The sequence below is a fragment of the Ambystoma mexicanum genome, chromosome 7p (assembly GCF_040938575.1).
Source record: "Ambystoma mexicanum isolate Mex_15411 chromosome 7p, UKY_AmexF1_1, whole genome shotgun sequence".
In the NCBI taxonomy this organism is placed as follows: Eukaryota; Metazoa; Chordata; class Amphibia; order Caudata; family Ambystomatidae; genus Ambystoma; species Ambystoma mexicanum.
The window spans coordinates 671097835-671169923 of NC_090939.1; the positions used below are offsets into that span (position 1 = coordinate 671097835).

General features: G+C 45.3%; 1 protein-coding gene across 3 annotated transcripts; it reads left to right on the forward strand.

Annotated features, from left to right (window-relative positions):
• Window positions 1-33458: 33458 nt before the first annotated feature.
• ING1 (inhibitor of growth family member 1) lies at window positions 33459-50499 on the forward strand. 3 transcript variants are annotated; one of them, XM_069636759.1, is made up of 2 exons: window positions 33459-34068; window positions 48915-50499. In XM_069636759.1, the coding sequence occupies exons 1-2, from the start codon at window positions 33930-33932 to the stop codon at window positions 49616-49618; spliced, it is 843 nt and encodes a 280-aa protein (XP_069492860.1). In that variant the 5' UTR covers window positions 33459-33929; the 3' UTR covers window positions 49619-50499. The 3 variants fall into 3 exon arrangements, with proteins under 3 accessions (XP_069492860.1, XP_069492861.1, XP_069492862.1); XM_069636760.1 differs by lacking the exon at window positions 33459-34068 and adding an exon at window positions 35312-35774; XM_069636761.1 differs by lacking the exon at window positions 33459-34068 and adding an exon at window positions 35317-36681.
• Window positions 50500-72089: the final 21590 nt, after the last annotated feature.

Consider the following 72089-nt stretch of genomic DNA (forward strand, 5'->3'; position numbering starts at 1 on the left):
CAAGGAAGAAGAGCTTGGATCTTCCTGGGCGATATAAAACCATATGTCGAAGGAATCCCTCTGCCTGCACCCCACCGCAAAGAGACTACAGACAACGGGGAAGAACCACAGCACATGCAGACGAGATCCATGACGAGGAAGAAGGACGCATGACCAGGAGCAAAGCAGAGGCAAAGAACTTTTGTGCAAATTTGTGGCTTGAAAATGGACATTCCTCTGAGCAAAAAGAGAAGAGGATAAGGACATTAAAAAAAAATACGAACACTCTGTGCATCCTAGTTGCAGGGTGAAGGAGAGAAGTGCATACGCAAGCCACAACGTAGGTTATTGACTTTGAACTTTAGACTGAGTCAGACTGAAGCCCTGATAAGAAAAGAATATGTCAAATTTCATTCGCAGACACATGAGTTGGAAGAAAATACAGTATCCAGACTCATTTAAGACAGGAACATTGTTTGGACCCACAAATGGCGTCCCGCAGTCGCGACATCACTAAAGAAGTTTTGAACTACTTTGACCTAGTCTTGAGGTCACACCCATCACTAGTGGGAAGGCTCACTTGCATCCCCGAATTTCTGCAAGATCCTGAAAACAACTAAATAATAAGAAGGCTGCTCACCGTGATCGCCGAGCAGTTCGCCTGACTTCCAGAATACAGAGAGGAAAAAACAAATATCCCAAGCGGAAGAAGAAGCGAATACACTCATCAACATGATATTTTTTCGTCTAATTGAAGAGCACCCAAACTTTGTAGGAAGACACACTGATGTATTAACATTTCTAGATCCGGCAAACACAGAACGCATGAGCATAATCTTGAACGGCATCATCATCCAGGTCACTCTCCACATCAACCTAGATCATAGAAGCTATTCACAGTGAGTACCAAACTGTTCCAGAATTCAGCAAGGGAAAAACAAATGTCCCTGTCACCAGATGATAGCAGATTGGCGAACAATGTCTTCTTTTGCCTAATTGAGGAATTTCCAGAACTTGTAGGGAGACCTGCCGGTGTTGACGTCCTCACGTTCATCAGAGGCCCAGCAGAATCCACCCATCTAAGTATGCTCCTTCATAGTATTGTAGTACAAATCAAGCTCTTCAATCTCCACCAGAGTTTCCGGAAGACACCTTGATGCTTCCCACCGAGGGACAGATTGAGAAGGCGTTGCCAGAGACCTCACTCTTATTACACTGATAAAGACGTAACATGTCGTCTGGGATGAAGCAAACAAGAGGCCTCAACTGGGAACTCGTATACTTTGAACATGCATAATAAAGAAACATGTTGACCGCATTACCCGATTTTGACATTTCCTCATACGCAGAAAGGAAGAACTGTATCCATAGGTAACAGACAATCCAGTGTCCAGGCAAGAGGAACAATTGTTTCCGTACATGCATTCCGCAAGAGGAACCAGCAGTATCCAGGAATAATATTGTCTAAGATTGTAATAAAGCATTAGCCTTGTCCTTAAAATGTTTGAGATGAGAAATCAAAATAACAGCCATGTTCTCCCCCAGGAGGAGAGAGGCCCTTATTTCTTCAGAAGTAAATGTTGCAGGCTAACCTATACAGGTATCATGTACTTATGCATTATATTCATTATTGTTTTATTGTCACTGACGATTAGAACTGCATTTTCTATTGGTAGACAAAGCATTCAGAGTCCAGAGCACCCACCTAATGATGCACACATGAAGCCCACAAAGGCACCCAGACCCTACGTAGTCATTCCAGTCCCTAGAAGATCTGACAATGGAGTGAGTGAACTTGAGATGGATGCAAGTAGCAATGACACACACATAGTTGCAGTAACAAGCACGTTAACAAGCCTGAGACAGGGTTGGCAAAATGTGAGTGAAAACAAGTTTCTTACAACCACACGCATGCAAACGACGAGTGCACATAAACCAGATCTAATTTCAATAGCTACAGAACCACAGGCCAAAGAAGGGGAGAAATTAAGGCAAGCAACTGTGAGAAGCTACCCCACAAGTGAAGAGAAAAGACAAAGGGGAAAAGCTGAACCTTTGAAAAGACAAAAAGAGCTGAAGAACGAACCAACAGTGACAGCATTGACAAACACACCTGATCCAATGAAGAGAACAAGCACAAGTCCCGCAAAACTATCACGCGCAGAGATATTGGCAGAATCAATCTGGCCATTCATAAACAGAGCCAAGGAAAGACAGGAGATGAGGGAAAGAATTGCAAGACGTTCACCTACCTCACTGGTACAGATGAAGAGGCCTGACCATGGATGGAAGTGCCTGCGAATCCCCCAGTGAGAAGAAGCTACATGGATGTTATTAAAGATGTGATGATAGCAAACTACATGAAAACCGTAAGAATCAAGAGAAGCATACAAGGCGATGACAGTGAACTAAATGATTGCCTGGACAGCACAGCACATTTGGTAAACAACATATGGTACCAACATATGAAAGAAGTTGGAAGACGGAACTCAGAGGGTGAATGCTTTGTTTGTGCACTCTTACCCTACAGTTTGGGGAAATCAAAGATCTTTGTAGCCGTAGAAATTAATGTCCATATAGCACACTGTCTATCATACGTAGCAATGTGCAAGACAAGAGGTCAATTCATTGGAAGTGATGCTTCCCTTAAATGGGCAACTGAATAGACAAATCCAGATGAAGATGAATACATACACGATATGAAGACAAGAAACAGAGCCCATACGAGAAATCATGTGATCAAATATGAGAAGCCAGGAGTGAAAGGAGCTGGCCTTAGATGGGAAGTGAATAAAAAACTTGATGTCAAAGGAAAATCTGCAGAAGAGGCGAGAAAATGGAAGAACAGAGGCCAAATGCAAATATTAGGAACAGTGCTTTCACCAGACGAATGGGAGAAAGGAGTAGTGATCTGCAGAGCATGGATGGTCACCGGAGCCTGCAAGGAAGCAATTGAACATGCGCAGAAGATATGCAAGCCACTATGGCCAAAACTTGCAAAACTATTGACATGGGTCGAAGACAGAGGAGGACCCCTACAGATAGTGCCATTGGAGAATCTGAAACTGTGCTTCAGAAACAATGGTACAAGAACAATGGGAGAAAATCAGAGCTGTGGACGAATCTTTGACGCTCCAGGAATGGTACATGGTACTGCAGGGACCATGGATCATTATTGGGCATGTGGATCCAAAGCATATATCAGACTACCGAAAAATTGGGGAGGCATATGCACATTAGTAAATGTCCATGTTCCAGCGCTGGTGATTCCAAAAGGTGATTTGAATATTGACAGTTTTCCGAAAGCAAATGCTCACCTGAGGAAGAAGAGATCTGTGGAAGTAAGAAGCAGAATGAAAAGAGAAAATTATTTCTCTGCCAAATCAATAGAAGCCTTTGACGCGATTCCATATGAACACAGGCTGTTCAGTCAGACCTCATCAGTGTTCACGACAATCTTCATGCCAAGAATCCGAGTTGGAGCAAATACTAAATAGTTACAAATAACCAGATGGGAGTTACTGCAGACAATCAATACAACCATAAAGGGATTCAACGCTATCAAGGAAGAATTAAGGGTGATTCGACTAATGACTCTTCAGAACCGATACGTTCTTGACATTATCACGCCATGGATGGAGGTGTTTGTTCAAAAATCGGAGAATCATGTTGCACATTTATACCTTCTCATGATGAAGAAAACGGAACTCTAACAATATCTAACTCTATCAGATGATTGATGAAACCGACGAAGTAGACAATGACAGTTGGTTTGGATCACTGTTCTCATGGGTTCCGCAATGGATGGCAGGCAAATTCAAATTCCTAGGAGCCCTACTATTGGCGATAATGCTCGGATTTTGTGTTATCAAGATAATAATCTCTCAATGCCAAAAAACTGTGAAAAGAGCCATAGGGATGAAGATCATGATGGATGTCGGGTCAGAACGGAAACCCAAAGACCTGACTGATGAGGAAATAGTAGACCTTGTAAAAGCTAGCAGTCACGCACAAGAAGGAATAAAGTTTCGATATCCAAGGAGACATAGAAATTATGTGGGGAAATGGATTTATTGCCGCCCAAATGGACAATGTCATCTTATGACATAGAACAAAGATGAACACGTGAGAACAGCAGGAAACTTGAAGGGAGTGATAAAGATATGGACCCCAAAAAGACATTTCTTCAGGGCATCATATACAGACCCAGACAATGAAGTGAAATTGAATGCAGAAGATGCAGAAAAATTGGGTGCCAAGGGAAAAGTGAAAGTGGTAGATGAATCACCCAGAGGGGGGAGTGTAGAGGAGGTCCCAAGCACGACTTGCACTCACAGAGCCCATTTTGAAGTACCAGGAACGTTCACGCTGAGATACGTGACGTACGATGAGCAAATAAACCAGCAGAGAGCCGCAGTTGGGCTCTGCCCGGTACCGATCAGACCGACAGCACCCATTGAAGTACCAACACCAAAGAAAACATGGACAGTAAAGTACCCATTGAGGAAACCATATCAACAAATAAAACAGAGTGAAGATCGTCTGAGTACAGTCCCTGAAGAGGCCAAGAAAGTCCTAAAAGAAGACGAATGGTGACATCACAAGAACTCGGGCTGACTCGCAGATAAAGAAAACAACGACCTGTGAATAACAAAAGAGACGAAACACCATGGATAAGCCACATCCTGAGTTGACGTAAAAGGAAGATGTCAAGTATAAGAAGCTTATGCCATAAGAACGATGCAGATATGCAGCCAGTTTACACGTGTACATATGCTTGGAAACGCAAGAAGGATGAGGAAATCGTGCGGCTTGCTATGCTTAGTAGGAAATTAGATGTGGCAAGCGCCACATATACATATCTCGCTCAAAAGGAGCACTTTATATAACATACATGTCCACTTTGCAAAAGGGCAGAACCAACTGCAAGTTACCAGAGGCCCCAGGAGCGAAGGCCCTCAAACACGGGAATCGAAAGCCAAGGACAGAAATGAAACTCAGAGGCATGAGGCTCGTGCAAATAAACCAAGGTCATCTTAAGCTGACACAGGCTAATACAATTTATGACACCAAGAGCCGAGTATCCTGTTCAAAGGAGTCGAGATAAGCAGCAGAAGGCATTTGGTGGACAGAAAGCTACAATCAAATACACAAATTACAGTGAGACGGAGACGATTTCACTGTGCCTAAGACACGTGACCTGCCAAGCAAAAAGAGTTGGGGCCTTCACACCTACGCGCAGCATTGAGCCATGCACAGATATCTGAGTTCTCCCAGACAGAGAGGCAGCATCGAGGCCTACAAATTAGAAACTAATTGACACATGGCCAGTGGGTCAGTGATGGATGGTGGTACTGATTGGTGGGAGGCTAGGGGAACTGACGGACACCCTGCACCTGGCCGACCATTCTGCATGCTGCTAGGCAAAGTGGAAAAGTACAAGGTGACGTGGTATCAACCCAATCACAATGTACCAAGTAATTTAGGATCCTATAGTCCATAGAACCAATGAGACGTCATACTTTTTGTGACGTTTACAGTAGTCATTCTGAAGGAAGGGCTTAGATTCCCCACCTGACGCTAGTTATCCAATCCCCTCTCCCCGTTACCGTATACAGATATAGTACCTATAGTAAAGTTACCTTCCTATAACCAATAGAATTGCATGCAACATTTTTAGCGTTTCACGTCAGCGATGATGAGTTTTTAGTATCAAGGATGTCATTTTTGTGAAGTTCATTGGAGTTGAAGCGAGAAGGAAGATCACGCCACTGCTGATATTCATAACTCCCTGTTTTTTGTACTTGTCATTAAACGGACTCCCTGTGCCAAACCATTGAGTTGTCATTATTGGTTTGATGCTTGAGTACGAATCTGCATCCCCATCCATCTCACGGGTGCTGCTATTCCATCTTAAAGTGCTATTAGGGAAAACCCCAGTCCTATGGGCCAGCTGGGGTCCCTCCTGCACAATCTGATAATATGGGGTGACCTCAGCAGGCGCATACATAGATTTCTCATTACTATTTCTATCACACAAATTACCCATTTTCAATGATGTTTCTTTACCAAGATCAAACAATACGTACCATATAACTGATACCAATGTGGCTTACCGTCCACCAATACAATATCTGCAAATACAATCAACTCACCACACCATTGGAGACCTCTGTCGTCTGTCAGGTTCTTCGAGCCTCTGGTAGGGATTCTCCTATCCCCCGTCCTGAGCCCTTCTATCAACGAAGACAGCGCTGTTTGTGCATCAAAGGTGCGATAGATGTGTGGCCCTGATGTCGGCGTCGTAAGACAGGCTTCAATGGCGGGCACACTTTAAAGTGATGGGCTAACAAGGCCGAGCCCGCCCAGGGATGCCGTTTTGATAATGCTAAAATCGCAATGGCAGAGGTCTCCTTCAATAAACACACTAATAAGTGAGTTCACAATCATTTATTCAGTCAAGACAAGAGCTTTCAGGAAAGGGCTGACTCCAACACACCACCAGAAGTGCAGTGCCCGAGTGTGCCTTTTATACCAAAAACTAACATGGGGTCCTATGGCTGACAAAAACAGGATACACATACATAATTGCAATTTCCTGCCAGAAATACTTTGGCTGTTTTCCCAGAAAAGAATACAAAGGCCGGACAGGGCTGTCTTTACATATATTCCAGGAAGGCGTACGGATATCAAGCAAAGACATCGCACAGATGTTGAACAAAGACAGTTTAAATATACATTGCAGGAGGGCACGCAGATGCCGGATGAAGACTGTTTTCATATGCCGTACAGGAAGGAGCAAATGGCAACCAAAGACTGTTTATGCATACATTGCAGGAAAGGGCACAGATGTCGGGCATGGACTGTTAATACATGCATTGCAAGAAGGAGCACAAAAGGTCACACAGGTTGTTTTCGCATATGTTCAGGAAGGGACACATGAGGCCCACAAAGTAATTATCTTCGCATACATTGCGGGAAGAAGTGCAAAGGTCAGACATTCTTGGATCTATGCCTCATGTTTAATCCAGCTGAGTTCAGGTTGCAGCTGTTCAGCTGACGCTGGGACACAGGCTGGCTGTCTCATCATTTTTTTTGCGCAAAATGGAGACATACCATGAACAGTGTTTTAGTCTTGCTGAAGCAAACTAAAAATGGCAGACACACAAACATTGATTTTATATTAACACCAGAAAGGCCTAAAGACTGGCATGGTGGACTAGCTGGTGTGTGGCACGGCACATCCATCCCAAAAGAGCAGATGTCACACATATTGTACATTTTTTAGCAGCCCTTGCGGCACAAGGCATGACATACAGAACAGTGAATATGTTTAAATCGGCCATATCAGCTGGCCACCCGAAAATAGAGAATGCGGCAGTGGGAGAACACCCACTCGTATGTAGACACCTCAGAGGAGTGTGGCTACTGAAGCCTCCATTACCCAAGTACACTTGCATGGGGGACGTGAATTTAGTCTTAAATATGTTCATTAGCTGGCCGATAAAGACAGATTGACTAGGAAAGCAATATTGGCAAAGCTCACCACACTGCTCTGCCTCATATCCTGCAAGAGAGTTTCAGATGTGAAAGCACTAGACATAGACAAGAAATCTTTTAACACTGAAGGGGTCACTTTTCAGGTTACCAGGAGAACTAAGACAGGTATCAAATTAGTGACATATGCGGCCTTTCCGGGAATAGCCTAAGTTATGTCCAGTCAGGTGTCTAAAGAAATATGAGGAGATGACGAACACGCTTAGGTCCGCAGGTGTATCGCAGTTGTTCATATCTCTGAGGAAACTATTCAAGGGAGTTGTGGGACCAACATTAGCAAGATGGGTTACATGGCGCATGATGCAAGCAGGCATTGATACTGGCGCATACGGAGAGCATTTTATTAGAGGGGCCATGGCATCTAAGGCCTTTAATGCAGGGGTTAGATTGAGGACATCTTCAAGGTGGAAGACTGGTTGAAGGAGTCGACATTTAAACAGTTTTATTTCAGACCCATAGAAGGGATGTCTGCGTTAGTGGTAGGTAAGCTTTGAACAAGCATAATCTGAGCCTCCGGTCATGACATAGAATACTGACTTTCCATACTAACGTTATAGAAAGTCAAGATTCTAATAAAAGACACAGAGACATAGGATTATCCCACCTGAGTAATCGTCATATGGAAATGTAATGATTGTTGAGTAGTTGTGTTAAGAGGGTGACTAAAGGATAATGGTTATGATATAAGGTGTATGTTAATAATGCAGAATAATGTGTTGTAACGATTACCCACCCTACTCCAACTAGGCTCAGATGTTTATTTGGATTGCTTTTCAGGAACAGAGGCGAAGAATGCGTGAACATGAGGAGTAGAAGGTTGAGGATTTCAGCGTTTACCGGTTGGGAGGCAAGGTTAAAGTTGGGCACAGACAAAGAAAGAGGAAGGACACGGAATTGTGGAGCATAGCTCTCAACTTTTCATTGCCCTTGGGCAGGTGAAAACACCCGATTTTACATTTGGCGGGTGAAAGCCCATTGATTCCTATGGGCATGTAGCAAGCTTGGTGGGTGAGAGAGTTACCTAAGTGGCGGGTGGCACCCGCCAAAAGCGTGAGAGTTGAGCGGTATGGTAGAGGAAGATAAAGGACTGTGTATGTTGTGACTTGTGGAAAGAGTCACGTCGTTTATTGTTTTTCATGGACATAAAAAGAATGAACTGCACACAAAAGACTTTATTGGGATATGTAGTTTTTGAGATGTCTTATTCTTTTATGAGTTGAAACTGTTATATTTGTATGCTGCTCGAGTTTTGATTAAAGGAAGAAAGCATAATCCTTCACTTCCGTGTCTTTAAAGGAATAGTGTGCTCAAAAATATTATTGTCCCGAGCGTTCGGGCATGTGTTTTTAAGCATACGTTGATCGATCGTACAGACATTTCCTATGCACCTTACTGTAGTTTCCTCACTTTTACACATGTGAAATCAGGCACCCGGGCGTGGCCATCTTGTGCTAATCTTATTTGTTTATCCATCGCCCTAAGTTCAACTGCCTCTGCAGCAATAAACAATATACCCCACCCCTGAAGCTGACATCACCATTCTTAGCGATATTCTCCACCTATCGCCATGATATTGCTATGCAGCGTAGCCAAACGTGTCCAGTCATCACCTACGTCTTTACGTCAATTGACGCATAACCGGAATATCAACACACATCCTCTCACAGCACAGCATGTACCAATTCTGAACACAAAACACTTTTTTTTAAAGGAAACAGCAATACTCTGCAATTTATAATGTGCTTTTATTTCACAATAAATGCTTCGAGAACATCTGCCGATTTCCATATTCAACCAAATGTGAAATTTCTTTCTTTGTTTCGATCCACAAATCTTCATTGTGAGTCACATAGTGTTCCTTTGGGTATAAGAGGCGCTGTTCTAGCTTGATGGGTCCGACTTGATGGTCGTGCAGTTATGTAATACCTCCGTCCCCAAGTACCGCTCGAGCAGAATGTAAAATACTGCCCTAGCAATCTTTGAGGCCACAGGTGGGAGTGTTGTCGTCAGCCTGGTACCGGGAACGCCGGAAGGACCCCTGAGTGCTGTAAGGCAAAGGGTTATAATCAAGGAAACACCCAAAAGGCAATTGGCAATTGGCAGAAGGAGCAAACAAGATGCAGTGACACCAGCTTACCGAAAAGGGGTGGAGTATAGGTAAGAAACCTATGCAGACAGCAGGGGAACCCACAGCAGGCTGAGATGATGTAGTTGGCACTCCTGAAAGCACCTGGTGGAGCAAGACTGGATCCGTGGCAAAACTTGAAGCAATCCGAGGTTTGCAGAAACAGAAGGGTAATCCAAAAAGCAAGTCCAGAGTACAAACAGGTGTCAGATGTCCGGGAGATCAGAGAGCACGCCAGAGTCCAAGGGTAATCCGAGAGCAGGTCCAAGTGAAGCGTTCCAAGGTTGAGGCAAGGAGAGTAACAAGAAGCAAAAGGTAACGCCTGGCAGTCCTCCGTAGAAGTAGTTGTGAAGCAAAGTGTCTTGTTTGCTGGCTTCTTTTGAAGCAGCGAGCGGTGTCACGTGACGCATCACGTGACCGCTCTCGCACGTTACATAGAGCGCAACACGGCCACCGATTGGGGCTGCCGGTACTTCCTGGTATCCTGGCGTCGCCGGCTGTGCAGGAGGCGCCATGGCAACCGCCAACGCGGAAAAGGGCAAAAAGAGGCGGGTCCGCCCAACATGGTATCCCGCCTGCCGTGCTTCCCCCGCTGATGTGAATGGAGAATACGACGGCGAGAAGCGCCTGATGAGAGAGACAGGTGTGAGGGGGGAAGTGAGAGATGGGTTGTGTGAGAGGGCGTGACAGGCGCATTGGACGTGCCATGAATCGTAAGGCTTCGGCATCAGCTTGTTGCTAGACCACCGTAAATGATGTCAGGTTGCTCCTTGTTGCTGGTACTGCGAAAGGGCATATCGGCCCGGGGCGATCGTCCCACAACAGCGTAATCGAAATTCAGCCATTTAGGTGTATCTGCAACAGCCGGCTGAAGAAGCCATCAATTGTTATCTGGAAACTATGACAATCGCAGAATGGCAGGATGTAGCTGTGTAGAAAACATAACAGAAATGTGTCTTAGTAGCCGTTCTTTATTCTAATTTAGCAGTTCACCCATTCATTCTGCACTGTGTGAAAACTAATGATGAGCACAAATGTGAAACAATGTAAACACAGAGAAAACATTGTGGAAAGTTGGAGTCTGCGATGTGCTTGAGAGGTTAGTGCTATGGAGTATGGTTAGCTTGCAATGGGATGCGGATGCGGATGCGGAAGCTGACGGATGAATTCGAAGAACACATAGACGGCATTTTAACGGAATATTGGCATAGAATTTGGCGTTGGTGGAACCCAGACGTGGACTACATGCATTTTGGTGCTGGACTGTCCATGTTCCCGGGACAAAGACAAGTACACACAGGTTGTTTTTGTGTGTCGGTGCAAAATGCCACAAACAACAACCTATTACAATGTTAGCTAGCAATACCGGTCAAATGAAACCTAGACTCGATCGTCTATAAACTCATCTACAGTAAAACGTAACGCAGAGTGTCCGTTCAGATCGAGGAATTTTCATAAAATGAAATTACATGTTCTTTTGTCCCATTTTGGAAAGGTGAACCTTATTATATTTGACGGTATTACACACACCACTTCATTCATTCCATTCCGAATCCTCCCTTTCTTCAAAGGACGAAAAACTATCGAACCTTCTTAGAAGTGCCTATGCTAAGTTTGCTGTTGGTGAAGGTAAACCACAAATCAAAAACATACTGTGTAGGATGCGTGGGTGTGCACAGTTCACAAGCAAAAATCAAACGCAGTGACATTCACTCCCATGGGAGGGATTAGCCCTGCAGACCAACGTGGCATTTGAAATATTTTCAAAAAGCAAACAAATTGTGTCCTGGCATCCACCAATGTTGCGCAAAATGTATAGTGATTTACTTATTTTATGAAAACAGTACCAGTTAGTGTCCTCTCCATTGTCACATCTGCGTGCGCCCTGTTTTCGAGGAGGAATGTGTTCTGCGGATAACGTGAGACACTCACAAGTCATAAATACAAGTGCCCTTCCATCTCCACTGAACTTTGTGGGCACTAACAAATGTTGGAGGAGAGAAGGTATATCCCGCCCCCCTGAACCATTCTCGTACTCGTCAAATGACGTCTAAGCGAAGGTGGGAGACACCTCCACCCCTCCTGTACCTATTTGCATCACCCATGTTTTCATAAAAGTGTATTAAAGCTGTGCTAATGTGTATGTTTTGAACCTCATTTGGTTTACTTCCAAATGTCTTATTTTTAGAGTCCCTCTGCCCCTCTGGCGAACTGCTCACTCTCCCAGCACCACGCACAGCCAGCCCCCACCACCTGTCAGCTCAGCCCATCTCCTGTTCTCACGGCAATGCAGCTATTAATTTATGTACGTAGCCCTGACAAAATGTGCTTGTACGAGAATGTCAGACCAAGCCCTGCTCCAACCTTGCACAATTTGTCTCTGCTGACTGACTCATGCCATCTCCAACCCCCTCCTGCCATGCTGCGTTCCCCTGAACCCATGACCCATGTTCCCTTTGAACGCATCAGATCCCCAGACTCTACCCCTGCACTGCCTCAAATTCACCTCCCATATACCTAATCAGGAGTGGTCATGTATTTTGGTAACACTAACACCTATCCCCACTGTGTTTGAAATCGTAAGACTCCAAAGGCCGCAAATCAAAGACCAGCCCTTCTGATAAGGCATCCGATAGAAAATACCCCTAACACGTGCTCCCATAAAAATATAGGTCAGAATGTACCCATTTCACACCAACAGCCCCCTTTCATGCGTTGTTTTGCTTACAGTCAGTAGTTCTTGCATGCCAAGTTTATCTATCCTAGGTCTCATTCCGTAGTGGGACGCGTATTTATTTAGCTATTTGGACAGGTGCTTGCTAAGGCAACTGCAAACCCCACATTTGCTTTCATGGTGATATTCATCTGACCCTCCCCCGATCAGTTAAGGACCCGCAAGTGCTTGCCGAAAATAGAACTGTGAAAGCATAGTTACATTGTATGGCATCATCTAACAGGCACTTATTGCAACAACAAAAAATGACAAAGAGGATACATTTGAAAAGACAATTTGGATGCTTTATTTGGACAATTTATACTTTTAATAGCTTTGAAATGCAAGTTAAATAGGTTTCCTTTGGTCATGTACTATGTATAAACATTGTTGAACATATAAATAGCTGCTACTCATTTGAACAGGGAAGTGAACTGTTCCACGAGGTCTGTTTTCAGTGGACAGGGCACGTTTGCAATGTTTTGTGGCAATGTATGTGTCCTAGGAATAAAATCATGCGCGATTCTATGAGTATGCACGTCCAACACAGTCAAAGTGAGATCTTTCACAAAATCAAATTCCATTTCCTGGTATATTGGCTTGATCACCCATTTTGTGCTTCTTTTTGCAATGGCCATTGTGTAACGAAGCATACCAAAGTTTCCCGCAGTTATCGATTGTTGTCTCCTTATGTTCTCGTTAGGCGCTAATACCACTAGTAATGTTCAATATTGTATCCCGTCTACGCCGAAAATGCAATCTCTTGGGACTATACTTTAGGCACATATTGTGGAACATATCTAAATCTCCGGTGTGACAGAATTCTGTCCCTTCAGTTCTCTTCAAAGAGTTTTATCAAACACAACCTTCTCAAGAGCTTTGCGTGGAGTTGAAGAGAGAACCAACCACTTATTCTTGCGTTCCTGTTCCTCCGATAAAGGTCCATGTGCACTTTGGTGAAAATGTAGATTTTCTGTCCATGAGTGAACGTTGGAACAGTGGTGCATCAACGAGTGCCATTTTTCAAGTAAAATTTCCACGGACCCATCACAAGTTTTGGAGCTGTGATTTTTTATGGATTGATTTGTCAATGTGCCATACATCAAATTGATGGTGAATGTTTGGAAACTGCTGTCGCATGGCCTGGGCTATTGAAACATGCCTGTTGGTGGCTATGAGGTCTATTTGCATTCCCCTCGATTGGAGATCTTCCAGGGACTGTATAAAACCCAATTTCTCTGTCGCCACTGAGAATTTACATTGGCACACCTGCACAATCACAGAACTCACAATTCTTTTAGTTTCCATGTCCTGAAAGTGGTATGTACAGTACTTTGCTGAAATTCCGGGGCTGTCACACTGTCCATCGCCAGCTAGTCTGAACCGTTTGCCAGAGAATATCCTTTCAATAGACATTTGTTCAATTTTCCAGGCTTCACTAATAGCAGGGAATAAATATTCTCTTTGATATTTGTAGTACTGCGTTTTAGAAAGGAACTGGAGTCCCACAAATTGACAGAAACTGGACAACTTACTAAAAGTAGAGCCACTGAAAAGTAAAGCTGCTGCACACAGCACATTTCCAGCTGGCACTTTGCCCAGCATCGGTTGAGTGGATCATGAAAATGTAGCATGGAGCTGGGCCCAGGTGGCTTGGATTTTCAGGATTTTCAGCTTAGTGCCTTGTGATACACGAGTCACATTCACCAATGGCTGCCCGCATACTCCCCCCCCCTCACTGGATGGACACATTTCAGCGTCAGTATAATCTCTACCACGCAGCTGTCGAATACAATGTATTTGTGCTCCTTTATTAGACTAACGTCCTGCATGAATGTGGTTTGTGACTCAACTGTGGTGGACATATCGGCCAAACAGGACACACTGAAGTCGAGATCTTTGGCAAGTTCCCCAGTCAATTGCGTTGAGGCTTCAGCGTCTGTTATTTCAGCTTGTGTTATTTGCACACGAATTGGAGAAACCATCAATCTTGATTGTTTATTGGGTGTCCCTTTTTTTGCGTGTGTAGATTGTGTGAAGTGGTCACTAAGTAATTCAAAAGCATCTTCCTTGTATTCAGCTTCTTCTTCGTCTTGTCGAGTTCTCATGTTGTACCAATTGTCCAAAAACACTTTGCTTGCTTCGTTGGTAACATTCAATTAATTTTCTGGCCATGGCATTAGCAGTTGCTCCATGGTGAAATCTGTTTGGCAAGCAGCATTTTTGGTTTCATTTGTTGTCTGTTTCTTTATACTTCTTTTCCTTCTGGGCCTCTAGGAGATGGGTTGTAAAAACATGTTCAATATGAATCCAACATACAGTATACAGCACTTTAGATATAAAAAAAACATGTTATGAAGACAACACCAGACCAAACCACTTTTCGTAAACGAAATTGTTTGTAAATTGCCCTTGTTTTCTTGATTTTCTGTTAAAACGTGTTCTTCACTGTAACGACCGCACCAGCAAGCTGGTCCGCCACCTCTGATCCATGTGCCTCCTCTTCTAATTTCCGACCTTGTATACATCCCTTGAATAGAATATTCATTAAAAAAAATCACGCGTATTTGAAATCAAATTCTTTCATTGCACACATCGCTTACATACATACCCTCGTAAACAGTGTACGTCATTTAGTCAAAATAGACATTTCGAATTTCACCTGATTGCTGATTGATGGCAAGTGTACTCGATCATAGATCACTGTGCAAAACCTACTGATTGTAATGTTGAACTCAAGCATTTTGCATTGTATTCTGCATTAGGGTAAAAATTGTAACGTTAGAACTGAAATGATAAAAGTTTGAAAAACTGTACGTTTATATGAATGTGTCAGGAATCAGTCCTGTTCTGTTCATATACGAAGTAGGGAAAGTGCAAGGCATCCAATCCGTAATCACACTCGCTCTGTTTTTATACGCTGTTTGCCGTTCCTGTCAAGCTACAGGTTGCCATGGCAACGGTTTGTGCCTCTCCACGTACGGCGATCACCTGGAAGCAGTGTCACAGCTGTTCACCGTAACGTATGGAGACGTACACACAAACTGCTTAAAACGCACCTTCTTTCTGTAGGCGGCGCTTCTAATTGAAGTTTTGACCCGCTTTGTCTTCCTAGCGCTTGTGAACCTCGATTTAGTAGTCTGACACTGCCTCAGTCCCGTTTTGTTTTTGTAATTCCTCTTCTCCTTGTTTAGCCCTTTCTGCTCCACGTATCCTGTCCTGTATTTCGTTTTCTTCTCTTGCTGCTGGAACTCCCGCTGACAGGTCTCGGAACTCTACCGGATAGTCTTTGCCTCCTGCTGTTACCCTGAACTGCCCGCACGTTACCGGATCTCAGACAGCACAACAGAGTTCTTTTTCCTTACGTTTGTGCCCTGTACTGCCCGCACGTTACCAGGACCCAGATTGTATTACGGAATTCCCTTTTGACTCTCATTTTCTGCTTTTGGACCAGACGCCATTTAGCTTACGAACTCTTGTGTATACGCTCTATTGGCATCAGGACTAGGGACGCTTTGCTGCCAGGTGCTACCCTTAGGCGTCCTCGTGCCGGAGGGATAGGACTTCACTGTGCTCATCTGGAATTAGGCGTACTTGTGCCGTCGGGAATAGATTCTGGGAAGGCTGCCAAACATCACAAACTGCCTGCCTACAGAAACACCCATCTACTATGGTCACAAGTATCCTTTCTTCATTCAGGTATTGTGAAAGCTGGTTTTGTCATTTTTCTTTTCTAGTACAGTCTCTTGTTATTTTTGGCAACGTTTATATCTTTAGTTGCTTTCTTTAGATCTTGTACGGAGACTGGGGATTTTGGGAACCATTAACACCTCCCAGATTGTACCATTCTTCAGAATATCTCCAGGTGGGCTCCTTTACAAAAAGAGAGGGGGAGGGTTCATCCTATGCATTAAAGGTTTTTGACCTGTTTATTTTCTCCTGTTTCTACATCCGCAGAATCCTGGGCGTGTCTCCTCTTCTGACTGCTGGATCTTTCTGTCTGTCTAGTTGAACAGCAGAGAGGTACAATGGTAGGAAGAATTCCTCGGCTACTGCTACAGCTTCTTAGATCTCGTCCCTCACCACGTGGTACGCTTCCCGTGAAATGGGTTGTGCCAGTATCAGAAGCCTAAATTCAAACGGGAGACATCAGACGCCCTGGAAAATCTAGTATGCCTGGTTTCGGAGTTGCGTGCCGACATGACGGCAGCACACCAAGTCACACACCGGTGTATAGACGAAATGCAGTCTGCATCACGCCCGATGGGAGCCAAAGCCAGAGCATCCTCATTGGCTTCAGGCTCTGTTGTCCCAAACCCTCGCCAGAATCTGGTACCAGTGCTTATGTCCGCCCAGTTTCCTCTAGCTGCTCCAGAGAGGTTCCATGGGGACCCGAAACAGTATCGGACCTTCATTAACCAGTGTCATTTACATTTTCTTTACCGTCTGGCTTTGTTCCCCGATTCTACCACAAAAGCAGCCTTTGTGTTGTCTTATCTTGGGGGAAGAGCAGCAGCCTGGCAAATCCTCTATTGAAGGAAAACTGCTACATGCTCTACGACTGCGATGCCCTTATCAATGCCATGGGTAGAGTCTTCGACACACGCTACAAAACGCAAGCCACGGATCTGGAGTTGTTAAACTTAAAACAGGGGGACACCGTCCTTCTGACATATCTGGACAGGTTCAACCAGTTGGTGGCTGAGACTAACTGGCCTGAAGACAAGAGAGCCTCAGTTTTTTACAAAGGGTTGTCTGATTCATTAAAGGATACATTGACCACCGCTCCTGTGGTTCCAACACATTTTCCGGCGTTATTGGATTTAGTACTCCAGATAGATGCCAGAAGGGCCAAAAGAAAGGGGGAAAAAAAACCAGCAGTCCAGTCTCAAGTCCAGTCTTTACCCCGACCAGAACCAATCAGTCAGGGGGCTGAACCTATGCAGATAGTTGCAGTACGAGGACCCCTTACGCCTTCAGAGCAAGAAAACAGAACAGCCAACAATCTTTGTTTCTATTGTGGCTCGTGAGAACATTTCATACGGTCATGCCCCAAGAAGCCCACCAAGAAAATGGGAATCTCCAAGACTCTGCAGTAGATGGGGTTCATCTGCCGAGTCCCTTGCATCAGGATCCCTGCTCGAAGGGTGGCTGTTCACCTTTTAAGCTCACTGTTATGATCACACTCTCCCACGGGTTGCCTTGGAAGACTTCTGCTATTTTAGATTCCGGTGTTACAGGTAATTATATGGATATCACGTATGCCCAGGAATCTAACATTCCCATATGTTCTAAGGAAAGACCATAACTGGTTAATGCCGTGGACGGTACCACCCTGGTTTCAGGGCTGGTCACTGAGCGCACTTCTGACATCTTGATGGTTACTGAAAGCGGCCATTCAGAAACTATTGCTTTCGACTTGATTGCAGCACCACAGTTCAGGATTATTCTGGGGCTGCCATGGCTCACCCTTCATAATCCAGCAGTCGACTGTCAAAGACAAGAGGTCTGTTTTCTCTCCGATTATTGCAAAGCACATTGTCTGGACTTTAGCTGCGGGAACGCTTCCAGTCCTTGTCGGCCTCTTTTGAAGTCTGCTCCTGTAATCTGCTCCATTGTTCGGCAGCTATACCAAGGGAATACCAGGAGTTCAGCGACGTGTTTGACAAGGGCTTGGCTGATCAACTATCTCTGCATCGGCCGGTCGATTGTCCCATTGACCTGATTCCCGGGGCAACCGTCCCGAATGGTCGTATGTATTCTCTTACGCAAAAGGAAACCCAGGTTCTCCGGGATCACATTGACAATGCCCTGAAGACTGGGTTCATTTGTCCTTCTCGGTCTCCCGCAGCTTCTCCCTTGTTCTTCATCCCTAAGAAGGAAGGGGACTTAAGGCCTTTTATCGATTACAGAGCCTTGAATGCTGTGACGATACGTAATCAGTATCCCTTGCCACTGATCAACACCCTCCTGGATAAACTGGGCTCTTCTGTAATCTTCACTAAACTAGACCTTCGAGGAGCCTATAATCTGGTCAGAGTAAGAGAAGGCGACGAATAGAAAACCGCATTTAAAACGCAGTTTGGGTTGTATGAGTATTGTGTCATGCCCTTTGGGCTATGCAACGCCCCCGCTACATTCCAGAATTTCATAAACGACATTTTTCAGGACATGATCGATAGGTTTATGGTTGTTTATCTGGACGACATACTAATATACTCTACATCCTATCAGCAACACGTCACCCATGTGTCATCCGTCTTGCAGCGTTTGAGAGACAATCATCTTTTCGCCAAACTGGAGAAATACGTTTTTCGCGTATCTGAAGTGGAATTCCTGGGCTACGAACTTACTAGCAGTGGAGTACGCATGAATCAAGCAAAAGTCAAGGCCGTTCGGGATTGAACCTTCCCTGAGAACATCAAGGCATTGCAGTCCTTCCTAGGATTCGCAAACTTTTCCCGGTGTTTTATCAGGACTTTTTCTGGAATGGTCGCCCCGCTCACGGCCTTGACTAGTACCAAACAAAAGTTTGTATGATCTACCGAAGCCCAACAGGCCTTTAACTCCTTAAAGGCCGCATTTACCATGGCCCCGGAGCTTCAATACCCGGATCCAACCGCACAGGTCCACGTAGAAGCTGACGCTTCCGGAATTGCAATAGGTGCCATACTATCACAGATTTGTGGCGACACCGGCGTTCTCCACCCGGTTGCGTTCTATTCAAGAAAACTCACGGCTTACGAACGCAATTATACAACCATGGAAAGGGAATTATTGGCTATAAGAGACGCCTTTAAAGAGTGGAGGCATCATTTGCTGGGAGCGGCACATCAAGTTCAAGTGTATACTGATCAGCACAACCTTCTGGCCATGAGATCAGTAAAATGTTCACCCTCTAGACACGCTACATGGCATGAGTTTTTCTCTATGTTTGATTTTGTAATCTTGTATCGGCCGGGACGGTTACATTCCAAAGCCGACGCTATTTCACGTTTGCAGGGTTCTGTTCCTGTACCCAAGGGGGACGAGTCTCACCTGCTGCCAACTCAGTTTGTTGGTGGTTGTACCACACAACCATCGTTGCAATCAGCCCTACAGGCATGGGTGGCCGAGAACCCTCCAGAGATCTTGGAATACAATCTGGATGTTGTCAACATGCTGCCCTATATTAGAGGACGCATATTTATACCAGATTCCAAAACGTGTCATACGGCCATGGTGTCATGACTCTACGCTGCGCATCCAGAAATAAGGAAAACACCTGATCTCTTGGAATGATGGTGCTGGTGGCCTCATATGCACAAGGATGTGCAGGAATACATTCGTACCTGCGCTATCTGTGCTCAATGTAAGTCTTTGTTTTCTAAACCTATGGGTTTACTCCAACCCTTTGCATTACCTAAACAACCATGGACAATGTTATCGATGGACTTTATAGCAGAGCTTCCCGTTGTACAGGGTTATAACACCATCTGGGTTGTGGTGAACTACTACACAAAGATGGCCCTGTTTGTGCCATGTGTCATGATCTCTGCTTACAAAAGGTCAGGGTTTTCCCAACTCCCTTGGAAGCAGATCCATAACCCAGGTTCCGAGTGCCAACCAGTCCCAATTGGGACCTTTTGGACCCAGTCCTGGCACCAGTGGCACCAGGCTCATAAATATGCCCAGTCCCAGCGCTGGAAGCGCCGGGCTCATAATGCTTGGGTGGACTTACCTGCAGCAGACCATGCTGCTTACTTGCCTGCCAGTTGAGTCTCTGATCCTCTTCTGTTTGGAACTACTTTTCCTGTTGGGTGGGGCAGGAGCCACTCCCTAGATTCAGAACACTGGAACTCTTCTGGAAAGCAGAAACTCTTTTCTTAGGCGTGGCTGTGGAAGGAGACACCTAAGCACTACAGGAGGCTATTTAAACCACACCCGATGGATGAATCTTGCTTTGCGTTATTCTGCATCCTCAGCAGCAGAACGCTCATCGTGTCTTCTGCATCTGATCCTGGGCCTAAGGAAAAAGGCTTACCATTCTGAATCCAGTCTTCAGCAACACCTATAAAGACAAGAAAGAACAGGTTAGCATTACGGTCTTCAGTGACAGCTCTTCACTTACCTGGTCCATCGGCTGTCAACAACGCCTCGCGCTGCATTCCGGCATCTGAAAGACAAAGGCTTACCTACTCTTCGTGCGCTCCGGAGGTCTTCACACTGCATTCCGGCATCTGAAAGACAAAAGCTTACCAACTCTTCGCACGCTCCGGAGGCCTTCGGCGCTGCATCCCGCATCTGAAAGACAAAACAAGGTGCGTTTAAAGACATTGGGGAACTTTAATACTCACGTGCCATTACTCCTTTCCACATCTAACCCAGTGGGTATTCCGGCACCCTGCAGCCGCCCCTAACTTGTACCTGCAAAATAAAAAGACAGTTAGAGCGCATCGTGAAGCAGGCACTTCTATTCATCACACGGGCTCCATCTTCAACTCACTTCAGCCCGCCATCCGCCATCGCCGGAACCCTGCAAAACAAGAGACATCATTACTAAAGACTTTAAAGACATTAGAATTACTCGAAACTTACCGTTCGTGCAGTAAACGACGGACAGCAGTCCTCTGAAGTCAAGAGGCCTGCTCCCCTTATCCAGTGAAGAAACTGGTTACAGCACCCTGCCTCGAGGCAGATGGAGAGCACGGCGTTCACTTACCTAAGGTGAGAGCGTTAACCTTTGGGGTTCTACAGGAGAAGAGAAAGGGAAGAAGAGAGAGACATTCAATAACCCAGTTCATTAATCCCACATTTTCTATCTGCAGACATCTTACCCTTCGAGCCAGACATACAGTGCACAGAGGTCCAGCCCAAAGAGCCAGCCGTGTGTTACACATCACCTTTGAAGATACGGTATACGCCCAGTCAAGACCGGCGCCTCTACGGGAATCAGGTGAGCGTTACAGAACGCAAAGCCTACCACAAAACTCCTGTCCAGGCGCTATGGAAACCTCGGATACCGACCAGCTAGCCCAGTTACTTGGGGAACTAAGGGCAGAAGTGCATGCAGCCCGTCAGGAAACGAACGCTCTAAGAAGGGAACTGATTATTTCCAAGGAGCGAACAGATGATCTCGCTAGACAATTGCTACAGTCACAAGCCGGACAGACCCCGTTACCCGCATCTGGGGGAAATCTTCCTTCTACATCCTCTATGAATCCAGTGCAGATCAACCTACCTGGGAATGTACCTCTGGCTCCGCCCGAACGATTTTCTGGTGACCCAAAGAGGTTTGCAGTATTTATCAATCAGTGCCGGTTGCATTTCTTATGCCGGCCAGCAGCCTTTCCAACTGACCAAGCTAAAGTAGCTTTCGTGCTTTCGTACCTTAGTGGCAATTCGGCAGACTGGTCGATCCCTCTAGTAAATCAAGATGATCCGGTCCTCCATGATTTTCAAGCTTTTCAGCTCAGTATGGAAAAACTGTTCGCAAGACATTCACAGGGGCAGGCCTTGGACAATGAGCTTCTTTCGTTGCGACAAGGTAATCAAGACCTTTTGGCTTATATTGCGTCTTTCAACAGACTGATAGTGGAAACTCACTGGCCTGAGGACAAAAGGATTACGCTGTTTTATAGAGGTCTACGCGGAGAGCTCAAAGATGTGTTAGCCCAAGTAGTGAATCCCCCACAAGATTGTTCGGACTATATAGACTTAGTCGTTCAAATAGATCACAGACTGCAGAACAGGAAGGCCGATCGTTCCAAGTTTGATGCTCGAGTATTTTCCAAACCGCCAACTCCTTCCAAAGGAGTAGACTCCGGGGAACCCATGCAAAAAGGGGGTCTGAAAGGTCCTCTAACACAAAAGGAGCGGGAAAGGAGAAAACAGTTGCAATTATGCCTCTATTGCGGAAACTCAGGGCACTTTCTTCGAGACTGTCCGGTGAAACCTGGCAAGAAGGCAGTAGGAGCTGCAGTTACCAAAGTTACAAACTCTGAGCAGGGAAACGACCTCGCCCGACAAGAATAGAGGTCCTCTTGCCGAGCGTGAAAACCAGTTCTGTGACCTCGCATTTCGTGATACCTATGGTCCTCATTAGCCCTGATAATCCGGATCGATTACATGCAATTGAAGCTTACGTCGACAGCGGTGCCATCCGCAATTATGTGGATCATGAAATGGTTTTGAGGATGAATCTAACTCTTTGTCCCAAGGCTGTAAAGGACGTCATTACTACGGTGGATGGTACGGAGATAGCCTCCGGGCCAGTAACGCATACCACTCAAGAAGTGACGCTAGTAAGTCAAGATGGACACCATGAGAAGATCGTGTTCGATGTGATCAAGGCCCCTCAGTTTCAGATTATTCTAGGAATACCTTGGTTAGAGAAACACAATCCTCTGATCGATTGGCGAGCAAGAACGGTCCAGTTTCCAGAATGTGTCTCTACTTGTCACCCTCCACCTGGTGTTGCACTGGCAGCAATTTCTTCAGAGACTCCCCAGTTACCTCCCGAATACCTAGAATACCAAGATGTTTTCCGGAAGGATCAGGCTAACTCTCTACCTCCTCATAGGTCTTATGACTGCCAGATCGACCTGATACCTGGATCTACTCCTCCTTGTAGTAGAATTTATGCCCTCACCGAGCCTGAGAACCTTCACCTTCGACAATACCTGGATCAATACCTGGCAAATGGGTTTATTCGTCCTTCCAAGTCACCTGCTTCTTCAGCTTTGTTCTTCGTTCCAAAAAAGGAAGGAGACCTTAGAACTTGTATAGATTATCGTTCCCTGAACCAGATCATCGTTAAGAATAGATATCCGTTACCTTTGATCCCTGAACTCCTGGACCAAGTCAGAAAAGCATGCATATATACAAAGCTGGATCTTAGAGGAGCTTACCACTTGGTACGAGTAAAAGAGGGCGATGAATGGAAGACGGCCTTCCGCACCAAGTATGGGCTATTTGAATATCAGGTCATGCCCTTCGGACTTTGTAATGCCCCGGCCGCCTTTCAATATTTTATGAACGATGTCCTCAGAGAGCTCATAGATGTGTGTGTTGTTGTTTACATTGACGACATCCTCGTTTATTCTTCATCGGAATCTGAACATCGGAAACACGTGAAAATGGTCCTCGAAAGATTGCGTCAACACAAACGTTTCGCTAAGTTGGAAAAATGTGTTTTCAACGTGACTGAAGTTGAATTCTTGGGATTCATATTATCACCAGGCGGAGTGCGTATGGATTCAAAGAAGGTCGATGCAGTTCTCAAATGGCCATCACCATCCTCCGTAAAAGGTGTGCAAAGCATGTTAGGCTTCGCTAACTTTTACCGCAGGTTTATCCCCGAATTCTCTCGAATAGTCCAGCCCATCACTGCCTTGTTAAAGAAAAACAAACGTTTTGAATGGTCTACCGAGGCGGAACAAGCTTTCCAGGATTTGAAGACTAAATTTATCTCTGCGCCAATCTTAAAACACCCTCGCCCCGAACTTCCCTACATCGTGGAAACCGATGCTTCAAGCCTTGCCATGGGGGCAGTTCTATCACAAAAGGACCCGGTAACCAATCAGTTGCATCCCGTGGCATTTTGGTCCCGCAAATTCTCGCCTCCTGAAATCAATTACACGATTACTGACAAGGAACTTCTGGCTATCAAGTCTGCCTTTAAGGCTTGGCGGCATTATCTGCTGGGGGCCCGACACACCGTTACTGTGATTACGGATCACCGAAACCTGCAATATTTGAAAACCGCAAAAGCCCAATCCTCTAGACAACTCCGTTGGGCATTATTCTTTGCCGAGTTTGACTTCATAATTACCTATCGACCTGGTACAAAAAATGGTAAAGCTGATGCCCTTTCTCGGATGGGAGTGGAAGAACACTTGATCAACCCTAAACCTGTACCAATCATTCCCGAACAAAGAATTCTGGGTGTAATCGCCACAGAATCCATAGAGGAAGTTAAGGATAAAGCCAGGCAACTTGTAACTCCAGCAGACATACAGAATTGGCATCTGCAGGGAAAGGACTTTGCAGTAAAGGACAACTTATTGTATTTCCAAGAACGATTATACCTACCCAGCACAGATTTACAGAAAAAAGTAATCGCTTGTTATCACGATTCTTTAATGGAAGGACATCCCGGTATAGCCAAGACCTCAGAAAAGATCAAGCGCTACTTCTGGTGGCCGTCTTGGAAAAAAGATATCAGAGACTTTATAATGTCCTGTGGAGTATGCGCCCAAAACAAGAGTCAAAAGGAAAGACCAGCAGGCCTCTTACGCCCTATTGACATCCCACCTCGCCCTTGGCATACGCTTTCTATGGACTTCATCACCGATCTACCTCCATGCTCCGGATACAATACGATTCTAGTAATCGTGGACTTATTCTCCAAGATGGCGCATTTCATTCCACTCAAAGGCTTGCCAACAGCAGCAACTCTGGCCCGAGAATTTCTCGAAAACATCGTCCGACTGCACGGTTTTCCTTCGGTTCTAATTTCGGATCGAGGTAGTCAATTTATTTCTCATTTTTGGCGAAGTTGCTGTCGGTCGGCTCAAATTGATGTGAGACTATCGACCAGTCACCACCCTCAGACCGACGGACAAACCGAGAGGACCAATCAAACTCTGGAACAGTATTTACGCTGCATGCTGCAACAAACTGAAAAAACTTGGAAAGACATCCTTTGGATAGCCGAATATGCCTACAATAACTCTGTCCATTCGGGAACTGGGAAAACCCCGTTTTTTCTTTTGTACGGCAGTCACCCTCGAACCTCGGAGTTGGATCCCCTCCAAGATCTTGAAACACCAGCAGTAGACTACCTGCATTCTACAATCACCCAAGCCTTTAAGGAAGCTGTTTCTCACCTTCAAAGGGCTAAAGAACAATACAAGAAAGGAGCAGATCAACATCGGAAGGAAGCCCCTCAATATCAAGTAGGGGATCAAGTCTGGTTATCCACCAAATATCTACCTCTAAAAGGGCCACGCACATTCAACCCAAGATACCTTGGTGTCTATTCCATCACTACCATAGTAAACCCAGTAGCGGTCAAGTTGGACTTGCCCCCGCACATGAAGATACATCCGATCTTCCACGTCTCTCTATTAAAACCCGTGCAACCTCAAACCCGACTAACCAAATCTCCAAAACCTATCCTAGTTGATGGAGAACTCGAGTTTGAATTCAAAAGCATTCTGGACTCCAAGATCTCCAAATCTAAACTATTCTACCTAATTGACTGGAAAGGCTACGGCCCCCAAGAGAGATCCTGGGAACCTGCTGAATATGTCCACGCTCCTCGCCTAATAAAAAGATTTCACCGAACATTTCCTGACAAGCCAAAACCCCCGGAGAAGCCCGGTTTGGGAGGGGCCTTGAGGGGGGGTACTGTCATGATCTCTGCTTCCAAAAGGTCAGGGTTTTCCCAACTCCCTTGGAAGCAGATCCATAACCCAGGTTCCGAGTGCCAACCAGTCCCAATTGGGACCTTTTGGACCCAGTCCTGGCGCCAGTGGCACCAGGCTCATAAATATGCCCAGTCTCAGCGCTGGAAGCGCCGGGCTCATAATGCTTGGGTGGACTTACCTGCAGCAGACCATGCTGCTTACTTGCCTGCCAGTTGAGTCTCTGATCCTCTTCTGTTTGGAACTACTTTTCCTGTTGGGTGGGGCAGGAGCCACTCCCTAGATTCAGAACACTGGAACTCTTCTGGAAAGCAGGAACTCTTTTCTTAGGCGTGGCTGTGGAAGGAGACACCTAAGCACTACAGGAAGCTATTTAAACCACACCCGATGGATGAATCTTGCTTTGCGTTATTCTGCATCCTCAGCAGCAGAACGCTCATCGTGTCTTCTGCATCTGATCCTGGGCCTAAGGAAAAAGGCTTACCATTCTGAATCCAGTCTTCAGCAACACCTATAAAGACAAGAAAGAACAGGTTAGCATTACGGTCTTCAGTGACAGCTCTTCACTTACCTGGTCCATCGGCTGTCACCAACGCCTCGCGCTGCATTCCGGCATCTGAAAGACAAAGGCTTACCTACTCTTCGTGCGCTCCGGAGGTCTTCACACTGCATTCCGGCATCTGAAAGACAAAAGCTTACCAACTCTTCGCACGCTCCGGAGGCCTTGGGCGCTGCATCCCGCATCTGAAAGACAAAACAAGGTGCGTTTAAAGACATTGCGGAACTTTAATACTCACGTGCCATTACTCCTTTCCACATCTAACCCAGTGGGTATTCCGGCACCCTGCAGCCGCCCCGAACTTGTACCTGCAAAATAAAAAGACAGTTAGAGCGCATCGTGAAGCAGGCAACAAGCGCTTACTTACGTGCTTCTAGGCGCTTCTATTCATCACACGGGCTCCATCTTCAACTCACTTCAGCCCGCCATCCGCCATCGCCGGAACCCTGCAAAACAAGAGACATCATTACTAAAGACTTTAAAGACATTAGAATTACTCGAAACTTACCGTTCGTGCAGTAAACGACGGACAGCAGTCCTCTGAAGTCGAGAGGCCTGCTCCCCTTATCCAGTGAAGAAACTGGTTACAGCACCCTGCCTCGAGGCAGATGGAGAGCACGGGGTTCACTTACCTAAGGTGAGAGCGTTAACCTTTGGGGTTCTACAGGAGAAGAGAAAGGGAAGAAGAGAGAGACATTCAATAACCCAGTTCATTAATCCCACATTTTCTATCTGCAGACATCTTACCCTTCGAGCCAGACATACAGTGCACAGAGGTCCAGCCCAAAGAGCCAGCTGTGTGTTACACATCACCTTTGAAGATACGGTATACGCCCAGTCAAGACCGGCGCCTCTACGGGAATCAGGTGAGCGTTACACATGTCAAGGGCTGCCTTGAGCACCTGTCCTTGCTGACCTTTTTCTGAAGCATGTGTTCCGGTTCTTTGGGCTTCCCTCCATCATAGTCTCTGATTGTGGTACCCAATTTACATCCCATTTCTGGACTTCCCTTACAGCCGCGTTTGGTATTGAAGACCACTTCTCGAGTGCCTACCATCCCCAAACCGATGGCCAAACTGAGAGACTTAATGCCACGTTGGAACAGTATCTCTGGTGTCTTCTCTTGCAGCACCAAGATACGTGGTTGTCGTTACTAACAGCTGCAGAATTCGCATATAACAACTCTCTGCATTCTTCTACTGGCCCCACGCCTTTCTTTGCTTTGTGTGGTCAACATCCGCTATCCTTACCTGTGGAACCCCTGCTTCCAAAAAATCATCCTTCTGTTTCCGACTGCATCAAAGGACTCACCAGTGTTCGCCGAGACATCGAATCCCATTTGCATGAGGCCCATGAGTCCGCCAAGAAGTTTGCAGATCGGCACCGTTTGCCGGCTCCTGTCTATGATGACGGTATGCAGGTATGGTTATCCACAAAAAACCTGCGACTGCCTGGACGTCGTCCATTGTTGCCATGTTTTGTGGGTCCCTATGTCATAGCCTGTGTCATAAATCCAGTGGTGGTGGAATTGACCTTGCCTCGTTCATGGAAGAGCCACCCGGTGTTTCATGTCTCTTTAGTGAAACCGGTCTGTCCCAATACCCGTCTCGCTTTGCGGCTTCCCTGTGTTCCGGTACAGGCTTCCGAGGAGTTCGAGGTCCGTGCTCTGTTGGAAAAGATGCAAAATGGTATCAGTATTATCTTGTGGATTGGAAGGGCTATGGATCCGAGGCGAGGACCGGACGTGGGAACGATCTGTAACATCAATGCCCCTCGCCTGTTCACTCATTTTCATGCTTCCAAAGGGGTCAATGTCGCTTTGAGGGAGGAAACTGTCAGGAATCAGCCCCGTTCCGTTCATACACAAAGTAGGGAAAGTACAAGGCATCCAATCCGTAATCACACTCGCTCTGTGTTTATACGCCGTCCCCGTCAGGTTACAGGTTGCCAAGGCGACGGTTTCTGCCTCCTTGCGTACGACGATCACCCGGAAGCAGTGTCACAGCTGTTCACCATAACGTACGGAGACGTACACACAGACTGCTTAAAACACGCTTTCTTTTCATAGCCGGTGCTTCTGATTGAAGTGTTGGCCCGCTTTGTGTTCCTAGCGTTTGTGAACCTCGATTTAGTATTATTCTGGCCCTGCCTCAGTCCCGTTTTGTTTTTGTAATTCCTCTTTTCCTTCTTTAGCCCTTTCTGCTCCATGTATCCTGTCCTGTATTTAGTTTCCTTTGCTTGCTGCTCGAAATCCCGCTGACAGGACTCTGAACTCTACTGGATATTCTTTGCCTCCTGCTGTTACCATGAACTGCCCGCACGTTACCGGATCTCGGACAGCACAACGGACTTCTTTTTCCTTACTTTTGCGCCCTATACTGCTCGCATGTTACCAGGACCCGGATTGTATCAAGGAATTTCCTTTTGCCTCTCATTTGCTGCTTTTGGACCAGACGCACTTTGCTTACGAACTCTTGTGGATACGCTCTATTGGCACCATGACTAGAAACGTTTTGCTGCCAGGTGCTACCCTTAGGCGTCCTCGTACCGTCGGGGTAGGACTTCACTTTGCTCATCTGGAATTATGCGTACTCGTGCCATCGGGAATAGATTCTGGGAAGGCTGCCAAACATCACGAACTGTCTGTCTACAGAAACACCCATCTACGGACAAGAGTATCCTTTCTTCATTCAGGTATTGTGAAAGCTGGTTCTGTCATTTTTCTTTGTCCAGTACAGTCTGTTGTTACTGTTGGCAACGTTTATATCTTTAGTTGCTTTCTTTAGATCTTATATGGAGACTGAGGATTTTGGGAACCATTAACACCTCCCAGATTGTACCATTCTTTGGAATATCTCCAGGTGGGTTCCTTTACAAAAAGAGAGGGGTGGGTTCAGCCTATGCATTAAAGGTTTTTGACCGGTGTATTTTCTCCTGTTTCTACAGCCGCAGAATCCTGGCTGTGTCTCCTCTTCCGACTGCTGGATCTTTCTGTCTGTCTAGTTGAACAACAGAGAGGTACAACGGTAGGAAGAATTCCTCGTCTACTGCTACAGCTTCTTAGATCTCGTCCCTCACCACGTGGTATGCTTCCCGTGAACTGGGTTGTGACAGAATGTCACTGTCTAATAGTATCAGATGTAGGATTTACTTTCTTTCATTCAAGGGAACTGTCAGTACGCATACCTCATACTCTGGACCAGCTCCAAAGGATGATGTAATTGTAGTTGAAGTACCAGCATCCCCCTGTAACACAGTACTTGTTTTAGTATGGGTGAAATTGAACAGAGACAATCGGATGCAGAAAATGGTACATATAAAAAAAAATGAAACATTATGTAAACGAACGACAGGATACATAAACTATGTCATATTATCTAAAATTCCATGCATAATACATTTCCGTAATAGAAAAGCGAAATAAAACTACCTGATAGGCGCTCGAAGTTGGTGTTGACTCCGGAAAAGAAATGGATGCAGAATCTTGCTCCTTCATTTTCAGTGCATTGTCACGAAGTGGTAAAGGGAAAATTAGATTTGCATTAGATATGTGGGAAGATCCAACTCTCAAGAATATGAACTTCAGCAAGTCTGTATGGCTCACCATTGGTATACTGGATGTATCGGTGATGTCGTCACTACCGATAGTCTGTGCTTCAGTGAATATGCTCACCTAAAAGAATTGACATGTGAAGCAACTGATAACGAAAAGATCATGCTTATTTCGAAAGGCACTATGGCACAGTTTTCTGTGTTCATAAATAATTTTCTATGATGTGCCTAAAAACAGGGACAGATGTCTTGCAAAATGGGGTATAGTTATAAAGCAACACAATCTGGTAAATATGCAAAGTTTAGCAAGAAACATTTACATCGAAACCACCAATCCGTTCATGTAGTTACCTGTTCAGTACCCCAAGGCCTACAGCTAATTCAAGGACTGTGACTCACCTGAGGCAGCGTGTGCATGACTAGAGCTGGAATTGCATTTGGAAGAAATTTACGGAAAGTTCTGAGTCGATGCTTCTTTGTGTACTGCAATTGGTCGTACATATTTGGGGTAAAGTGCAGGCTGCAGAGGCGGAATCGATCGCCCTTCAAGTCCTCCAAGACTTCCTGGGCTCTACTTTCAAGCTCGCCCGGCGCAAATCCGCAATATCTGACCCATTCTGTTATTAGATCTATATTCCTCGGGAATATATGCATTATTGTGCCCTTAGGTTTGGTATGGGTCTTAGAACGGCAACCGTAAACCATACAAGCAGACATTGTTGAAAAGTCTGTAAAAAGAGTACAAATTATTTTACATGAATGCGTGAGAAATATGGAATGATATCATTCATTTTTCTATGCAATGTTTGTTTTGGTCACAGAAGAAAAACCTGTGTAGCGTAGTTGATGATACACTAGGATAACTTTCATACAGAATTGATTGATGTGACGCAAATTTGAATGTGTTACTCGTCCATTGAATGTACTTTCATGCATCAAAGGAAACATGCTTATAGACACGGTCCTCGAAAGATGCAGTTATATCCCAATTGACACTGATGACAATTGCTGTATATCGAGAACAAAAAAAAAAGAAGTCAATGGTAATGGCAATGAAGAGATGATTAGGTGACCTGCCCTTACCTTGACCAACAAACTGATTCAGCAAGCAGGTTAGTTAGTAGCAGGAGAACAGGTAGCGCAATCACGAGTTGACTTCCAATGCTCAGAGATGTTCACAGGTAGCACGATGACGAGCTGACTTTCAGTGGTCACAGATGTTCCCAGGTAGCACGATCACGAGTTGACTTGCATTGCTCACAGATGTTCTCATGATAAATATAAAGGGGTTTATAAAGAATTAGAAAAGTGGGTGTGCATGTGAATGAGTGACGTTTGTATGGCGTGGTCTTATGTGGATAGCTGGGGCGCAGCCTGCTTCAGGGGAGCCTGCCTGGAGACACTGGGTCTGGCTAGGCCATGTGTACAATGGCCCCTGCGCGAAACATACCTTTGAAGTGTATATGGTGTTTGACACCTTGGCCTTTTCCATCCCTGCCAGACCCCTTGGCAGTGCACATCCACAGGTGCGAACTGCCGTTGATAATGGAGGGGGGGTGGATGGGCATGAGGCATGCAGACAAGGCCCGGAACACCGCTGAAGGGAGAGACACACTTATGTGGATTGCAGGGGCACGGTCTCCTTCAGGGGAGCCTGCCTGGAGACACTGGGTCTGGGGAGGCGATGTGAACAATGGCCCCTGCGGGGACAATACCTTTGAAGTGTACATGGTGTTTGGCACCTCGGCCTTTCCCACCCTGAGAGCCCCCTTGGTAGGGCACGGACACAGGTGCGAACTGCCATTGATAGGGCTGGGGGGAGGACGGCCAAGAGGCTTGCAGGAAAGAGCCGGAAACACTGCTGAATGGCGACACACTTATGTGGATTACAGGGGCACGGTCTGCTTCAGGGGAGCATGCCTGGAGACACTGGGTCTGGCTAGGCCATGTGTACAATGGCCACTGCGCGTAAGATACCTTTGAAGTGTACATGGTGTTTGACACCTTGGCCGTTCCCATCCCTGCCAGACCCCTTGGCAGCATACATCCGCAAGGGGCGAACTGCTGTTGATAATGGAGGGGGGATGGATGGGCATGAGGCATGCAGACAAGGACCGGAACACCGCTGAAGGGAGAGACACACTTATGTGGATTGCAGGGGCACGGTCTCCTTCAGGGGAGCCTGCCTGGAGACACTGGGTCTGGGGAGGCGATGTGAACAATGGCCCATGCGGGGACAATACCTTTGAAGTGTACATGGTGTTTGACACCTCAGCCTTTCCCACCCTGAGAGCCCCCTTGGTATGGCACGGACACAGGTGCGAACTGCCATTGATAGGGCAGGGGGGTGGACGGCCAAGAGGCTTGCAGGAAAGAGCCGGAAACACTGCTGAATGGCGACACACTTATGTGGATTACAGGGGCACGGCCTGCTTCATGGAGACACGTCATTAGCTGGAGCGCAGAGAACGTAGACATGCATTGGCGTTGTGAAATGGGCCATACGCGTCTAGTGATGTCAGCTTCAGGTGCGAGGGATATGATTTAGTGCCACTAGGGCAGTTCACCTTAGGGCGATGCTGCAACGGATAAGATTAGCACAAGATGGCCACGGCCTGCTGCCTGATTTCGCATGTGTAAAAGTGAGGGAAACTATGGTAAGGTGCATAGGAAATGTTTGTACGATCGACCAACATATGCTTAAAAACACATAGCCAAACGCTCGGGACAAATAATATTTTTGAGCACACTATTCCTTTAATAGAATCTTGACTTTCTACAATGTTGGTATGCAAAATCAGTATTCTCCTTCAATGTCAGTTGCATTGTCTTTGCAAAACTGTCCCAGTTTTGGGTTTTGAAAATCAAGCCAGGCTAGTCAAATAAAAATGTTCCACTTAAAAGCCAGAACACTCTTTTCATGTTGCTAGTTACCTGACACACAGCCAAATATTCAAGAAATATACATATTTATACAAGGCTACTTACATATGCACAGCACACCAGACTCGACATCAAATGATAACAGAAGGGCTACGTATACTCAAAAATGACGTCCCTGAATTGAAAAGTCTTACCTCCGCCGCCGCCGCCGGTCTTATATACCCTATTTTACTCATGAAAGTTGCCTGGTTTATCTTTGTAACGAAATAGCAGAAGCAGGGCTCCAATTAGCTGCTACGTTATATTTAAAAAATAGCGGGCATTTGCCAATCAAATTATCTTTAAAAATGTTGTTTTGCAAACATAAGTAGTATGTTATATGTTACCAGCTTGGTTATTGCGGAAAATAATAACGTAGTGCTCGGTTATATTTAAACAAAACTTGTGCAGCTCTATGTCTCTCCTAGGTTTCCTGTGGTTGACAGAATGAATAGGGGTTCCAATATGGCCGCACTGTTGACAACATACGAGGAGGGCGCTTGCTCGCCCGGCATCTACTGTCAAACGTAGTCGGTTGCCCATGTCAAAGACAACCGCGCGTACGCTCCAATTTGAAGGGGCGGGGCGTAGGCGTGACTCCGCAGAGATATGGAAATCTTGCTTCGAAGAGGGGAGGGGTTGCGCATGCGTGCTGGGGGGCGGGCTGTGAATGTTTCCCAAGTGTTTGAAACTGGTATTTGGGTTTTCCACGTTGGATCAAGTGTGGCGTTTTAGACTAGGGAAAAGAGAGAAGAAGGGGTTTGAACCCAGCAGCTGCCACAGAGAAAGCACGAAGGAAAGAAGGTTCATATCGGTACCCCAGCCAAAATACGAAGGGATTCTCGCTTCTGTGTCTGCAGTACGGTGCATCTTTACGCGGTGTGTTCGGGCAACAGCCATCCATCCGCTAAGCTGCAGGTACAGTCGGATCACCTTTGAGAGCCCGATCTGTACATTTGGTGACCGTTCTTTACCCTGGAAGGAGGCAGATGTAGCCTCTGGGGTCTGCAGTGTGGAGGGGGAGTTAAGGGGGCCATCCTATATGTATTTATAAATATATAGACCGAAGAGAAGTCAAGAGGGCTGTGCTTAGAAAAGAAAATCAAACTGAAAATGTTGAGCCCGGCGAACGGCGTGGACCAGCTGCAGATCGTGAACTATGTGGAGGACTATCTGGACTCCATCGAGTCTCTGCCCCTGGATCTGCAGAGAAACGTCTCCCTGATGAGAGAGATCGACTCCAAGTACCAAGGTGAGAGACCGAACCCCTCCTTCCTGATCTGCCTGTCTGCTTTGTGTGTCTGCACATCAGTTACCCCCGTTCCGTCGTCGAAGCTGCCCATTTAAAGCAGAGTACATAATATTGCATCTAACACAGGAAGTATCTGCTGCTTGTTGTGCTTAACAAAAGGTCCTCCAACCCCCCCCCCATCCTTCGTATTTGTGTGATTAGTCGTGTATGTTTTGGATGCAAAAGTGCTCCTCCGAGTGATTGTGTTATGCTTTGTGTGTTGCAGCGGGTAGGGTGAAGCTGCTGACAGATTACAGCACAGACCAAAAAAAATCCGGAATGTATAGCCTGCGCGATGCCTGTAGTGCTTCAACTGCAGACACAAAATGTTCCCTCAATGGTTGAAACAGATTTATGTTTTCATTATCTCAAGTAGACTGCATGTATCTTTTCTCTGGCTGTGGGGAAATGCTTCGGTGCGGGTTGTGTTGCTCGTTCATAAATTGAGTGCTGGCGGGCGGTGTCTGCAGTACTGTTGCAGTTTCATTGCAGGACTCCTCTGGAGCCCAGCGCGGAGAGGGAGACGAAAACAAACTAGAACGCTCGGTTTTGCCAATTGAGCCGATGGAGATGGTGTAATGGTGTATTTTTACTTCTCGTCACCCGATCTCTGTGTCAAGAACAAGACATCGGTACATTTTGTAAATCCTTCTTTGACGAAGAGGGGCTTAGTGACGCGTTTTCTCGTTAGGCGAAACGCCGTTCCTCGTGATCGTACATTTTAAACGGTGTGTGGGGCGGCGTACTACTGTCGTTTTGTCAAGTGCTCGACCCAACCATGTCCTATTTGGTGGAAGATGTTTTGCGCAAACTTTTTTTCCTATGTGGGTTTGTCTGGGTGAAATGAAAGATCGCATGCAGCCCTTCCTCCGCCGCGATATGTTAAGCCACGATTCGCTTGTTTCTGGTAGTGTAAACGAAGCAAGTGTAAGCGGTTAGTGCTATACCGCGTTCCCCTTATTGACAGCGCTAGCCGCGCTTTGCGGGAGAGATGGCTTCATCCAGGGTTTTATTACGGGCCTCTACTAGCCCCCTCCCACCCTGTACGCGATTGGTGCCTGGACCTCGTCGGATCGACCCTGACCCCTCCCCTTATCTGTTCTATTGGTCGCATTACCCCGCCTTCCCTTGTGATGCCGCCCACTCGTTCCTTTTGCCTGCCCACTAATTTAAATATTCCGCCACCCCCCACCCCACTTTTCGCTAGGTGACTGAAGTGCTGTCGCCACAGGGTAGCCAGGCTCGAAGGTTGCGATGTTTCCAGGACCCTTAGAACAATGACCGTTTCGTCATTTCCGGGGCGTCTGGTAGTTCTGGGGTGTCTCTGTGGTTGCTAGGGTGCCATCCATAAAGTGGTTTCCTTGCCGTCATCTAAAGCTGGCAAGTGGCAACAGTCTATGCGTGCACGTGTTGATCTTTGTCAGGCAATTGCTTATCATTGTTTCTTAGTCAACGTCTTTTTTTCCGCTTTGGGGACTTCTGACGCGGTTTAGGCGAAATTGGGGTGTAACGCGCAGACTGGTTATAGAGGCCCCCTACAGGCCATACATAGTGTTTCAGAATTTTTTTTCACCGCATGGCAAGGTTTACTCCCTCCCTTAACGTGTCACGAGACGGCAGATCGGACAGCAGCATTCACGCTGTACAACGGCTGCTCCGAGTATACAGTTAAGTTCCTGACTCCACTTTGTCCAAGTCTGTTGATCTACAGGCTACGCTCTCTGTGGCTGGAATGCTGTCATCCTTAAGCGGTCACTTCCGACCTCGGACGGCATGTTGTGAATGTGCCCTCTTAGTACATAATCCTGAAACCTTCCGGTAGACAGTCTTCAAGAACATTTCAGTCCCTGTGCTCCCATCCGCACGGTGAGGCTTCAGTGTACACGTAAGGGGTTGCTTTTTTTCTTTTTAGTTACATATTGCTATGGGTTTTTCAAATCTATTCCAAACCAGTATTTGCGACGGGTGCCGCTGAAAAAGATGCCGTGCAAATAACTCTTTCTTGATTTAAAACAACCGACGTTTTTGAAGTGAGACCGTCGTCTATAGTTCCCCGAAAGGTACGTTGTTCCACATCAGCAGCCTGAGCGTATTTCTGTTATATTGTTCCGGAGATAATTTTAAGCTGGCGTTCCGTTGGCGCACAATATAGGACACGTACCCATTAAACCAAAAAAATAACTGTTAAAACACCGTTTCTTTTGGTAGCCACAGAAACTGTTTTTGGCCCGAGTCTTAAACAAACGGTCCATATATTCGCCAGAATAAATTATGACGGTTTTGCATCGCAAGTATGTAACCGTATTTCCCCACTTGTATGTTGATGTCAAGCAGAGATTGGTTGACTTCCGAGTGCCCTAGTTATGGTAAATGTATAAACCCGCTCTTTAAAGATGGCGGGCCGTGTGTGTGTACCATTTGTCCTTCCCTCTACCAGCTTTATCGTTGTGTGATCGTAGCTCCATCTGGTGGCTGCGTCTCTGCAGTTGGAATCACAAAATGGAGGCGGCGCCGGCTGGTTAGGAGTTCGACTGACAGCTGATGGTCGGCCGAACTTTATCACACTGCTTCAAGGTGGGTGCCATACACACTTTTTTTTCCTTCTTAAGCCCATCATGTCTGTAATGTATTAATGTGTGTTCGTCGGCTAGGTCCCCAGTTAGATTATGTCCCGACGACAAATATTTTTACCGACCTAAACTCCTCCGAAAAAACGCAGTCAATTAAGCAATACAGGCTGCAGCGTTCCATTTCAATCGATTTTATGCCAACAGAGCTTCATTTTGGTAACCCCCCCTGCCCTTACTACCACCGTGAATTGCCACTGTTTTCAAATTGTCAGTTGACGTGGGCTCGGAGTGCAAAAACTCCAAAAGCCCAAAACTGTCAACACTCATAAATTTGAATCAAATATGAAAAAAATAACCACCACAACATTGCATCCAATATTGGCTACAGTTGTGGCACTCCTGTGTGGTGTGGTGTTGCTGCCAGTAGACCTGCCATCTCTCTGTGGACCTACCTAATATCATGTTCAGTGTGAGGATTTACAATCGGACTGCGACCATGTGTTCGCTACGCTCGGGTTCAAGAATGCTGTTTTATACTTTTAGCGTGGGACTAGTAGTGATTATGTGTAAATGTATGACGTGCCATTAAATGCAACTGACCAGCAGTGGACCATGTTCCCAATCTCAGAAAACTTTGCTGAAAAAAACATTAAAAAAAACAAAACTGCCATCTGCTCTTTGACTTTATGTGAACAAGCAAATGTGTTTCCCTGGGAAGTCTGCACTGGTGCCATAACTGGGATACTGATAACTGTTTTGGGAAAATTTGAAGAAAGTGTTCCTTCTTGCCATTCTGGACATGCAAAACGTTTCATGTATAATACATGGCACGTTTTGCTTGTCCAGTTGTATTCACATCACAATAGTGTTCAACTACACAGATTCTCGAGGCATCAAACTTGGCTTCTGAAGTGATCACAATAAGAAAGGTAGGTAGCTGTTTGAAGTGATCTTTATTATGAAGATTAGGTTATGGTAACCTCACCCTACAAATGCATGCTAACTGCTCGCCAGCCACCATCTAACTGCATTTCTTAGAACTCCTACACATTCTACCACCTTCCAGTGCACAGCTACAGTATAGACAATGGCAAAAGCTGAAATAACCAGTAGGATACAACACTTCGCTAAAATAAAACAATGCTAAAAAGAGAAAACATTAACATTAATAGTGCTTTCAGTGTACCTAAAAAGAACACACGTTAAAACAATTAGGTTAAAGGGTATTTCTTGCAACCACTAGGAAACAGTTTACATACGTCTTCAATTTACCTTAAAGGAAGAACATGCATGTATACAGTTGTAGTCACAGGACATTACTTGTAGAACTATAAACTACATACACTCATGGTCACAGGACATTACTTACAGGGCTAGGAAACCACAGGTATAGCCTGCAGCAGAACTAAATAATAATTATCTATACTTCATGAATTCTTGAATCTGTTAGGTAACCTAGGCTTCTATGACTTCTCTTAATTCCCTTACTAGTGGAATCAACATTCAATTCTGCATTATCACTCATGCCTAAATGACAGTCATCACTTGATACAGGAGAACAGTCCCAATGATCCCATTGCCTCACCACAATATCATTGTTCTTCTTCGCCCTATCGCCCAACAATTTAAACACCTTGTTATGATTCCAAACTGCACCACCTTCCACTCTGACAGCTTTCTCAAAACCCTATTACCTTCATCGGATTGGAAAAACATAGAAACTCCTTTCCTGCCTATTCTTCCCTTTTGTACCTTTATTACATCACCCAACTGGAATTGTTCACGGTTCCACACAATACTACCCTTGTACTTCCTATCATGAGATTCCTTAAACTACTTCTGACCCTTGAACATCTTTCTGCCACAAAATTCTTATCTGCCATGGGCACACTCAACCTCTCATTTAACCAAACTGCCCATAGCTTATTATTAGGTTCACAACCTCTCGTCAACCTGAACGCAGACACTACAGTATTACTATGTGGCGTCACTCTTAAACTCCATAACAAATCACAAAGATTATCCTTGCAATTCAACCCATTAGCCAAAGCCAATTACACACAATCTCCAATGACCCCGTTCAACAGTGTCTCCACCATCCCATTAGTCTCTGGGTGGTACACCGAAGAGCATTTCCTCTGAAAATCCATCTTCATAACAAATTCGCCCATCGCCTTGCTCCTAAACTGCACCGTTGTCACTCAATACCACGCAAGGAATATCTTCCCTCCTAAACACCTTCTCCAAGAAATCAATGACCTTCCTTGAAGTGACACTATCCACAAAAGCAACTTCAGGCCATTTAGTGTAACTGTCAATCAAAACCTATTGCCCCTTCCCAGACCTTCATACGGACCTAAAACATCAATAGCTAATAAAATCCATGGGCCTTCTGGAACCAGTAAAAGGGTCAGCTGCAACATCTTAATTACCATGTTTTTGTCACAATTATTACACGCAGCACATTATCTCACTTTTCTTTCGATTTGTCTGTACATGGCACGCCACCAAAATCTTTCTCTAATCTTCCTTTTTGTTATTGTCGCACCAAGATGTCCCTCATGTGCTAACATCTCCCCCTTCGCCCCTTCCGGGGTATCACCTTCATACCTCAAAATGGAGTCTCCCCTCAATCGTCAACTCATCCTTGAACCATGAAATAACCTTTAAACTATCCTCAACTAGTTCTCTCTCTCTCTGGCCTCCCATGCACTACCCATTTCTTCATCTGGGTAAGGGTTTCATCGTCTGTGTTACACTCACTCCATTTGTAGGACTCCGCACACATGCTCATCAGAATTCCCATCAATGCCACAGTCCACATCCTCGGCATACAGGACAAAAAGTCTGCTATACAGTTCCTCTTCCATGGAAAATGTATATCGCAATTGTATATCAACAGTTTGCGACTCAACCTTGCAATTCTAGGTGTTGTCCTCGACATTCCTTTCACAGTTAGCACTTCAACCAGTGGCTTTTGATCTGTTTTAATAGTGAATCGCGCCATACATACTGTTTAAAATGTTCCACACCCTAACATCGGCTAACCATTCTCGATCACTGAATAACGTACGTGCCTCTGCGTCACTCGCGGCTCTTGATGCAAAAATAATGATCTTCTCCGGGTCTCCTTCCATTTCAGACAAAACAGCATCTAAGCCTTTACCACTGGCATCCACGGTAATAATTGACTTCCTCACTGGCACAAAAAACCCTAATAATGGTGCTTTCACAATACATTCCTTTATAACATCCGCAATTTTTTCATGCTCCTCCGTCCAAGTGCATTTTACGCACTATCAAAGGTTGGGTAATTTCAGCATAGTGTTGCACAAACTTGTTGTAATATTCGGCTAAACCCAAAAAGGAACATGCCTCCTTATTGTGTGGATCAGGTGCTTTTTCGGTAGCCTCCATCGCCATCAATTTTGGTTCAAAGCCCCTTCTTGACAGTGCGTGTCCCAGCCTACTTCATGGCTACCAAACTTAAATTTACTGTGTTAGTCAGATCCTTCTCATCCAATTTACCCAAAACTTTAACCATCCAATTTACCCAAAACTTTAACCAATCTCTCATGTTCCCCTGTTCCTTGTCCGCATACTAAGATATCATCTTGAAAGACATACCCTCTGAACAAATGTGTCATGATCATTTGAAAAACGGCAGCAGCCGAAGGTAACCTAAATGCCATCCTAATAAATCTGTACATACCAAATGGCGTGATAAAAGTGGTGTGGAATCCTGGTGCAATTGTGTTTGATATGCAGCTGACCAATCAATCGTGGAAGAAGTGTCTGCACCAGCAATTACTTTTTAACATTTCCATTATCACAGGTAGGTGATATTTCTCAACAATTATGGCCTTGTTTAATTCCCCAAATCCATACATACCCTTACTTTCCCATTGGGCTTCCTAGCTACCACAATAGGAAAAACCCACTCAGACCACCCACCTCCTCAATCACTCCCTCATTTTTCAATCTCTGCAACTCTGTTTTACCGTCCTCTCAACACTATAGGTATGTGACTTACAGTATGCGACATAGGTTAAACTCCCTCATTCATATGTATTTTATGTTTATATCCAATGCTTTCATTAAATACATTAGGGAACAACTGCTTTCCTGACATATTTCACTCTTCACACAGCTACTACAATCGATATAGACTCCTTGCTGCTTAGATTTAACTTAATTTGGAGTTTTACCTAGTCATCTCAACCTAAAACATCCACTCTCTTGGACACCACATAAGCTTTGACTTGGGCTAACCTGCCTTTGAATTCAATAATGGCTAGTTTATAACCCAATATTTTTATTATCAAACCTTCAAACGCACATGGATTTCTAATATCAGGCTTTTTCAATACAGGATCATATCCCTTTCTACACAGCTCTTCCCATTTTCTTGCATAATTAAGGTATATGGTGAACCAGAATCTACAGTAAGTTCAGAAACAATACCATCAATGGAAAACCTGCTTTTGGGGGCTTTCTTCTTGTTAACCATTTCTCACCATAGTAACAACTTCTACTTCTTGTTTCTCCCCCTCCCCATCGTCGTCGTCTTGCACTCATCTTTTGATGAGCTTTCTTGTTTCTATACACAATGCTGAAATGGCATTTCATGGCGCAATTTGAACACTTCTTGTTCAGAGCAGGACAAAATTGAGAATTGACATAGTGCCCCTTACTTCCACATCGGAAACCCTTCCCTAAAAAACGTTCTTCCGCTGTCTTTTCCACTGCCATCTTCCTTGCTTTTCCAGTCTTTATTTCTGATTGTTGTTGCCTCCTTAAAACTCTCCTTAGGTTTCACTGTATTCACCTTAGCGGCCAAGTCCTTTTCTCACTCCTTTATAGCTTTACTGCATGTCAATGTGTGCTCGACCTTAGCGATTGCCATGGCTTCATCCAGAGAGGGATTCCCACACATCCATAGTCTCTCTTGGGCAATGTTGCTGTTTGTATGGATGATTATTTGGACTCAAATTAATACTTCTTGCGTTACTCCTCTGACACAATACTGCTAGTTTCTTAAGAGCATTCACATACTCCTCCACTGTTTCGTTGCTGTCTTGTTTCCTCATATAGAAATAGTATCTGTTGACAGTTAAATTGGTCTTTGGCTGGTAATATTTATCTAGAGCTCTTAATACTTGTTCATATTCATCCATACCTTCTCCTTCACTTGCTCTTCGAGGCAGTAATTCTCTAAATCTTGTGCCCTTCACGACCCAGAGAGTGTAGAAGTAATTTCTTCCTCTTAATTGCTGTGAAACTATCATTGTCCATAGCATCCATATAGTCTCTCCCCCCCCCCCCCCAATACTCCTTCCACGGAATAGGGGGGTCCCCAGCTATTGCCAGAAATGGTTGGGATGGATGGTTACACCCTGCATGGTTGCACAATTTCCTTTTGCCATACTGGCTGATAGAGCAGTACTAAATGTAGTGGCCTAAACAAAAAAAATGCAAAAATCAATAAATAGAATGCATAGTATTCATTCTTTTGCAAACTTTTGCAATTTCAAATTGTGCAGGCAAATTGTTTTTAATATTGCAGGGATATAATTTAAATGATGCAGGTTGGTGCTTTATCTGTGCAGGCAGCTTTATCAGTACATACAGGTGCAACTCTTTGCTAGCTCCTCCAATTACTGCAGCGTATGAGTTAAACTAGTCAATGTGCACCAATATATCAAAGTACTTGGATTGATGCTTGTTTTATCCCAAACCTTGTGCTGCTGTGTACATTCCCTTTTATTGGGAGGCTCCAGAGTATGCCTGGAGCAAAAAATGGCCACATGAAATTTCACTTTAGAGGGTCCTTTCCTCTAACGTGCATCGGCACTCGCTGGGCCAATGGACATTGTCCCTCAATGCGCGTGCACCCAATTCATAAAATGCTGGCAAGGCAGTGTGCTAGATTTAGCCCCCAACTGCCAGGCAGCGCCGCCGATCCACGCTGGCTGGGAACCGCGAGCTGGAACACAGGAATGAATAAAAAAAAAAAGTACTGGTGGCAGCACTCAGGGGCCCGAATTCACTGGCTAAGGGATCACCATGAACACAGCGCTTTTCCACATCCCACCCATGTTGCCATCTGAAGTGATAGCTGTTTGAATTGATCTTTATTATGAAGATTAGATAATGGTAACAGGCCCCAGAAATACATGCTAACTGCACGCCAGCCACCATCCAACTGCCCTTCTTAGAACTCCTACACATTCCACCACCCTCAACCTTCCATTAGCGTTACAGTATAGGCAAAAGCTGTAATAACTAGTAGGATACAACACATTTCACTGAGAAGTAGCTCAATATATATTCCTTTCCTCTAAATGGCTAATCGTGGGAACCTAGATACAGTTATTTGAATTCGTTAGTTATCGGGCTGTTGTACGTGTAATAGATAACTTTACAAAATGAGTGCACAAACAGAATAAATGGATTGGCAGTGATTGGGAAATAATGCTTAATTTTGTGTAGTAATTTGTAACTTGCTTTTTTGTATGCCTAACTGGTATGCAACGCAAAGCAAATGCAAAAGATGCAACGGATGAAAGGTTATGCATTAATTTTAACCACTGGCATTTCCATAGGCACCCTTTACACAATTGTTTAGCCCATGTGCACATCAGTGTTGGTACTACCAATTGGAACAATCCAGCCTTACCTGCTATTGCCCAGAGGTTATGATTCATTCAAAACTTACCAGCCATCAGTTTTGCTCAAGTTGCCCCGAGTGGGAAGGGTATTCACAGACATGGGTCCCTATCTTTCTATGCATAGAGACCAAAGCTACACCTCACTGACGATTGCCAATGAGCCAGAAACGTGTGTGGGGTTACCTGGTTTCATGCAGAATGTATGTGACCTAGAAGTTTGGACTCGGCTGCCCCTTGTGGGTGGTACCAAGAAGATTTACATATGACCTTTCCCCTTTTGTAATGGCATGCTGAAAAACTGTGTTCTTTAGGGTAGCCCAGAGCAGTGCTAAAAGCGGTTATTTGTCTGAAGCCCTACATCCATTTGTTTGTTTTGCCAAAAAATAAGCCTTGAGCACCTTCTTTCACTATGGTGCACTTATTCACTTTGTTGCTGTTGATTCCTATGACTCTTACCATGTTGCTTTACTTTTATTTGACTGTTACACCCTTATTACAAAGCTCCCTTATTACGCTTTTCCCGTTTTATTTGCTTTTTTACATTTTGTTCCTGTAAATTCTTAATATTTTTCTGTGATGCCACTTTGCTTACTCAGTCTTTCTGCTGCAGAATGAGGAGCTAATAGCTAACGCTGTGCAAGCCTAACTTGGATTCAAAATATATCTTTCTATCTTATACATATGGCCCTCTGTGGTTTAAATATTTTCCAAAGGTTTCAGAATACACCGCCTTCCAGTGCATGTCGGATGGGTATGTTTGTAGGGAACCTAAACGCAGCCCAAGTAGCTGTTGGTATCAAGCTAGCCTGGTTTGTCTAGGCTATACCCGATACCCTTGAGCTAGATAGCTCAAGCAATTGTACACCCTGCTGTGCATTGCAATTGAATCCAATCCTAGTGAACCTCTCTGAATATTTGGGGCCCGATTCTTAAAGACTTGACCTGGAGCAAATCTTGCTGTGAACATTCGTAATTTGAACCCACTGCCTTGTACAAGGTCTTAAACTGGAGAACATTTGTAGATGGCTGGACATTGTTTGTGATGCCCACCTACTAACACAAGTCGCAAATATTTCCTCTAGGGCATCTTGGCTTTGTGACTCTGGCATAAGGCAGCAGTTGCGAATCTGGGATGCTCACTATCTCCTGATTTGCTCTCTGGAAAATCTTTTGAGTATTGGGGATTCTAAATTGTACCCATGAGCCCATGCCAGGCTGTTCAGCATCCCACTGCATCACCTAAAATACGGCGGTGGACTAATTAGCGAACTAGACCAACCGCAAACATCTACAGGCATCACCTCTGCTACAATGTACAACATGCCTAGAGCAGTACAAGACCCTGCCACGTACACATATCTGCAGCACAAAAGTACCTGAAGCACATTGTTTAATAAAATCAATGTATTGTGGCTGGAGCATAAGCTATCAAATAATTGTATGCTTTTTTTCGGGGATTTTTTGTGTTCCTTAAAACCATAACGTTTACCTGTACAGTGATCATGTTGTCAACAGGTCCTTTCAAAGTGCTGTATTGCAGTATATCGGGGCTCTTGACTTGCAGTCATTAATACCAGTGATGTTATAAATGCTGTCCGTTCATCCAACTTTCACATTTTCACATTTTAACCGTCTGGCATAACGTAGCTATACATCTTGCACAGTAAGAGAAGTCACAGGGATAATCTTAGCAGTTATCCTCTGATAATTCAGAGTAACAGTGCAGGGTTCGAAATTGAGGGGTGGTGGGAGCCATTTAGGTCCTGCTAGTTGCCTAGTAAACACCAAGAGCTACTATGGCTGCACAGGCCAACTAATATATACACACGTAAATTTAACTGTGTGTTTGGGGCAACCTATACACTTTAGACACATCTGTATGACTCTTAAAGCACATGGGGTCATAAATAATGGACACTTATGTTTCTATGTTATGTGAATGTTAAATTTGCTATGTACTAGCTCCTCGTTCCCCAGTGGTAGATCCTGGTTAATGCTAGATACCAAAGAGTTGCTTTTAGCTCCTGCTTATCCAATCTTAATTTTGCGCCCTGAAGTGGTGATTAATTAACACAGAGAAATGATTTTGTGTAATAACTCCCAAATAACCCATGGTTAAAATAACAGTAATGGTTGCCACCTGTCTAATGCTGGGGTAAAGGTTTCAAGTTGTAGGCTGCTAGCCAGCCATACAATGTTGCTCGCTCTCTGTTCTCCACATTCACGCAACGCACCAGTTCTTACTCTGCTGGAGTCGGCTTTTACTTGCCAGTGCGAAAGTGAAAACTTGGCCTGATTCATAAACTTGGAGACGAATAGGAGCCCACCTTCTGTTTTACCATCAACCTCTGCTTTGAAAGTTTCCGTCCCGGGACTTCCTTGATGTTGATGCCACCATGCTTCGCCTAGCTACCGCATTACGCCATGCTCCCCCACATCTTAACAAAAACCTGTTGTAAGGATCGAAATTAAAAGTTTGACAAGCTGGTATCGGGCACTATGCGAGATGTGCGGGACACAAGGTGCTAGTAAATGGCGTCCCATGATGGGCAAACCATCAGCAGCCTTTATTTTTAACCCATTATCATTTAATTGTACATTTAATAATCCTTCTCCTGTGCTCATTTCCAACAGAGGGTAAATTGCCTATCCAGGTATTGTACGATCGGACCGAAAAAAAAAAAAGGGTCTGACCGTATGATACGACCGAAAAATGCTACCACCAAAAGTTCGAACCTTTGGTAGCATTGCAGGTAAGTTAAAAAAAAAAAGACTGCGGGGTGGGAGGGGGTGACCCCGCAACACCCCGCTCACTATATTGCGTGGTATAGTGAGCGGGGTATTGCGGGGGACACCCCTGCAGCACACCCACAAAAAATGGGGGCTGCAGGGGTGTCCCCGCAACACCCCACTCACTATACTGTGTGGTATAGTTTGCGGGGGTAACCCCTGCAGCCCCCGTATTATGTAAGTGTGTTTGCATGAGAAAGGTGCAAACTTTTGGTAGTTCGCACCCTTCTCAGGCCAACTTTCAAATCCACTGCAAAAATCGGCCGCGGTCGGATCACTTAGAATCCCGATCCATACGTTTGTGTGGTATCCTTTTGGCATTGGAAATCAAAAGTAGCTGTTGGTGTAGGGCTAACATGGTGCTTCTAGACTAGATGCAGGAACTTAACTGCTTGCACTAATTTTGATTCCTGCACTCTGCCTAATCTTCACGGGTGGATGTGAGCCCTGCATGACTCCACCCCCCCATAACTACTGTTTTCCCCATCCCATTTCTCCCCGCTTCTAATTGCAACTCCAGTCGCTCCAACCATGTTTACCCATCTTGAATGACAAAAGCTTTCAAATCTATTTCTCTTCCCCCTTCTCTTTTGGGCATGTTCTGTTCCACATCTTGCACCATCCCCTTCGATTATCTTCCTGGACTGGCACTCCATTCATTCTTCCACAATTCAGACTTACTTTTGGTCCCCTTAACTCCAAGGCCAAACTCATGGAGGACTTAACCTCCTAAAAGTGACCAACCCTTCACAATATGAGCTACTGCCACTATCTGTGGAGTGTGGCTCACTGCTTTGATTCCTGTGTGGACCCAGACTTGAGGGTCCACAGTGTGCACTGCTTGAATGTTCAGTGTGACTCATTTTGAGATTTTTGCATTCTCATTCATTTTCTTTTCATTGCCTTTGTTTCCAATTCACTAAATACAAACTTGGCTTTATGGAACAGTATGTTACTTGAGTCGTGTTTCTCTTAGCGTTCAGACTAAAATCGGCCCAGAATTTGAACCCCTTAACCTGCTTGCGCATATCCCTAACCATGGGGGGCCTTCTTGGCCTGCTTCACAGTGGTCACTATCTTACCCTTTTAGAATAAACCAACAGCTGGCTACAACAACCATGCAAACGATCTGCCTCTCTTGAGCATGTGGTGTTTGAGAGTTTTATTTAAAAGCTACTACCAGGAAGGGAACAAACCCTGTAATGTCCACATCTATTCAACCAAACCACGTTTTTCATCAGACACATCAGGGAAACTGCATTTATCCACGCCATAAACTTCCTCAGTACTGCTCGCTGTTGGTATCTCATTCCATGTCCCACCCTTCCTCCTTGATCTCTCCTGTCTGACTTTCAATCACCCTCATCTCCACTGAACTCTTTGGCTTCCAGGACAATGCCTTTGCTTGGGTCACTTCTCAGCCTGCCAATCACTGCTTCTCCATCTCCTGGAACGTTGGCGCTTCCTTGTCCTAGTAGGTGTACCTCAGGTTTCGTTCTGCTACCCTTAGTCTTCAGACGATCACGTCCTGGCAAACTCCATGTCCTCCTTAATCTTCTCAAACACTTTTTGCTGGCACTGCTACATCTTGTTTTCATTTCCCTCCCTTACCCTACATCATCACCTCTGTCGGCCACCATCGCATGGCTGTACATTGCATGATGCTTAACTCTTGGAGGACGGAGGCAGAAGAGATTTCTGACTCTGTTTCTCTTAATTTGCTACTTTTAAGTAAAGTGGACTTTCCACATTCAACCTGGTTACCCTCGATCCTCTTCCCATCTCCACACACCACCTCCATCAAGGCTTGCTTTCTGTGCGCCCTACTTGGATTTCTTCTAGTTTTTACATTTGTTCCCAACCTGACTGATTCTCTATATTTTTTTCACATGCACATGTTCTTTATCCGATCACAAGCCCCCCTCAACATGCTTACCCTCTGTGCTGCACCCCGCCCCCTTCACACTCGTAGCTCCTAAACTCAGGAACTTTGCGTGCGACTGCGCTCCAAAGCTATACCTAGCAATAAAAGCAACCGAAATTTGCATTTACCTCAGTTATTCCACATGATCCTCTTAAATTTTAGAACTGTACATTGAATTTGTATATCCTTTTGTCTGCTGTCCCCTTTTGATGTTACCCCTCCCCTCATTCCCTCCACCACCCTTTTCATGTATCGTCCAATATGGCCAATGCTTTAGTAAATTACCTTTTTCAAAAGATTACATTGTGCACGCTACATTTCGAATTACCAATGTTTGTTACACTCCCATCACTTCACCAATTAAAAATAAATCTGTCTATGTCAATCAGATGTGCATGTTTTAACATTACCATTTATATAGGACTAAAAGGTGGGACGTGAATGTCAATGTGTGTATTTACATATCAATCTCAGTAGTTTTTCCATTGTCCATGCAGCACTTTTCCCTTGAAGGGATCTTTTGAGTTTGTATACAGGTATTTTGTACAGTTGCATAACGTGCCTATTACACACTACTTCTCTGCCCTTTTTGAATGAAAGGAATGTTGGATGGGTAGAAACGCAAATTCAGGGCATGCACGCTGGCATTGTAACCAACTTTTCAGAAATTTCTGTATGTATTTAAAAAAATAACTGGCATATCATACATTCAGCTGTGGTCTTCCATTATCTTATATGTAGGGATGCCGATGGGAAGGTGTTGTCTGGTTCTACTATGCCACCAAGTTAAGTAAGTGTGACTGAACAAGCTGCTGCTTTACCCTAATCATGTCGTTTTTGATGCTGTTGCAGAGATATTGAGGGAGTTGGATGAATATTACGACAAATTCAAGCGGGAGACGGACCCTGTGCAAAAGAGACGTTTTTTGCATTGCATTCAGCGAGCTCTAATTCGGAGCCAAGAACTCGGTGATGAAAAAATCCAAATAGTCAGTCAAATGGTGGAACTGGTTGAGAACAGGACAAGGCAAGTGGACAGTCATGTTGAATTCTTTGAGACTTGTCAAGAAACAGTTGATAGCACTAGCAACAGTGGTAAGTCCAACCAGGAAAAGTCCAGAAACGAGGCAATTACGCCCTCGGAAAAACCAAGCAACAAGCGGTCCAGGAGGCAAAGGAACAATGAAAATCGAGAAAATGCATCAAACAATCATGACCGGGACGATATTAGCATGGGCACTCCCAAGGAGAAGAAAGCTAAAATTCCAAAAAGGAAGAAAAAGTCCAAAGCCAAAGCAGAGAGGGAGGCTTCTCCGGCCGACCTTCCTATTGATCCAAATGAACCAACATACTGTCTATGTAATCAAGTTTCCTATGGAGAAATGATTGGTTGTGATAACGATGAGTGTCCCATTGAATGGTTTCATTTTTCATGTGTGTCACTCAATCATAAGCCCAAGGGCAAATGGTACTGTCCTAAATGTCGGGGAGAAAATGAAAAAACTATGGACAGGGCACTGGAAAAATCTAAAAAAGAACGTGCTTACAACAGGTAGCTCATATCTTCATACAAAAGGACTGCAATACAAACCATTGTATTTATTGTTACGGTCGCCCTAGTTCAGGCATTTTTTAAAGACTTCATTATTAAAACCATTTCTTTTAATAGGGCGGGTAATGATGGGGCATTCTTGTTTTCATTTGGGACATGTTGTGGCCTAAGAGAAGTACGTGGTCCTATGGATACCTTTTTGAAAGAGCAACTAACTTTTTTTTTCTTCCTTTTTCGGCAAAGCAGGTCTATCCCTAAAAGTGCAGAAATGCTACCGTTTGGAAATGAAGAAGACAAAAGGATTTCAAAAACATCATTTGAATATTTCTTTGTAAGGAATAGGTACCCTTTTACAGAATATTGACAAACATTGAAGCCATCTTGTGATTTTTGAAAGACGGCAAGTTGTAAATGTAATTTATTTTGAATGGTGGCCCGTATGTAATGTACGAAAGAGAAATAACATGGCTCTTGCTACATTTCAAATGTGCCGCTTAACTGTTGCAGAACAATCGTTCCGTTTTTTAAAAAAAGAGCAAAGGGTTCCATTTTTACAGGAAAGCTATTTTATATATTGGCCAAGTACCGCAAGGGCCATTTTAAAATGATGGGGGTAGTGCTGTTTTTTTTTTTTACATTCAACCTGAAAATGGTTTAGCAAATGAATTTCACAAATCAAGCTTTGTACCATCACAAATCTACAGTATAGAAATGTTCAACATGTGCAAGTTGTATAAAATGTAAATTTATAAGTGGTGTTGCACTTACTGTAATATAATAGAAAATGCAGCCAAATGCCATAGTGTAACTAGTGGGCATTGTCTTCTCTATGTATGACAATTGTACAGCGGTGATATTATGAAATAAATGAAAACGTAAGATGTTGCTGTTAATCTATTTACATCACATATCGCTTTTTTTTTTTTTTTTGAGTAGTATGCCGTTTTGCTTTTTTATTTATTAGACGAAATTACTCATTCAACGTTGACTGATGACTTGGAGAGAAGGTTTCCCGATATCTGGCCCCACCCTCTGCCCATAATGATATTGGGATGATGAAGAACTTAACTGGTGCAATTCACCTCTATTAGTAGATCACTGCCTCCGCCTTCATTCCTTTGAATGTGAACAATTCCTACAATGCTCCACTTCATTCACCCTGTTTTGCAGCTGCAGATACAGATACTATAGACATGTAGATACATATACTATGCGTGCCTCTGTACTGGATCTCTTCTCTTGACCTTGAAATACCTAGTCTCCTGCCATCTGTAGTTAGTCTGTTTTGCCGTCTTACTCCCCACCTCCTAGTTAGATCTTTCTCTGAAGAGTTCAAGAACCCATCAGTGATACTTCTCCTCAAAAATATCCCTTCAACCTAACCAGCTACAGACTCCTCTCCAAAACCTGGTATCTTAAAAAATCCTGTAATAATTGCCTACAACCAGCTCCTATGCCAAATACAATCAAACTCATGATTAGACAATGCATACATTGACTTTTCGTCCACTGTTGCACTGAACAATCACGATCAGTGAAGGCCCCACTTGCACAAATGTCGCAATGGTATCCTGAACCTCAAAGCATTGCAGTTTTCAACATCATAAACCTGCCCCTTTCCTAGGTATCCAAACATGGTACTACCTGCATGTCCTTTTGTTCACTGGCGGAAATCTATTTTGGTTTTACCTCTTCTCACGTTCTTACAGGGTCCACCCTTCCACTACTTTTTTGCGCTGCCTATATAACCACATTGATCATAATTTCAGTTTAGTGTATGATATGCATCTGATCTTTGAACTAAAATCCTCCTCCTTGTACTGCTCAAGCCTTCATAAGTATCCGCACAAAGTCAACATCTTGGTGATGTGCAACCACTGAAGCTTATACTGTGGACAACTCTTACTACTCTGCAGCCTCCCTCGATGCAACCAAAGGCCAGCTAGCATTGGCCCCCTGTACTTTGCCATCCAAGATAATGAAACATTTTGCTGTAACTATGGACGGCCACCGCTCCTGTGAACCTCAGCAGAGTGTAATGTGCCAGCTTCGTTCTCAACCAAACCTCAGTACATGGTCCCTTCTTGGCATTCCCGTAACCCCCTTAGTGTTTACACGTGTAGGCAGTTAGGCCATTTCAACTCACTTTACTTGGGCCAATCTCCCCATAAAACGCATGAACCAGAAATGCACATCATGCATTCATACTTCTCCTTTGGGAAGTGACCTGGCAATGTCTTACCCACATTTTGTTAACTACACTGTTGTGCTCTATGCATCCTACCTTGAGAAACGCCCACATTTAACCAACATATGTTTTCCTGAATGCTAGCTAATGAGTTTTCCTGATTGGTTTATGCCCAATTCTGCTATGCCTCAGATGGAGCCTGCTGCTGTGCGTACTGATATGCACCAAATGATGATAGGTGCATTTGTGTCAGGATCTCAGATGAGAACAGAGACCTCTAAATTGAGCAACACTATTTTTAATTCCTCACACTCTCATGAAAATAAGCTAAACTACAGCATGACAAAGCTGGACAAGATGACTGGTGTTTACTGACCAGGTGCAAGAGCCCATGTTGTAAGTGTACTGTACAAGGCTTGAGGGGGCCTGATCAGCTGCCTCTGAAGATGGTGAGCAGATATAGTGGGGTAACTGAACTCACCAGGCGCTGAACCCATCAATCCATGTGCTCCGATCAATGAGAGCCGAGTATTGCATACTTGGTATGTTCCAAGTGATTTAATTAGACACCTGTGCCTTATATTCAAGGTTATTTGATTAAATACTTGGGCCGGCACATGTTTCGACCCAACAGGGGTCTTTTTTTTTAGGCTGTGGTGGTAGTGCAGTGTGTGAATTGCATATTTATTAATGCATCGTGGCCCGTATGGTGGGGCCCCAAGTCAGTGGGTCAACCAGGTTTGTAGTCAAATGGTTGTGTGACAATTGTGAGTGATTCCCCATAATGTGATTGCAACTGTGGTGTACCAATTGGATGTCATACATGATGATAATTGTGACCACACGAGTTAAGGATTATTACGTAATTTGTGAAGTTGTACATCTGAGGAGGTATTGGGGATTAGTTGCATCATAGTGTTTAGTCATCATACATGGGTATGATCATATATCAGGGTCAAGGTATCAAGTGCATATGAATAATGAGACAGCAGTACTAATTGTGGACAAAAGAAGGAAAAGGTAAGAGAACGTGTAAGTGCTAGGCGTTGTGGCCCAGGGTTTGGACTGTATGGTGATGTGGTTCCTTACTGTGTGTTAGATATCTGGTGTAATTGTCAGGGTTAACCTGTGGGGTAGATGTGGGAATGGGTTGTTGGAGATAGCAATGTGGTGGTGCTAGGTGGGTGGCGATTTGGTCGCTGGAGCATGGTGAGCCGGGGCACAGGTCCTGGACTGGCATTGGGCGAGAGTAGACATGGTGACAACAGGCTGGGCGTGCGTGGTTGACGTGTGCCCTGACTAGGGGGTGAGTGGTGTGTGAGTCTTGGGGGAGCTCCCGTGATGGCTGAGCAGTTTGGTGGTGGTGACTGGTGCTGGCATGCATTTGTATTTTTGTATTTGTTTTATTTGTAGTGCGCACCTTGCACCGGGGCATCTGGGCGCATGTTTAAAAGGCAGTTACAGGTTACAGCAAATAGATACAGTTTACATATTTACATAAAGTTCAGAGCATTGCATAGAGGAAAGGAACAAATCTAATTATACAGTATAAAACAGTCTATGCACAATGAACAATCGGTAATGGGATTAACAGATGTAAGGATTATAGAGAGGAGGCTAGGGCATCCTGTTCCTGTAACCACAATTTGGTTTTAACTTTGAAGGAATGGATGTGAGGAATGTTTCTGAGAGCATTGGGTAGGGTGTTGCAGAGCTTAGCCGCAAGGACTGGGAAGCTCGAGCCTCTGGCTGTCTGTAGCTTGAAACTAGGAGTAGACAGAGTGTGAACCTGAGAAGATTTTAGAGGTCTCGTTGCTGTGTGTTGTATGAAGCGTGTGGATAGGTAAGCCGGCGCTGAGTTGTTCTGGGCCTTGTGTGTTAGAACAAGTGCTTTGAGGGATATGCAGTGAGTGATGGGTAGCCTGTGCAAGTTGTGTCTAGTGTTAGATATGTGGGAACGCCTGGGAACGTTGAGAGCTGCTCTTATGGCGTTGTTCTGTGTGACCTGGAGTTTATCGATGTTTCTTTGACTAGTCTCTAGGTAGAGGGCCTTGCAGTAATCGATTTTGGACATGAGGAGGGCTCTAGCGAGAATCGGACAGTTCTCCGTTGTCAAAAAGGGGTGACATGCTGTAATCAATTTACAGGTATAGGATGACGCTGAGACAACTGCGTTGGTTTGTCGATTGAGGGACCGAGTAGAGTCCAGATATATTCCAAGTGTTTTTGTGATGGAGACTTTGATGTTGTTCCCGTCGATGATGAAGGAATTGTATTTGGGGTCGAGTTTAGTGTGTTTGTAAAGAAGGATTAATTCCGTCTTTTCATCATTAAGGCAAAGCCCATGATGGCCATCCAGGCCTGGATGACAGTGTAGACTGCATTGAGTGCTTTAGCATCTGTTACATAATCGCCAGTGATTGAGATGAGTATCTGGGTGTCATCTGCATAATTAGTGTAGGAGACGAGTATATCAAAGAGCGGTTTAGTAAACACGTTATACAGTGTTGGAGATACACAAGATCCTTGTGGAACTCCACACGGGATGTGGGCTGGATCAGCTGCGGCTAGGGGAGAGAATACCCTCATGGTTCTGTTTGCCAGAAAAGAGCTGATCCAAGATGTGGCTGCGTCAGAGAAGTGGGCCGCAATTTTGAGGTGGTGGCAGAGGATTTGGTGATCGACCAAATAAAAGGCTGCTGAAAGATCAAGGAGGAGCAGGAGTGCCAGTCTGCCCTTGTCTTCCAGTTCCTCGATTTGGGTTTTCAAATCAATTAAGGCTGTCTCTGTGCTGTGTCTGGGATGGAAGCCAGATTGTCTTAAGTCCTAATAGATTGTTGGTTTCAAGATAGTCCTGGATTTGGAGATGGGCTGCACGATCCAAAATTTTGAGAAGTTAAGGCATCGTGGTGATGGGCCTGTAGTTAGGATTACTGGGATCGAGATTAGGTTTTTTGATTAAAGGGATGACCCAAGCATCCTTAAGGTTGCCAGGTACAGTGCCCGATTTGAAGGAGGCATTAATGAATGAGGTAATGAAAGGGGTGAGATCACGTGCAGCTTCCTTTATGACCGGTTCAGGGCAGGCGTCACCTTGGCAATTGAAGGGCTTAAGCTTTGTTATGATATTTTTGACTTCCTTGATGGTGAGGGGTGAGAAGCTGAATGGTTTGAAGGAATGTTTAGGAGAAGGGGTTTTGTAGGATGGGGGGTTGCAACAGGAGCGTGTGGGGGGCCCTGTACCACTGCAGTGAGTATCCAAGTATTAACATGAGCAATGGTGTGTGACCAGAGCTAGGCATCATTTGCTGGCGAATGGAGTGGGCAGTCGTAGGCGGAGCAAGATGGTGTTGTGTGTCGCATGGGGTTGCTGAAGTGTTTGGATGCGCCAGGCAATCAGCGTTGAATGGGGCTGGATAGTGCTCAGGGAGTGGTGTGATGACAGGGAATGGGATATGATAATGGTTAAAGAGGTGTGGTGAGGATATGTGTGATAGGAATATATTGCTGTCCATGCTGGATCAACTATGTGAGGCTCAGGTCCATAGTCATGTTGGGTGGTGGGGTGAGGATGCAAATCCAGTGGGACCATTGGGTGAGTCTCAGTGGTGTGTGAAGCAGGTTTGCTGGTCCGGCCTAAGAATATGGTGGGGGGAGAAGGAGTGGGAGGCTAGCATTGGCAAGTGAGGAAACCAGGGCAGTAATGAGTGCGTTAGTGCGCTGCCGATCACTTGGGGAAGAAATCATGTGGAGAGCTGATGGACTGGTGAAGGAGGAGCAGGGTGTGCGCTGGAGACAGATCTCAAAAGCTTGTTGAGTAATCCTACCTTGTGGGCCAGGAGGCTACTGCAAACAGATGGGCTGTCAACACGATCTTTCAATGCTGGCTGCCATCTTGGTTTGCACATTAAGGTGAAAGGTGATTGGTTGTTCGCAAGGCGGCTTCTGATTGGCGGATTGGATGAGTGCCACACATCCATGCAGGTTAGTGTATGCTGTGACACGTTTTAGACAAATGTTTATAAGACCTTTGCAGGGTGAGCACTTGATGGGAAGGGCAGGTTATTGGCCAGAGGGGAGGGATTACCTGTGTGTTCTGGAGGCGGGTGTGCCTGGCTCATGAGAGGGCTGTACCAGTTGTTTGAGACAGACTGAAAGTATTGGAATCAATGGGCTGTCATTGTACTGCATGTAATTGCAGCTCTGTGGGCAGTGAAAGTAGATAAGCACTTGGTGTGAGGTTGCGGTCAGTGGTGAGCAGGATAGGAGAACCTGTGTTTTATAATGGAGATCGCCTGGGGCGAGGTGCTCTGGGCCTGGTCCTGAGTTACATCTGAGTGCCAGTGTGCTTTAGATACGGGCTGGTGTTGCTGCTGTAAGTGGCATGTCATTGTATTGCGTGTAGTTGCAGTCGAGTTAAAGATCCAATGTTGGAAAGACAACAATCCCTTGGTAGATTGATGGGTGTACCAGAAGGAGGTGGAGTTGGTAACCGTGTCATGTTGGAGAGGAAGGTCTGTTGTCACACTGGAGTGCCATGTTGATTGTACGGTTATTTGGTTGGTTTGGATGCACTAGGTGGTGAGTGTGGTGTGACAGAGACAGCAATACATTCGTAGAAACACATTTAGCTCATGTTCTGTGTTGAGACCCTTGCTGAGACATATGCATTTACATATGTTGAATCACTCACAAGTGTCACACAACAATTTGACTACAAACATGGCTGATCCATTGACTTGGGCCCCACCATACGGGCAATGATGCACTAAAAAATGTGCAATTCACACACTGCACTACCACGACAGCCTTGAAAAAGTCCCCTGTTGGGTCGAAACACGAGTCTGCATACGTACCTACTCTAAACTTTAACAAGACGGAAGGGCACAGTCCTACAGAAACTACTCACTGGCTGCAGGACACAATACCAATACACTGAACAAGAGCAGTGATCGACATATTCTAGTGCTCTTCCCAGCCCCTGAATATGGTGAGCGTCTGGACTTGGAGAGGCAGGTATGCTAAAAATTGCCAACAGAAATACCCATGGGAACAGACATCTGACCTGACGTGGGCCTAGCTCGTAGAACAGGGTGCAGTGCAGTAGTGCTTGGTGGAAGTGTCACTCGCTCAAAACATCACAGTTTCGGTGTAGTGTAAGGCACAGAGTAAATCAACTGGTTGTGTTTGTGATCACACACCAAGCTCCTTTTAAAAAAACTGGCAGTGTCAAAGCTAGGACTGACATGATCTGATGAGTTACCCAGCATGTCACCAGTGCCAAAATAAAACTGGTACAATCTTACATACATAAAGCATTTGAGCATTCTATCGTAGACTCAAAATAAATCGGTGAAATATAAAGGAATATGTTCTTCCTACTCTTAAACATTCACCATCTCCTCTTGACTGTTTGTTGTCCTGGTCCTGGCTAAGCAACTGATAATACTCTACTACCAATTCCTTCAATGCTTCAAGTACTGTCAGGTCGTTCATTTCTTCACATCCCATGTCAATATTACTATTCAACAAGAGTTCTCAATCATACTCCCCATTTAAAATTGTAACCCACCAACTTTTCAAATTCTTAATTTGTTACATCTCTTTCCATCTCCACAGAACTCCTACCACCCTTTCGTAACTATTAGCTTTTCTTCAGGCTATCCCCCTGATGTAGTAATCGACTTTCACAACCTCTGCTTTGGTACAGTTACTAGTTCTTCTTAGTCCCAGTTCATTTTTGCTCCGTTTACTTGACCTATAATCCACCCTCAATTTTTTTATTTATTAATCTCACCACACTAAGTGAATAAACCCTTTACTTTCTCCTAGGCTGCAAGTCTTTTGAGTACCTTATTCCACACTGCTGTCCATCAAATGGGCACTATGAAAAGCAATGCCATATAAATACATTCATGGGGGGAAAAAACATAAATGCCCAACAACTTGTAAAGGGGCACCCACTTAATAATTGAATGTTTTTTTTTTTGTCATCTTCCAGGGCTTGCAATGTAAAGGGAACTGGCAATTCTTGGCTACTACATGATTGGCTCAATGCCTCGCCTAAACCAACTGCACATGGACCAAATGTTAGCCTAGTTATTTGTCACTTTTCTTGTTGCCACTCTTCATTTTAATTTTATCCGGCATACATTAAAATCAAAATTGATATTCCACTGAAAGCATGAGGTTGTATGTCAATTTTGTAGCATTTTGTTATGAAAACCTCTGTTAGAAATGTTTAGGTCAACAACGGTAAAAGGTAAAACTAAGTCCACCAAAACCTGCATCTTAAGTTTAATAATGGTCACTTTGTATCTTATAACTTTCATCACATATCTACAACCGTGTGTTCAAAAGCCTCACTTTACACCCCTGTTGCTGCTTTCACCCAATGTTCTGGACATCTGGCACACCCTAGTACACAGAACGAGGTGAGAATATCGGAGTTGTTTCCGAAGGCTGTATCTATCCAAGTATTAACTTAAAGAATAATCAAGGCCTGTTCTTATAAGGAAAACCATATTCTTTTGCTGTGTGATCATTGTATAGTATTTGTAGGAGTTCATCAATCCCACTGTTGTGTGTGTATTTTGTATTTACTGCATTAGCAGTGATCGCATCATCTGGCCTTGCATAAATTATCTTTTGTGAGTGTGAAATCATATGTGCTGTAAAGATTGAGGCCTGTGGCACCAATTTCGCTACTCGTATTTCCAATTGGGTTCTTATCTGTGAACAGGAGAACAATATAACTCTGGCACAATCCGTAACTTCCATACTCTTCTGTCTGTTGGACAAGTCCATCCCTATTGTTTGTATGACCATATTTTCACCACCACCAAATCCAAGTGAAATGCATCAACTCCTTTTTTTAATACATTCCATCAGAAAAAAACACACGCTTTATGCTCTTCACATATGTATGGAGGTTGGAGAAGAGTGAAACACAGTGGGCAAAGCGGGAAGCAGAACCGCAGGTAAAGGCAGATGTACAGGAATGGGCCGTTCTAAAGAAGGCAGGTGCTTTGACGCTGCTGCTTGTAAGCATTACCTACCGGAGTGGTGGAAGACCCCAGGGAAGCGCAGCAGGCAATGGGGGAGAGCTGCTGAGGAGCTGGCAGCAGCAGGGTAGCTGTAGAGGACGTGCCAAACAGCAGCAGCTTCACCAGCAAGTGAATGTGGAGCCGCTGGGAAAGTTGAAGGAGGGTCTGCAAAGCGGGAGACGCTATCCCTGAGTGAAGACTTTGCTGCATCAACGTGCCATGGATCGGAAACTCTGACGCTGGTGAGTCTGCCCAATGATGGTAGGGACCCAGGGGTGACCCAATGGGCATATGAACAATTAAGAACTTGTTTTAAATACTGAGCAAGTAAAACAGAATTTTCACAAATCCTCATGCGTGAGATGTCAATATGGGGAAAGTTGGAGCAAGTATTGCCACAAGCAAATAAATACTGGCGAAGAAGTTAAAAGACAGAACTTGAACAAGTCTCTGTATATGAATAGTCAATATGGGTAAACTTGGAACAAGTAGTATCTAAAGCCAATGAAGTATAGACCGTGCGGGAATGCAACTATGCTATAGTGAAAGAGCGAGAACATCGAAAGAAGTCCTGATAAATTAAATGCACCGCGCAGTGAGCCTTTAGGGGGAAAGATACCTGGCAGTGGATCTACAAAACCCAGAAGGGGTTCCTGGCAGGTGAGTACACCAGGTAAGTCTAGGAAAGAAAAAGTCATTGTGAAAAGATACCTGGAAGGAGAATATACCAGGGGATCTAAAGAGTTTGCTGAAGGATTCCTGGCAGGAATAGCAGGAAGTTGTTGTGTAAAAGACACTTTTGCCAGCCTTGAAAAGTTGCATGGAAGAGCCATTCCTGCCCTCCTTAAGGAAACATTGTTTGTAAAAGACATTTTGGCCTTCCTTCCTGAACTAATCCAGGGCAAGGGAAACAACCTCTGGATCCAAGGACTCTTCCTTAGAGGAGACCATTTTGTTGTGTTAATCTATTTGCTTTCCATGTGAACACTTTTTGCTAAACCTAGATCAAAGACATTTTTCCTACCACTTTGTAGTTCATTTCTAATGTGTTGTTCAGATATGTTTTGGACACAACACAAGGACCGTTTTAATAGTTTTGACGATGTTGAGTTTATTTCATAGGCAGGGAAACTCTCTTTAGGATAAGGACACAAAGGCCTTTATTGAACAAACACCTTTATTTTAATGAAGATGTCTGTTGAGAACATTACAACTTTGCCTGCCTCTCATTTCTGACCCTCACCTAGCGTTCTACTGGACAAGGTAAGAAAATGTGCCCAGGATCCACTGTATTGCATGCTGCCAAAGCAGGGATATGATCCTCAACACCATGGGTCACTGGTCTTGAATCTGGCTACCTAGTCACCTCTACTTACCACTTTGTTGCTGGTGACTGCCAGATTTTAGAACCCTTGTTTTGAGGAACTGAGAGCTCTAGATACAGATCCCTTACTATGCACATGTGACAAAATGACTACTGCTCTGCCGGAGTACAGAGATGATTAAAAAATAAATAAAACCCCACTCTCCTTAATCCATGCTGTACTACTAAACCAGCATTGATCCCAGTCATACAGGTAAAACGGGCACAACCTGAAGGGTATACCACTCGCCTCTTTTGGTAATGTGAGCCAATGGTAGATTTTACACTTCCGGAGGGGTTGTGAGCTAGCACATAAACTGCTCAAACAACACTATTACTGGGGAACCAAAATAAAATGATGTCCTACCAAGATACTATAAAATAGGGATGCTTTAGAACCCACCCCTATTAAGAAAAAATGGAGAAGGCAGACTTTGAAATAAAAGGGGCATACTAAGTTTGAAAACTGGGGTGCAGAGCAAGTCTAGGATGGCCCCTTTGTAAATTCAACGTGCTCGTACGTTTGTGAGCTAAAGTGTTGGCTGCAAATGTGGTATCGATTTCCTTTAATTTATCTACTAAAACTTCATTAGTGCATCTATAGTTGTAATAGGTATGCAAACGGTCTGGGAGCCACTCTACTGAGAATGAACACAGCCAAATAACCTGTGCAATAGGTAGGTTCCCACTCAGCAGGGTCTACAACCATGTTTTAACTCGCTGCACCTTTCACAGAGGAGAAATAACCATTTGCATATGAATCTGGTCCCAACCACACAGGCAGTCCAGCACTGAAATTTAGGGACTTGAGGTTTTACCCTAAGGTACCCGAGTTGATCCAGACGTGGGCCTCTTGCTCACTGTGTTTAGAGAGGCACAGCTTTACCTCACTGATGAGGCCCAACAAGGCTGAAACAAATGTTTGGGGTTGCTGTTGGTACTTTTGTTCAGCGGAGAATTGTCTAGCATTTTGATGCTGGACTGCCCAAGTAGGTCCGACCGGACAAATATGCAAATAGATATTTCTTCTCTGTGAAAAAGGTACAGTGAGCTAGAACTTGGTTGTACACCCTCCAGAGTGGGTACCTTAACATAGAACAGGATATTTGGCCGCGTTTGTTCTCTGAAGAGGGGCTACCAGAAGTTTTTGTTAGTATAGATGTAATATGGTTGATCGCTGCAGTTGAGTTAGTATTGTCGAATTAATGGAAAATCTTTGGAGAGAATGTATAGTGTGGTGTCTGGCTTTTTGATGGGTCTATATAGTGTTGGTGTAGTCCATGACAATGCAACCTGTCATTTTACTGACAAAAGCAAATTCTAGAATTTGAAAAAAAACAAGATATATTTACAATAAGCAATAATGTGATTACTAAATATCTTTGAAAGTCCAAATGATCAAGATCACAATTCTAATTGTATGTACAATATACTACCCCGTCAAATTATTCTATTGGTACTATTTTGAATTTACAACAGGAATGGATGAATAGGAACATTCGCGCATGGATACAAGTTTAGCACTAGAATAAATAGGCCAGAAATGTGCTTGCCTTCAGTGCTTGGTGTCCAGGAGAAGTGCGGCCTTGTCTAGTAGTGTGTGCCCATTCCAATGTGCAGCAATGTTGGAACTTTCGAGACAAGTGTTGTTTTATACCCTGTGCTCCTGACATTGGTATGCTACATGTGGGAAGATCCTGGATAGGCAGTTCTTTGGTGTTTTGTGTAATGTAATCGTCTGCCTTTGACCTGCTAAGCACATGATGCATATAGATGTTTTGGAATGTGAAGGGCAGATTGTGGAATGTCGTTGAAGCCATTATACCTTTTGATAAGCAAATTGATGGCGACAGGAGGACTGTTATGCCTTTTTCTAAGACTTCTACCACACTGCAGTGGGATTTCCTGGTCATTTCCCATTTGAAAGTGCTATTTTATGTAGAGTGTCCGTGACAGGGTTATGCAACGTGTTGGCGGACCCTAGGTGGGCACTTGCTTTTTTTGTATATTGTAATCGCCTGCCCTGCTAGACACATGATGTCTATAGAAATCCAGGGCTGTCGGCAGGTAGATTGCAAAATGTCTTTGAAGCCAATACGCTGTTGATAAGCTAATGGACACCAGTGCTCACTGCCCTGAAAGAATTACATGCACGCATCAAGGTAAGCTAAAATGGGGTGCTTTATAATATAGGAACCCCACTAAAACATACTCTCCAATTCTCGTTTTCGAATCCAATAGTACCTGGAGTCACTACATGATAGTCAAATGCAGGCATTATTTTGGTTGTTAAATTGAGAGACCAACAGGAACTTTCAATACAGGTAATCATTTCATGTAGTTGATTAGAATTATCTTGTGAACACTTTTTTAAAGAAATGAAACTATCAATTCAGGCAACAGATCCTCTTGGTTGCACAACTATTGGCAGATACACTTGCCCCTGATACATCACAGTACATGTGAGAAAACTCACCAGAGAATAAGCTCTTAGAGAAATGAGATATGTATTATCTATTTAAAAGTCATGGACATGAGGATATCGAAAACCCTATGTAAAAAAATAGCATGTTTATCATTTTACACCTTTCAACCTTTACAACCGAGGGACTTTTTATTTAATTTTTATTTCAGCTACTTGCTGTTGTGGCTCAGAACTGGAGGTGAATTTCCAGCTGGCGTTGTGGAATGTGCGACTGAGCTCAAATGAACTTTCCTACTTTCACATTTCAGGTGTGAGGTTTTTTTCAAACCTTTTTAAACCCACCATAACTTTTTTGGTGTTGTGAAAACATGGCTAAATGCCCCAACCACAAGGCTGTCGGGACTATACTGCACTGATGATCCCCAATAAGGGTAAAGCCAGGTATGTAGTTGTCCCGACATCCTTGAAAAGGTCTGTCTTGGGTTGATTAAGCTATGTATAAAGTAGCACTGCCCTCTTAGACAAAGAACATTTTCTGCAAAAAAGGTTTGCATTTGAGGCAATGTGCATACCCAGAATGCCTTGCAGTTGTGGCTCTGAGCTGGAGGTGAACTTTGAGCGATGGCTATTGGTTGACGTTGTGGAATGTGTGACTGGGCTCAAATGAACTTTCCTACTTTCACATTTCAGAGAGGGGGGGCAGCACTGACATAAGGAAGAGAATCCAAGGCAGCCACACTGCAAATCAATTTCAGGTGGTAAGGAGGAACAAGGAATGGGGGGTGGTGGTGGGGTGAGAAACTTGATGAGGTGGCCAGGACATGGGCATCGCTATTGGATCCAGTTCCTGGGGGTGGACTAGTGAGGGAGGATCACCTGGATGGGGAGTCCTTGGGGAGTGGAACACCAACGGGTGAGACGCAGTATCCCCTACTTTCAACACCTTTTCCCCATCTATCACATAGGATATTCTAAAACACCCCCGGCCACTCCTCTTTTCCGATACAAACACTTTTGCCTGACACAAAAGACTAACACCAGAGCTGTTTAGCTGCCCTGTCCCAATACAAGGGTTAGGCAAAGGCAGGCAATTGACCAAAATGACACACACCTAACAGCCCTTTCCCCTCCCCACAGGGATAATAGATGGAGCATAGGATGAGCAAGGCAGACCGCACGACGGGAGAGCTAACTCAACACGGCAGTTCAAGAGGAGGAGAAAGACGGCGCAGGGGGTGACAAGGAGAAAAGCAACCTTGTCCTTTCCGACCAAGGCCTGTGAATCCTCCAGAGAAGGAATCCTAAAACTGCAAACAATAGCCAGTGTGTGTTGCAGCAGAGGTCTACGGTACACAAGACCCACTTGGGCTGATAACCAAGCCAGGGAGACATGCTGGTCTCTGTGGTAACAACTTTGACAAAAAGCTGAGCGGTTCATCCCAGCCGGTGAGTCGAGGGGAGAGTCCTTAAGAGACCGAACTGTGTTGAATGAAAAGTAGCAAGCGGCTAATTGAACTGTAAAAATATAAAGCGCTATAGAAGCTAGAGGGGAGAAACCAGCAACAGAGAAGTCCGGCACAACGTGGGTGCTCACTCAGGAAACTCTGGCGATTACCTGATTGTTGAAACTACGATAGCCAAGAAGGCCTTGGAAGAAGGTAAAAAGGGGGTCATAGAGGGGGTCTTCAAAAGCCTCTGTACAGTTGAATGTCAAGCAAGGGCTTGGTGAAATTAGAAAATGAACAGTGTGTTAGAAAAGTTGACAGGAGTGAGCCCGACCGAGGGTGTCCATAGTGAATTGTTTGAAAAGACATTAAGACTCTCTTGAAAGTAAGAACAGCCATAGTGAACCCGATGGAGGGAGGTTGGTGTATGAAAGGGGGAGATCCAGGGGTGGAAAGTCATCACCCAAAGTATACGTGGAACAGAACTTTGTGTTTGTTGAAAACATCAGGCCCACAAAGGCAAGGGACTTTTGTTAAAAGAGACTTAACCATTGAAGAACTGGATAGCTGGTACGGATCTGTTGGCTGGTGCTGGGAAAGCTTGAGCTTGTGCTGTGCTCCAAAGTTCCACCTTGCCCCGTGCTGAAAACATGGAGAAGGGAGACCTGAAGTACTGCATCCTGACTTATTATTTGTGAACACTTCTTTCTTGAGAACATTATCCCACACTTCTTATTGTATTTAGAGTAAGGATTGGCAATAGTTTTTATCTTAGTATAGGCCTTTTATCATGACACAATGCCACTAGGACTGCCTTAATTTTCATTTGAAGGTCAAAGCTTGCTCCCTTCTTAGATTTAGGTTGAGATTAGGCGTTTTTCCACCCTGCATTTCCAATTTAATAAACCCCCTTGAACTGTGATCACTTGTCTGTCTTTACTGTTGCTACCAACCATGAGTTCCTTACAGGGGTGACGATTAAGCAGGAGCGCAGAGCAAGCATGGAGCAGAAAGTGAACGGAAGGAAGGGGGCATGAAGTAGAATAACTTATGCTAAGCTTGACGGGCCAAAATGAGATAAAGCATTGGCTATATTATCCTTTACTGGAATGTAGGTTACATGCAAACAGTACTGTAGAAAGAAGTAAGCCACCTGGCTTGACGGCTGTTTAGACACTCCATGTTTTGCAGGACCTTGAGTGGTCCGTCCTAACTTATACATCATGGACTGCCCCCAGGAGAAGGCGCCTCCAGTCGAAAAATGCTTGTTTACCTGCCAACAATTATTTTTCTAGTGCTGAGTAGTGGGTTTCGTGCATGGACAGCTTTCACAACAGATAAACCACAGGATGTTCAATGTGGTCTTCTGCCGGTTGTTTCAACACTGCCCTGATGGTGTAGTCTGAGGCATCAGTTTTCACCATGAATGATAGAGACGCGTCAGGTTGTCAAAGTATAGGTAAGGATACAAACCAGTGTTTCAGTTCATTGAAGGCCTTTTCAGCTGATATCCACAAAATGCCCCCCCCACACCCCCAGAGTATCCATGTGAGCTGTAATCCCAGCGAAGTTTAGAATAACCATGCTGTAGAAATTTGATTAACCCATAAAACATTGAACTGCTCTAGCACTAGCAGATTGCGGTATGGGCCATGAGGTTATAGCACTGATTGTCTTTGGGTGCATAGAAATATCTTTGGAAGATAGCATGTACCCAAGATATGAGATCGTAGTCTGATGGAAGAGGCATTTTTCTGGTTTAGCGAACAATCAGAGGTGTCGTTGTCTACGCAATACTTCCTTGATGTGATTTGTGATCCTGATTGTAAGTGGAAAATACCAAAATGTAATTCAAGTATATGATAACACCGTGAAAGAGGATGTCTGAGAAGACATGATCCATATACTTTTGGAAAATCGCAGAGGCAATTGACAACCCGAAGGGCATTACGCTGTATTTGTAATGCCCAAATGGAGTGCAAAATGCTCTTTTCCATTCATCACCAGTTTGTATGCGTATTAAATGTACACACCTCAAATGCACACATCTCAGTAGTCCAGTTTGGTGTAGATTCTGGCCCCACTAAGGGCTTCTATCTAGTCGGGAATAGGAGGTAGTGTATGTTTGTCTTAATGGTTACTACTTTTAATCCCTGATAGCCCAGCCACACACGAAGCACAGAACAGTCTTTTTGGTTTTTTTTTTGGACAAAAAAATAACGTGGCTGCAGCCAGAGACTTTTTCGGTTTCATAAAGAGGAACATTTTTTCCAAAGGGCCCTGGAAATATAAATCCATAGCACAGTTGTATGGTTGATTGGGTGGAAGGAGCCTCTTGATGAGTATGAAAAACATCAGAATACTTGGAATACTGATTAGAGTTTGAGATGCACGCACGCACGCGGGACTCGAAGGATCTTAGTATTGTTCCACTGCAAAATAGCACAAATTATGAACAAACCATTAGGTGTTACGTGCTTGTTCTAAAGCATGTAAGTTAGATTATCGACTGTTTCCCAACTGGTTTCTCAGGATGAGAGGACATTTCCTCACTAGGTGCTCTTTGTTCCCATAGTACATAAGGAGAGCAAGTGCTGTATTTTATTCTCTCTCTTCAGAAGACAGGGATACCCTGGGCAGCACCGAACTGCATGGGTCCTGGGTCACCATTGTTTGTAGCTAGCGAACCAGTGGGCCTCCAAGTTGGCTGTGTCAGAAGAAGAAGAAGGAGGGAGGGCGCTAGAGAGCCTGAATCCAAGATGGCTGCACTTCTCTAGGCTCTGTGTAGTGCTGATGGTGCGTGGAGATTGCAAATACATTCATCAGGCATAAATATGCACCGAATCAGCTTGAGACCCGGCTGATAGTGGTGGCACCGCTTGGACCAAGTTTGGCTGTCGGCAAAGACCGGGAAGCAGACATAACAACCCTGGGACCTGGCTGTGGAGAGGGCCAGGAACCATGCCATCGCCCAGGCCCCGAAGCCGAGACACTGCTGAGAATGTGCCCTACGGAGTCCCATTGCTGTGTGAGTGAGGGCACCCAGAGAAGACCCTGAGCGGGGTCAGGAGAGAGCTGTCAGTCTCCCTTAGAGGGACGGAGTAACCTGGCGTCGACCATCCGGGTCAGGAACGAGAGGGAATGTCCGGTTGCGCCCCACGCTGTCAGAGCAGCAACCTCACGGAGACCTGCATCCGAGAGGTGCCTGCGGGGCCAGGTACAATCAGGTGCCAACGGAGTATCCCCAGCCCGGACTGCAAGAGCACAGTGCGTGACCATTGCGAGGAACATCGGGTGAGCCCCCACTGCTGCGACCCCCAAACCGTGCTAAGTGGTCCGAGGGCTTGGCACGGCAGGACCACAACTCCATAGCAGGGAAGCAGTGCACTTGTGGGCTGAGCTCCCTGCTGGGACCTTGCCTTGCCCTGTGGGGAAAAGCACTCATAAAACGCACAGGGGCAAGGGGAGACTACCCACCCTGCAAAGTATTACGAACAGCGGCCAAGGCATTGAGAGGCACTCAGCCCTACATGAACAAGTGTGCTTGCACCACAAAGGCGCGCTGAGCATAAGATTATAAGTGTCTTTACAAGAAAGCAGCAAAAAGGGTGAAGCCGACGACCCTGCAATAGTGGAACTGTATGGACTCCTGGGCTGGCGGGATGGCCGCGGCAAGGACGGCGTGATAGTAGTGTGAGTACACCAGAAGGTGCTGAGTGGGCCCCACGCAGAGACTGGTCAGCGAGAGGCGTGAAGAGGTGGGTGCTCTGGAAGCGGCAAGTAACTAAGGCATGGCTGTGCCACACTGAGTCGATTCTGAGGGGAACTCTGCTTGGGGGCCAGTGGCTGAAGGTGTTCGCGAGGCTCTGCCCCTTTGGGAGCCCCGTTTGGTCACAGCAGGTGAAGGTGCGACACAGAGGCCTGACCAGTTGAAAGTTGGCTTCTGCCCCACTTGAGGAGTGGAATGCTGCTAGGGTCATGCACGCAGGGGATAGGCAGGACCGCAAGTGAATACCAGCACCGACTTGAAGGAGGAGCCAACAGGTCAGCTTCGCATCACCAGGCGAGGCGGCAGTTGGGGTCATTACAGATACCGACAATGGATCTGGGGACCAACCCTTGCGAAATCTCAGGGCACGTGGTGTTGTGCTGGCCCGGCCCCGGGCTCCAATAGAGCGCTGCAGCGGGAAGGAGGTGCACTCTTTGGACACAGGGATCATCATTGTCGTGCGCTGACATTGGCCTAGAAGTGACACAAAGACTGAGCCCAACTGGGGAACCCTCACGGCGACCTCGGCTGACAACAAAAGGGGCCGGGACTACTCGAAGTGGGATAGATAACAAAGAGCGCGAACGCGCTAGTGGCAACAGAAGTGAGCTGTATGGTGAAAGGCAACAAAAAACAATCCTGCCTGACCTTCTCCCAGAAAGAAGGGTTGAACAAAGGAAGTGAGGGGATGTCGGGTGAGGGGGGGGCCATGATGATGCTACCAAGGACACTGCCCTGGGCACAGAGGAGCCCACTGTGGGCTCAAGTAGCAGGCCCCAGCAATCTGAACTGAGCCAAGTACTAGCCGAGATGAGGTCAGGCTTTGCCTTGGTCAACACCAAGCTGGACGGGCTGGCATATAAAGTGGACAGGATGCAAGAGCACATCAAAAAGGAAAGTGGGAGGATATCGGAAGCTGAACACCGTGTGGGGGCTCTGGAAGATATTGGCGCAGAGACGGCGCAAGCCATCCAGGAGCTCTGTCGGGATGTCAAACTGATCAAAGAAAAGAACAAGGATCTTGAGGCGAGGTCCCAGAGGAATAACATCCGTGTGGTAGGAGTCCCGGAATCGGTCCCCCAGTGAAACATGGAGACTTTTATGGAGACCTTCACGAAGGAGGTCCTGCAGAATCCCTCATTATCAATTCAGTTCCTGGTCAAAATGGTGCATCGGGTTTCACCAACAGCTCCTAGACTGGGTCAGAACCTTTTCCCGATCATTGCGCGTTTATTAAACTACAGAGACTGAGACACAGTACTGCGCAGAGCCAGGGAACTGGGGGACCTAATGTATGAGAATTCCAGGGTCTCCTTTTACCCAGATTTTATACCGTCAGTCCGGAGGTCTTGCCTATCCTTCCTGGCTGCAAAGGGAGCCATACGTGACCGAGGAATACAGTATGCCATGCTGTACCCGTCTAAACTGAGGGTCCAACAAGGAGGCTAAGCCCACTTCTTCACCGATCCTAGGGCAGTGCACAAATTCATTGAGTCTCTCCCGAAGAACCGTCCTGACTAATGACCGAGAGGTATCGGTAAGCAACTGGTGAGGGTTGGAACTATAGAGTCAAGGATATAAAGGTCCGGACCGCCCTATGACTTAATGGGGTGAAACATGTTGGGACCAACAATATTTCCCGATGGAGGCTGAATATATACGATTAAAGAAAATGTAATGAATCAGTCCAGTAACGTAATGTGAGTAATGCTATTGCAATCTCCTCCCCCTCCACATCCCCCAAAGGGCTGTGGAGTTAAGTGGTCACTTGGGTCGTGGTATCTGGTGCCCCATGAAAGATTCACTGTTGTTGGGAATTGGGAGGGTGGGACATGTCACTGCCAGTTGTGGGTGGGGAAGGGTGGAACCTGGAAAGTTTTGGGAATTGGTGGAAGGGAGTTGGGAGGGGTTTGGGGGAAACATTGGGGGCTAGTTTGGAAAAATGATTCATATCGCATGGTCAGGGGAACTAGTATTGGTGCTGCTTACACTAAGATGGGAAAGCAACAGCTGCATACACACAGGATACAAAGACACAATGACATTCAAGGTACTTAGTTGGAATGTGCAGGGTCTTAACCCGCGCAATTCCCGAAAGGTGGTTTAGTTCTGTGAACAACATGGTGCCAAGGTGGTCCTTTTGCAGGAAACGCACCTGGTGGGTAGTGCAAATGAGGGAGTCGCCAAGTCCTGGGGAGCATGCAGACACTAAACTTCACATTCAACGTGCTCTGCTAAATGATATTGTGCACAAGTCACTGGGTTTCCGTGTGTCAGGTGCGATTGTAGATCCGAATGGCAAATTTGTCATTGTCTCTGGCTGTCTGGTTGCTATGATAGTCAAATTCATCATTGCTACGGATGCAACGTGGACGACCCTGCGTTTTATGAGTCGCTGGTGAACAAGAGTCACAGGTTTCTTCAAACTTGCCAGGTCTGGGCAGGAGATCTCAACATAGTGCTTGATACGATAAAAGATAGATCAGTGGGGACATGGGGGGGTTGGGAGGGACTGTCCACGATCCAAAGCAGCTGAGGTGGTACTGGGGGCGTATGTAGGACCTAGAATTAGGAGACGTGTGGATGTTACTGCACCCAGAGGATAGGGAGTACTCATTCCACTCGTCAGGGCATGGCACCTCCTTGAGACTGGACTACATACTGGCCGGACTTGCGCTGGTTCTCCGGATGACTGACTGCATCCTTCTCCCCAGAACACTATCGGACCACTCACCGGTCCTCTGGTCGGTGAGCCCAGAGGGGGAGGGAGTGCCACGTCCCTTCTAGGGATTCATATCCGCAGCACTGTTGGACTTGGTATTCAGGAGTGAAGTCCACGAGTCAATTAAATCATATTTCAGACTTAACCTGGGCTCAGTGCCTGCGATGAGCACTATCTGGGAAGTTTTCAAGGTCGTGCTCCGGGGCGGATGCTTGTCCCTAGAGTTGGGGGTATTAAAAACCATCCGCAGATAGTTAGCAGACACTGGGGTGAAAATCAGGGCAATTGAGGGGCAGGTAGACGAGAGCGGGGGGCTTGGGACTATGGCTATGCGGGAAGAGTTGGGAAAATTCAACGACTTGGCCAAGAGGGAGATCAGGTATTTCACTCGCCCGGCTGTGGTACGTAGATATGGAGAGGAGGGCAGGCCTGGTAAACTGTTAGCAATAATGGTTCGCCATGAGAGAGGCAGCGCGGACATAGCAGCAGTGAGGTCACCGGAGGGGACAGTGGTGGTGAAACAAGTGGAAGTTGTAGACACCTTCCTCCAGTACTATGAGAGTCTATACGCCTCTAAGAGGTCGCCCTCTGGGGAGGAACTGGAGGGCTACATCAGGGAAGCCGCCCTCCCAGTATTGAGTGAGGAGATGGTTCAAGCTCTGGGCTCCCCTACTACTGTGCGATTCGAGCCCTACCTGCCTATAAGGCGCCTGGCACGGATGGTATCACGGCCAAGTTTTATAAGGAGTGGGGCCCAGAGGTGGCCCGACATATGCTAAAGGTATGGGAGGAAAGTATGAAAGAAGGGTGTCTCCCCCCAACAATGCAGGAAGCTGTAATAACCTTAATTTTAAAGCCAGAAAAAGACCCCTTGAATTGTGCTTCATACCACCCAATATCACTGCTGAACCTGGACACCAAAAACCTTGCTAAGGGTCTTGCGGACTGACTCCTCCGGCACATATCTGATATAATCCATGTAGACCAATCAGGCTTTATAGCCGGCAGATCGACCTCGTCTAATCTGTGTAGGCTCAGATTGATCCCAAAGTTCAGGCGGCGGCAGTATTATTGGACATGGAGAAGGCTTTCGACTCTGTGGAATGGGACTACCTGTTCGAGGTACTGCGCCAGTTGAGAATCCCTCCTTACTACCTGTCGGCTGTAAAGTTACTGTACGCATGATCAAATGCCTGTATTGGAGTTGGCGGCATGCAGTCTAAATCCTTTGCGCTGGGCCGGGGGACCAGGCAGGGCTGCCCGCTCTTGCCCCTGATCATTGCTGTGGCAATTGAAGTGATGGCGACTAGATTACTGAAAAACCACGGGACCCACGGCCTCGCCATTGGAGGTGCCCTGGGAACTAGTGTCAATCCTATATCTCAAGAACCCGGTGATTAATCTGGCCCCGGTGTCACAGGAGGTGATGACATTTGGCGAGATCTTGGGCCTGATGTTGAACAAAGGGAAATCAATCCTCTTCCCAGTGAACGAGAATACAGAAAGTTTGCTGAACA

Excerpts from the sequence above, each read along its gene's own strand:
- ING1 (XM_069636759.1), top strand. The coding sequence starts at position 33,930 with ATGTTGAGCCCGGCGAACGGCGTGGACCAGCTGCAGATCGTGAACTAT. Across the intron at positions 34,069-48,914 it reads GATCGACTCCAAGTACCAAG|AGATATTGAGGGAGTTGGAT; the intron begins GTGAGAGACCGA and ends ATGCTGTTGCAG.